We start from the raw sequence: 72,089 nt of genomic DNA, 5'->3' as shown, positions 1-72,089 counted from the left end.
TTCTCAACATCTGTGCTTGTTGAGCCGTACTCAAGTCCATACATCTTGTCTTTCGCTATTACATTAATATATAAAACTGTTGATACCGAGTGAGAATTCAAGGTACCGAATTTGTCGTGCGAGCTAAATAAGAACCAATAAAAAGCTCTACAAAGGAAATTTTGTTAAAGGAGGCTGTATGGGCATTAGAATAGCACATGCCATGAAAAAAAAATACAAATTCTTGTTAGGTATGCAAGGATGACAATGCTGTGCTGTTTCTGATGTGTCACAAAAAAAATCAGTGCCATACATTGTTCCTTATGGAAGTACAAACTGTTGAATTCGAAGCCCAGAAGTTTTATTCAAGAATGTTCCTCAATAAAAATGTATTTAGAGATCTGAGCCACTGACTCATACATGACTATGTGGCAAACATTCATTTTCATGTGCATTATAGTTTACAAGGTCTAGTCTGCATTGATTTATTGCATTCATGCTGAAACTGGGAGGGGTTCTCTCGGCATGAATGAAGAGATAAACATTTCTTGAAATCAAAACATTTGAGAATGGACAAAAGGAAAGATCTGAGAACGGTATCTTAGATTCTCTTCTTTTTCTTACAGTATCTCTAATGTTCACTTTATTTCACCTGATGAATTTAGTTTTTAGCGCAGCTCTTAGCACCCGTTTCCGCGTTTCGCGGCGTCGCTGTCAGCGTAACCGCCCAACAAAACTTGGCAGGAAATTGAATTATTGTTGTGGTCATGTGACAATAATATTTCCGCTAAGTCTAGTTGAGAAACTGAATTTTTTTATGGATGACGTGACACGGTCATGCAACGTCATTTTCCCCGCTACTTTAAGCGGAAAAACTGCATTTGTGTTGAGGTCATGTGACATCAATTTCCGCGCTAAACTTAGTGGGAAACTTAACCCGCTAATTTTAGTGGGGAACTTTTCCCGCTAAATTCAGGGAAATTTCCCCCTAAATGGGAGGGAGCAGAAGAGGAGGAGGGGAGGGGGAGGAGGGGCATACCCTCCCATCTTCCTCTTCAAGATCTGTACTGTATTTTCACATTACAGAGAATTGTAAACGTCTCATATTTCATCTCATGTTTTTTCTACTTTTATATTGCAGGTGCGCTTGCAGCACAAATCTGGGTTGTGCTGATCCTCTACGCACAAGTTAAGAACTCCTGAATGGCAAGAGTGGGAGTTTGGTCTGACAGCTCAAGGGACACCATTGTTCAGTATTGAATTTTTAATTATCTTCTTTTGAGCAAAGTTAAGCTTTGCTGCATGCAGTTCTTCTAAAAATAAATACCTGCAACCAAATTTACCAGGTCAGGACATTTTGCCTCTGCTCTTAATGCTCCTGGTGAGCCTCGGATGAGAGCTTACTGGTGTGCAAACATCATGCTTGTTAGAAACCACTCACTGATGTGGAGACTCGCTGACATCCAGCGTTCCAATGAAACGCTGGATATCCATAAGTCTTTCTTGAACAATGCAAGCGGGAAAGGAACCATACAATCGTATCGTATTTGGGGACATTCTACAGAGTGTTTTTTGTATGTTTTACAGATTTTTTTTTAAAAAGCCGTAAAACCTACATTCACGCAGTCTGTGCACGTGAGTTATATGGCCAGGGCGGCATAGTATAAAAGGCTAATTTGTAATGATCAGTCGGCTTATTACAGAGATGTGCCAGACTTCTTTGGGAAAACTAGATGGAGGTTCATTCTAGCGTAGTTTTATCCCGCGAATCTGAATATCCCGTTCGTTTTCCACAAAGATATAACTAAACGTGAGAAAACACAAAAAAAACCTACCAATAGTGACATCGTAAGAAGACCCTTCGGCCGCCAAGCATGTGTCGCTTAAAGCGCTACTCCACCGATTTTTTCATTGTCTCCGATTTGCTTGAAATTTTGCTACACTAACCAACAAACATCGCGAAAATAGTATCCCAAATATTAGGTCAAAATATTGTTTTTTCGCGAAGTTATTGAATTTACAGTTTTGGTCCCCACCGTGTTTTTCAAGCTCGAAGTTTCTACTGGCAACAATGAAAAATTGACGTCAGTGGAAGGCAGGGGTTCACTCTTTGGGCTGTAGATTTTGTTTTAAACTGATTCGAAGCAGTTTTATGGTGTCAAATGAATGCTTTGGAAGCTCGCTGCAGTACCCGCGCTCCAGCACGGAACAAATGATTGGCATATTCTATTTTTTGGCTGCTTGCTCGACTGGCAAGCCTGCCTGCCACTGACGTCACGGCCATGAAAAGCGCGCGTATATTTGAATGTTGGTTTTTGCATCATTTTCATTTGCCGATTTCGCAATAACTATTATGAATTTCGCGATTCTAAATAGCATACCGGAGAGAGTAAAGGCCGGGGAGTCAGATAATATAGTTAGTTGAGGTAGCTCAAAAAATCGGTGGAGTACCCCTTTAAGGGCCCCGCGTCCAATCGCAAGTTTTCTAGGTATATTCTCCCGCATTGGCACCAGTCGCGACACATTTTTCTGCCCTTTTAAAAAATAGCATGTGCGTGCATAGCTTTGATAGGCGCTGAAGATGCGTGAACAAAGATTTTGAAAGCTGCTCTTGTGACGTCGCTCTCTAGGGAAGTGCTCTCACAGCGCTTTAAAAATTACTCTATGCAGCCTCAATTAATTAAATTAGCAAATAATTTTGATATTTGAGATTCTGGAGGTCAAATGAAGAAGATTTAAAAGTGTTTTCTCAAATACAAAACCGCTTCAGCCTCTCCTAAGTATAGTATGTTCCTGAACTTTTTAATCAGTGAAAATAGACCCATGGTTCCAATTAGAAACTTGCTAAGCATCATCAAAACACACTAAATCAATTTTCTTTGTGAAGATATAAGACAAGAGCAGCATTTTATGGTGTTCTAAAAAAATGGTCAATTTGGACGCGTTTCCAGACTTCGGTTTCTTACCAGAGCGCATCTTTGCACCTACCGTCCTGCTGCCCGGTGGCCGCAGTGCGAAGCCGCCCCCTCGCCTCCCTCGTAGGATGGAGGGAAGCAAGGTGCACGTGTGTTGCGCGTCTAAGCCCCTGGGGAACAGGACCGTGGGCGCAAAGATGAGCTCTGATAAGAAACTGAAACCTAGAAACTCGTCCAAATAAAGCATTTTTACAGAACGCATAAAATGCTACCCCTGCATTATATCCTTCTAAAAAGAGTTGATTTCGTGGTTTTCAGTGACTCAGCAAGTTTCTAATAGAAACCATATTTTCATTTTCACTAATTAAAAAGTTAATTAACAAATTGTATTTAATTATCTGAATGATCGTTACGGCTAGGTCCCTATACTATGTACGCCTGGCCGTATAACTCGCCTGCACAAATCGCATTAATTTAGCTTTCACGACCTTTCTTGACATATATGTAAAGCTTAAAACTAAATCGCCCTGTGCAACAATGAAAAGGCGAAACCACCACGTTGGAGCCATATGGCTCCGCCATGCCGGTATCGCCTTTTCGCTGGTATAGGATGTCCCATATTACGTTATGCATGTATGGTTCCGTCCGCCTCCATGGTTCCGCCATAATCCACTACGCCGGTATAGAATGTCCCAAAATACGACACGCTTGTTTGGTTCCACCTACCTGTATCGTTCCGCCTTAATCCACTATACTGGAGCTGCCTTTTCGCTTGTATAGGATGTCCCATATTACGGTTACGCTTGTACGAGCCTTTTCCATCATCTTTCCAACTTCGAAATTTTCCAGCAGGGTATTTTCACAAATTGATATTTTAAGAAACATATTATACTTAAAGGGAAGTTGAAGCGGTTTTTCATTTGAGCAAACATACTAAAATGTTCCTTTTGACCTCCAGGATATCAAATATCAAAATTATTTCTCAATTTGGTTAATCGAGGCTGCATAGAATCATTTTTAAAGCACTGCTGGAGGCACTTCCCTAGAGAGCGACGTCACAAAAGCAGCTTTCAAAGTCTTTGCTGACGCATCTTCAGCGCCGATCAAAGCTATGCACGCACGTGCTATTTTTTAAAAGGGCAGAAAAATATGTCACGACTGGTGCCAGCGCGGTAGAATATACCTAGAAAACTTGCGATTAGACGCACGGCCCTTAAGCGACACACGCTTGGCGGCCGAAAGGTCTTCTTACGATGTCACTATTGGTGGGATGTTTTTTGTTTTCTCATGTTTAGTTGTGGAAAACGAACGGGATATTCAGAATCGCGGGATAAAACCACGCTAAAACGAAACGCCATCTAGTTTTCTGAAAGAAGTCTGGCACTTCTCTGTAATAAGCCGACTGATCATTACGAATTAGTCTTTTATACTATGCCGCCCTGGTCATATAACTCACGTGCACAGACCGCGTAAATGTAGCTTTTACGGCTTTTTTTTAAATCTGTAGAACATACAAAAAAACACCCTGCAGAATGTCCCCCAATACGATACAATTGTATGGTTCCTTCCCCGCTTGTATCGTTCAAGAAGCACTTGCGGACATCTAGCCTTTCATTGGAATGCTGGATGTCAGCGAGTCTCTACACCAGTGAGTGGCTTCAAACAAGCATGATGTTTGCACACCAGTAAGCTCTTATCCGAGGCCCTCCAGGACCACTAAAAGCAGAGGCGAAATGTAGCGACCTGGTAAATTTGGTTGCAGGTATTTATTTTTAGAAGAATCGCATGCAGCAAAGTTTAACTTTGCTCAGAAGAAGATAATTATAAATCCAATACTGAACACTGGTGTCCCTTGAGCGGTCAGACCGAACTCCCAGTCTTGCCACTCAGGAGTTCCTAACTTGTGCGTAGAGGATCAGCACAACTCAGATTAGTGCTGCGAGCGCACCTGCAATATAAAAGTTCAGTTAAACATGAGATGAAAAATGAGTCGTTTACAATTCTTTGTAATGTCTTGAAGCACAGATCTTGAAAAGGAGGATTGGAGGGTATGGGGGGCCCCTTCACATCCTCTCCTCTTCCTCTTCTGCTCCCTCCCATTTAGCGGGAAAATTTCCCCACTAAATTTAGCGCGGAAATGGATGTCACTTGGCCTCAACACCAATGCAGTTTTCCCGCTAAAAGTAGCGGGGAAAATGACGTCGCATAACCGTGTCACGTCATCCAAAAAAAAAAAAAAATCAGTCTCTCAGCCAGACTTAGCGGAAATATTAACGTCACAAGACCTCAACAATAATTCAATGTCCTGCCAAGTTTAGTGGGGGCGGTTACGCCGACAGCGACGCCGCGAAATGCGGAAACGGGTCCCTAAGAGCTGCGCTCAAAAAACTATATGCCTCAGGTGAAATAAAATGAAAATTAGAGATAAGACAAAGAAAAAAGAATCTAAGATGCCGTTCTCAGATCCTTCCTTTTGCCCGTTCTCAAATCTTTTGATTTCAAGAATTGTTTATCTCTTTATTCATACCCAGAGAGCCCCTCCCAGTTTCAGTATGAATGCAATAAATCAATGCAGACTAGACCTTACGAACTATAATGCACATGAAAATGAATGTTTGCCACATAGTCATGTATGAGTCGGTGGCTCAGATCTCGAAATACATTTGTAGTGGGGAACATTCTTGAATAAAACTTCTAGTCTTCGAATTCAACAGTTTGTACTTGCACAAGGAACACTGTATGGCAGATTTTTTTGTGACATCAGAAACGGTACAGCATTCTCACCGTAGCATAACTAACGAGAATTTGCATGTTTTTAGCATGGCATGTGCTATACTAATACCCATACAGCCCCCTTTAAAAAAATTCCTTTGTAGAGCTTTTTATTGGTTCTTACTTAACTCGCACAACAGATTCGGTACCGTGAATTCGCACTCGGCATCAACAGTTTTATATATTGATATAAATGCGAAAGACAAGATGCATGAGTTTAAGAGTACGGCTGAACAAGCACAGATGTTTGAAAAAAAGTACTGTCGAAAACTCAAATGTCAGATTAAAAATTAGGTAGAATGTGGATACAATTATGGATATGGTCATGAATACTATTAGCAAATTCAATGTGAAGAATATATGTTAGACGCACGCCCAAAGAAAGCTGTTGCATCTATATTCATTCAAATTACTTCGCAGAACCCAGTGCTGCAGTCTCAGGTGGGAGTTCGCTGAATGAATCTACCGAAAATGAGTGTAGACGGAAAAATCAGTTTGATCTGCGACGTTGAGCATTACATAAGTGACAAGTCATTATTACTGTTACAGTGCCGAATGTTTCAAACCGTCAGTCGCGTCATTCTGTCACTTCCGTCCGTACATTACAGGGTTTGGCTCTCTCGAGTGCTTTGCGAGAGAAATGATGAACTGGAAATATCAAGAGTAGTTCTAGAAAAACTATTTCCAGAATCTTATCTCAGCACCGTAAAGAATATAAAAAGTCTCTAAAGACAAGGTTAGTGCAGAATTTGAATAAACTAAATACTTCGTTTTGCGAAACCATCTTGCCGTAGTAAACGTATGAAGTTCCCGTAGGTAGAGCTAGTCATTACGGATGATTGTGCCCATTGCGTACCATAAAAATTTAATTTGCGACCTACAATATTTACAGACTCAACCAACTCCGAATAAATGGACCACTTGGCATTAAACATTGACCTCGCCATGACTGTCTGCCAACATCTACATAATAATTTCCATGAACCTATGTATTTCAAGAAAATATTTGGTGCGAGCTGCTTAAAACAGAATAGCACGTTTTAACAAGTGCTGATTGTTGCGCAAGTTGGTATATACCAACTTGCGCAACAATCAGCACTGGTGATGGTCAAAGCTTTAATTGAGTCTACAAGGCCTGCGACGCTCCTTCGCTAACGACCGCCCTGGTCCATAAGCTTTCTGGTGCAGCTGAATACTGAATAATGTGGGTTTTTCTACCTTCGTGTCGCCGGTTTTAGTACCTTTTGTGACTCGACGTGTTTTCGCTCAAGAACTTTGAATGGTCGGCTGAACGATGAGACAATATAAGGTTTCCCCCTTAATAACAAAAAAAATCACATCAACCCATTGACCACGCGGTTGCTGCCCATATATCATACGCGAGATTCAACGACAGCTTTTGTTTTGCAACATAGCCTCAAATCGCCTATTTTGTAGCGTGCAAAGTTGCGGAACCTTTTCGACTTTGGGCTGCTTATTCAGCGAGGCGGTGGCGCATTTTCTGGACTATTTAATCTTCGAGCGAAGTAAATCAAAGCAATGGCCCCACGGTCTGTTTGGAAGTCGAAGTTAATCGCCGCCGCGACCGTCCGATGCGCACCAGAACGGTCGCGGGGCTCAGGGGTGCGGTGTCGATAAAACATAAAGTGTCGACGAAAAGTCTGTCGACCTTTCGTTGGTAATGAAAGGCGTGATGAAGAATATTTAAAACGATGGACCCTACCGTAACTACGGGTTTCCACGGTGCGTATGATTGATTGCAGACGAACGCACAGTTGCCGGTGAATCGGGTGCTCAGTGTGCAAATAGAAATCGCGTGACATATTAGTTGTGTCAGTACCTCGCGAGCCCGGGGCTCATCACTTCCTGGAAATATGTCGTGACCCATATATCAAATGTTATTAAACGCCTCTGACGGCGCCGTCAAAATTACGTGCGCCACAATTAATGAAGCACATTTGGTAAGCATTGTCTGCAAGGAAAGTCCCGACGGCTGATCCATAAGACGCTTTTGATGAATCCGAAGTGAAACATAAAACTTCTGACGGACCATCAGACCACCTATGATGGCCCATCAAGAATGTCCAACAGACCATTGGCGCCGTCAGGAACTTCTGACCGATCATCTAAACGCGTCTGATGGTCCAGCAGACTCTTTTGATAGTCCATCAGACTTTATTGATGGTCCATCAGGAAGCCTTAAGGGCAATTAAAGAAGTGTGATAGTCCATCAGGAAAGTCTGATGGTCCACCAGGTATGGGCTCATGGTCCATCAGAAAAGCCTCATGGTCTTTTCGATCCGGAGGTTTACTACACAAGAATATACTTCGTCTCAGCTTAGGTCCGAGCGCGGCCGATGTTATGAGCCGAAGGGTCAATCAAACAGCGAAAAAAGCACAACGTCATGGCGTGCTCTCTGTATTTGATAGGATCAGCCGGTTTTCCTCGTCCTGCTGTGGACTGCTCCTCTGTCAGTAATCAAACGCAAAGAGCACGTCATGACGTTGCGCTTTTCTCGCTGTTTGATTGGCCCTTCGGCTCATAATATCGGCCGCGCTCGGACCTAAGCTGAAACGAAGTATAGAAGATTAATGTTGTTTGTCTCCTAATTATCCAATGAGTGTCATGAGATCAATTCGAGTGCCTACAGGCATGTTCCTGGAAGAAGGCACCAGAGATAACAATCAGGATATAGGCGAGCCGTACAATCTAAATCATCATGTTTTTAAAGGGGTACGGAAACAAAATTCCAGCGCTAATTTTTTAGCTTTAATGGGCTGCATGCGGCAGCATAACCTCAAAGATACCAGTCTTTCGTTGAAAGGTACAAGAAAACTAATTTTAAAGCTAATTAAACGTTTTTTCAATACGCACCTGGTGGATGCATGTGGAGCCTATCTGGGAGGTAAACTAGCAACGTTGGGGAAGTTGCTACGTAGTCATGACGTAGAAAGGTGCATCGGAGCAGCGCCGCTCTTTGGAATTAAAAATTTTCCTACATAGCTTTCCTCAACTCACAAATCGCGCATTGTACCAAACCCTCGCTTGTGTATCCGGACACATCCATTGTCCTCCTAGAGGATCAGCCCGTCGCTTAAAATTTTGACAAAACTTGCTTTTCCCATTCCGCTCACCCCTAAGCTGACAGCGCTGTGGAAGCTACGTGCTTTTTGGGTCAGCCACACGCTCGTCACCCACGGGTACTTCCAATGGCTCGGTTGTAACGCGTTGACGCTATTGACTCCACCATAACACTTACAATGCCACCAATGGCAAAGCTCATAACCACGCCAGGCTTGCTACATCACAAATGCGGAGAATTTTTTTTCTCTGTTTTTCTTGGCTCCGGATATCCCATGACCCATCGCGCTCTCCGTTCGCTTCTCTTCGAGCGCTGTCTCGAGCACGTGCACCGTTTGGAACGAAAAATATAGCCAGTCGTTCAAAATAAAAACGTGCGATTATCATTTACGGTTATTATCCGTCGTGCTTGACTCATTTCCGAACGAAATTTCAATACTTCAATTTCCGTTTCTGTACCCCTTTAAAGGGCCCATGAAACAAATTTTTTGCTGTAGTAAATCAATTTATATTAGAATTTTAGTAATAGCACTTCGTTCAGTGGGCCAAAAGAAAAAAAGTATAAAGTCAAAAGCCTGAATTTCGGAACGTAAATTTTGAAAACACAGCGGACTATTTCGTACCTCCTTCCCTTCGTAAGCTCTCTGCCTTCTCACTGTAATACATCCGCGGACCTTGCAGGGCGTCACCGGGCACCTGCAGCGCGTCATCGGGCCCAAACGCACGTCACACGACCCCGGACCTCACTTAGTCCCTTCACCCCTAAGCTGACATTGTGGTGGAAGCTACGCGCTTGCCAGACCAATCAGCCACCTCCCTCTCATCACCTGACCTTAGTTTCTGCGCGTCGGTATGCGCGAGAGAGCGTGATCCCGTGGCAAAAGTGTGGCTGGCCCAACGAGCACGTAGCTTCCACCGCACTGTCAGCTTCTGGGTGAACCGGGTGGGGAAAGCAACCTTTGTCTGAAATTTTGAGCGACGGGATAATCTTCTAGGGGGACAATGGCTGTGTCCGGCTATACAAACGAGATTCCGAGCAAGAGGGACTCCCCCTTTCCGTCTTCTTGAACTGTCTGGTAGAATGCGCGACTCATGAGTTGAGGAGGAAACCTAAACAAAAAAAAAGTTGGAAAAGCGTTTCATGACTCCTTTAAGAACGACCGAGTAGTGGAAATGCTCGAAGGAGCACTTTTGGTGAGGTTCAAAATACAGAATAGATCAAGATTCGATTTTCACGAATATACTAATGTTTACTAAAAGAGGTGCCAGTTCGTTTTAGATAGTTTAAGTGGAATGATTTTGTGGATGTACATGTTTAAAATAAAAAAAAAACTAAAATAATACTTGTCAGTTCTTGGAAGTTCCACGTTGGAAAGCGGCAATACGCATGGGGAGTTATATGTGATATGGGCATGCATATCGATTGTTTGATCAGGAATTTCTCCAGTGATTTAATACCTTGCTACAAAAATGCAACTTTTTATGCCATTTTTTACAGCGACGGATGCTATAAAACTGATTATACCTTTTCTAGGATTGTTTTATTAATAATTTTTTCATTTATTTTACACTTAAAGGCCTCGTTCAAAGGAATTACACGAGGAAGAGAAGTTTCAAAGTTATAATAAAAATTAGCAACCAAACAAACAGGTGGTTCTCAGCTAACAGTGCAGCACATGTAGCTCGTTATTGGGCAGGAGATCTGACCTGTTTGTTTCTTCACACCTCGGTGTTTACTCAACACAAGTTCTGTGCACATATCCACAGGCCTTATGGGCATGTTCATGTCATCTTCTATAATAGAGCGCGGGGCACAGTGTAATGTAAAAAAATACTAACGATTGACGAAGTGAGGTTAAGTACCGGATCTATCCCGAAATCAGTCGTCAGAGAGTGCGAGCTTGACCCACTTCGGCTTTTGTGCTGAACTAGGCACCGTGCATGCTGCATTGTTCGTGCAGGCCGGAGTGGTAACAAAAGAGCCGTCCTGCCCGTCGCCGGAGAACGCGAACTCCAGCCGAACGCTGACGCCGCGTTCGGTTATGTCGGCCGAGCGCTGAGTGATTGTATTTTTTGTCCGAATCCGTGTAGTTCTAAAGTTAACCACCTGGGACGTCACGGTTTGTCCTCCTCCCCAATAACTATACAGAGTATGGAGTGAAAACGCACAGGCAATTTCAGTTCATAAATGTTAATTCTCTAATGAAAGCGAGCATAAAAAGAGCGAGGTTTATTGTATATCTGAACATGATTAGATAATAATAACAGGAACAGTATGCATAAAATTTATCTTTAGCACGTTTCTCTGCTCTGTATAACCTTACAGTTTGCCGCAACGGACATTACGAGCAATGTCTGCTAATCCAGCGATCTGCGTGTACAACGTTACCTCTCACAGAGCGTCGATCCACTTATTCGGAAGGTCTCGTGACCCACTCCGCGCTGTGGATTGCCGTTGTGGTACATCGCATCCGTTGTGGTACACCGTAAAGTGAAACAGAATACAGTGCTGAAGTAGTAGGGTGTTTCAGTAGATCCTTCCGGTAGCTCCAATTCCGAAGCGCCCTTGCGCATGCATTCTATCGTTGTCGGGTATCGTTATCGGATATCAAAATCAACCAAGTAAAACAGACCATATAGTTACTAGACTGGCGCTCCAGCTATCACTTTATTTCTTTCATTTTCGCGGTCGTAGTTCAGGCAGATCATTTTGACAATCTCCGTGTGTCTCCTTGAGAGGGGTGGTTCTGTCTGAGATTCGGCGCAGTTAAATTAATGCGGGAGCGTAGCCCTGGCCGTCTCCACGAGCGAATCAGCCACCTTGCCCTGTACTGAGTTCATCCTCGAGTGATAGGTTCTCTTGGAGTCGGGGTTTGTTTTGTCTTGTTTCAAGTTATACCAATACGGCCGACGAGTTCTCTGTGTCCTCCGTGTCGTGCTGGTTGTCGTTGACCGGGTTGTATAACGTGTAGGCGGCGCTGGCCTGGGTGGCTGGTACGTCGTCTTCCTAACGCATCGGTGTTTGACGCAGTGCTGGAACATCAAAACATGTTGTGGTCTTGAAATCATAACTCGAGGGACTTCATTTCGACTTGCTTCGCGTTCGCCTGGATTTTCGTTGCCGTTAAACTCCACGCAGAAGGGCTAAACTATTTAGGCTAATGACTGACGTAACGCAAGTCATATTGAAGCGTGGGAATAAGATCACTATTTGTTACCGGCACCCACCGAGTCGCCTAAGGAAAGGTACAAAGGACACCATCGTCTTTCCTGAAGCGGAAGTCGAGAGAGCTGCATCGCTATACTACGATTCACCTTAAGGCCGTCCGCAGCCGATGCTACATTTCAATGTAAGCAATAAAGAAGCGACAAATTGAATTTGAATATTTTGTGGGCTTTAATTCTAGACCAATCCTGACCCTTTCAAGCGCTAAGAAGTGCGCAAAGCGGATCATGTAGCAAACACCGTAATTTTTCTGTTTATCAATGCGCTCTAGAACTATCCCATTCACACCTCGACCCATAAACAAATAATTAGAAAATTAAGCAAATTAGTATTACAAATTTAAATAACTAGGCCCAGTAAAAAACGTTCGCAGTTTTGTAAGACGCTTGACAACATACAGTGGCAGTATTAATTGAAAAGGAGCGTGTTGGTGAATTTGATACCAATAAATTAAAGAATAAAAACATAGAGGACGGAGGTGGAAACGGAACTTCTCTTTCCGTCCCCGTCATCTGTGATTTTATTCTTGTATTTTCAATATACGGTTGACTTGCCTTTGCAGAACCCTTCGTTTTTTTTCTTTTCTTTTTATTTGGTGCAAGTTACCTGGGACACCCTGTATTTTTATCTTATACCGTTGATTGAATAAAAAAAAGTATTGCATCAGACCCATTTTTACAAATAAGTCTGTTTGCCCCCAGCTGGTGTGTTTACTGCACATGTACAGGAACCGTTTCAGGAGGAGTGGGGCGATGGGAATGTCCAAGTCCACTTCCGCTATTGTGGCTCTCAAATTACTCTGACCCTCTCAAGCGCTAACCCCTCTCGTCGCATATATCTTACAAAGAAAGTCTGCGCTAGTACTCCAATTGTACTTAAAAAAATAACCTAAAATCCTGTCATTCCCCGCAAGCAGTTACAAAGTAATAAGGGGGCCCTGTAATCCTATTTAAGCGGCTACCTTTTTTTTCGGTTTCCACTTCTCTTGTGGTTCGGGCAAGTCAGGGCACAGAGGCAGTGATTAAATATTAGTTCGTCATATTTTAACCGGACGACGCGGAAACCTCCTCCTCCTACAGGGGCGGTCCGCTGCGTCCAACGCGCGCCGCATGTGACAAAACCGTGACGTTGTTGGTCCTGGTCAGCCGAGGAAAGAAAGCTGCCCCGTTCCCGGGCAGCTCTCTCTCCTCGGCCTCACCTCCTTTCTCCGTCTTCCCCTCCCTCCCCAGATTCCTCGGTCGCCGCGGTCCACGGAGGAGGAAAAGGGGGAACAGAGGACCAAGGGTGTCATGAAGGAGGTTATTTTTTGCTTGTTTTTTGTAATTTTAATACACCTGTAAATTTTAATATAAAGCGAAATTCGAAAAAAAAAAGAAAAAAGTTCACTAAGTTACTACGTTCAGTGCGCTCAGGTTCGGTACAAATTAAAAACCAATAAAAAGTCGCTGCAGGGCCTCTTGAACGCTATCTAGGGCTTTCAAAGCGCCACAAGCCAAAATCTGCACGTACGTGATAATTTCGAGAAATACCCAGCCGCAGCCGACGCTACGAAGTAATGAGCTTTTTGTTTACGATTAGTTCAGCGATGATAGAACACTCACATTGACATAACGAACAATATGCTGGTAAGTTCTTGACGCTACCTGCCTGGTTCCATCAGCTCGCAGCGCCGGCTCCGCCCGGACTTAACAGGGCACTAAACTGCTTTATGTGATAGTCTATTTATCTATTTATGGTCCACACTCAATCTATGGCCTCTAAGCATCCTAAAAAAATCAAACATTACAATCATGAGTGGCCGATTTCTCTATTAAAATGGGTATCAAGGATAAATTATGTTAGATCCTGGTCGCGACATAATTACGACACAAGCACATAGCTTTCGCTAAGCAAAAAGCGGTACGGTTACAGAACAACGATGGACGGCTTGACAGTGCAACGTCCATGAGTGCAAGCGCTCCCATACATGACCCGCCGTGCTCTGCAGAGTGGCGCGGTCTACTTTGTATTTGCTAGATAGCGACTCCATACCACTTAATACATAACAGATTACATCGGAATTATCGCAGACACCAGAGGGTGGCGTCAGAGGACCTCTAGTGTCGGCCTAATTATAAAAAGTTCCTTAACACATTTTAATTAGTTATTTGGGTTATCGTGATTAGCCCTTATAATATTTTTCCTTGGCCTTATGCCTCACTGGCCGAAAACGCATCAATGTAACATTCACTGCTCCTTTTTAAGAAATCTGTTTGGACAAAAATGAAACTCTTATATAGAACCATTTCGTCGTTTACCCTGAGACTGGTTTTTTTTTTTTTTGAAGAGCAGAAGAAACAGAAAAAACAGACAGGTCTCAATTTTCTGTGTCTTCTGCTCTTCAAAAAAAAAAACCCAGTCTCAGGGTAAACGACGAAATGGTTGACTTCCACCAGCTAGCCTGTACTTTGACTCTTTTCTTATATATAGCTATTTTGTAGGCAAAATATAAGAGGTTATAGAACAATTAGCAAATGGTGTTAGTCCCCATCATTACCGAATAGGTGATCTAAATTGACTCATAGAGCAGTAAAGGTTTGTAGGATTATTTTTTAAGTACTCAAATTGCCCGTTGATTCAATGCGAAATAAGCGAAGAGGTTACAATATTTTGTATTTATGCACTTCTTAGACAGCGTTCGTGTACATTAACGCTTCTAAATCAGCTTAGACGGTCCAAAAATCGGTTTCTCAAAGTATCACTGTGCCATTTACTACAGATGTGCGGCTATTTGGCTATATTAATGGACCATATTATGTTGTTAACGGGATTACCTCGTTAACATATTTACTACAGAGTTGCGGCTAGGCAGATTTATTAAGGGACAAGATTACCTCGTTAAATAATAATAATAATAATAGGAATACTATTAATAATAATAATAATAATATTAATAGGAATAATAATAATAATAATAATAATAATAATAATAATAATAATAATAATAATAATAATAACTGTTTCGGCCATTCTGCGTTGACGGCATTCGCAGACGATGACATGTCCGTGCCCACCTAGTCGAGTGTGCTGTCGACAGATGATGCTACATAAGACTTTTAGTGCGAACAGAGCTGTTACAACTAACGTCCAAAGTGCGGACGCAACGCGCGTCGCAGTGGAAACGGAGCAAAGGGAAGATGGAGAGAAGTGACCGAAAAAACTAAGAGTAGGTTTGAGAAATTGTGGCGAAGAACGCAGGAGAAGTTACATTATATGTGCTTTGTTTCTAGAACTATTTTATTTTTATCTTGGCTCGGTACGAACAAATTGTTTTGCAACCACTTGTTTCAAAGGGAGTGAGTAGCCTTAAAATCGTCGTCATCATCAAGATTACGTGTGCGGCGCCTCAGTCCAGGGGGCTAAAACGGGAGTGGAACGCTGCGAATCTTTGGAGCTTACATCGGCGGCTCCGAGAGAAAGAACGAGAAAGATCGGAGAAAGAAAGCCGACGAAATGCTAAGAGTGTTTGTTTTACCGCGACGGGCTGAAGTTGCTCGAGCGCTTGTCACCTTTATTTAATTTTACAGAATGCGAGCATCCGGTGTTTTCCTGCAAAGGAAGCTAGAAAATAACCGTGTAGAGACGTCGCATGCGCTGCTTTTTTATTCATATTAAAGCGTCGCCAGTGGGGCTCATCGCGACTGCCGATGTCCGCGTCTACACCCTGCCGTTCGTATGGGGCCCAAATGCATGGGGCTTTCTCCTCCCCTATTGAAAAACTGTCTATGGGGTCCATCATGATTTCTGAAATGTTTTGCCGTACCCTCACATTTTTTTAAAGTTTGAAATGCCTTTCAATTTGTCTTAGGGGCCTGTAGTACCCTTCAGAAATTTTTTACGGGTGTAATGACCCTTCACGGTTTTTGGGAGGCCGATGGAGTCTTCCGATCTTTTCTGTGGAAGCACAGCACCCATCAAAATCGTTTTAACGTGTCTGTGGGAGTGATCATGTAACCCTTCAGGATACAGGCGTCGGGGAAGCCGCTTGGTCATTCTGTACTGGGCGCAAGAAACGAGCGGACGCTCAGTATTGACTTCCAGTACCATGCGTGGGACCTATCTTATAGAGCAGTTCAGTGTACGGATCAAGGAAAAGGTATCTCAGTGCCCTGTTTCTTGCGCCTCTTCGTCTGTTCCGGCTTCAGAAACTTGCCCAGTGATGAAAAAAGAAGCCGGGGACGCCACCGCGACGGCACCAGCGACGACACCTTCACCGCGTTCCGAATTTCTCAACGGCGGCGGACGTTGATTTGACGTTCGTGATTTTCGCTAAACGTCTTACTGACTGAGAGTATCTGTGCGTGTGCAAAACCTGCTTGACTCTATTGAACTACCGTACATCATAAAAATTTACCCAGCGCATTATGAGTACTTCTCAATATAGTTTTGTGATAAATAATTCAGTTGTTCCTATTTGGTCTGATTGATTTTGTTTACAGCTGCTGGCGCTCGGGTTTGAATACACGCGGGTTCTTATCGTCTTTGTGAGTTACATCGTGCGTATAAAACCCAATGTCTGAAATAGATTTCCAGTAACTTTTTAAACTGAATTTTTGTTCTATGGTTCCGACTAATTCGGGCGTCGAAGGGGTTGAAGGGCTGAAGAGGTTTGAAGGGCTGAAGGGCTTGATGAGCTGTAGGGCTTTGAATGGCTGAGAGGGTCCAATTACACTTCAGGGCTGAAGTGGCCTTTGCAGTTGGGTGTAGATTAGCATATTAACTCTATGCCTCGAACGATTAATTCTGTACCAAAAATTTGGAGCCATGAAGAATTTAAAAGTGTGCTTGTTTATTAAGGCTTCTCTTAAATTAATTAATTATCGCACTTTCCATATTGTACGTAAAGCAGATGTGAGCTGGTATAGTGAAGACGTTCTTAAGATCGTCTGCTAAGCACGGCGCTGGCGCACCAACGACGTTTCCGACATCTCTGTTAGGCACATGCAACCAGGAGAGCAGGTTCATGACATCGCCTGCGAATGCCGCCGCAGACTGCCGGAACCTCTACTTTTTTTTAATGGGGTACTTTATTTGTTTACTCCAAGATTCTACCACATAGCAGCATGCATCTGTATTAAATCGCAGCGCGACACCCTAACAAACCGATTATTGCGAACCGTCTAAAACGCGTTGGAAGCGTTGGTGTACATGCGGTGGTTACATAACAGGTGCATATACAGTCATGTTTTGTTAATATGGACACCTCCGTTTCCGTAAAAAAATCATCCATAACGTGAGTTGTCCATACTCACGAGACAAAAATGCATGTGTTTCCCCAGTTTGTCCCCGAATGTGGTGCTCATATAGTGGGGTATCCTTATTAGCGGGGTCCATATTAACGAGACATGACTGTATCACAATCAGTTAGATAAACCAGCGCCCCAACAAAAGTCACCTAGCATCTGTCCATCTGTTGATTCTTAAAATTCAACAACCTTGATCATTATACTATGGTGCCTCGCTCGCGTCTTCGACTGCTGTGCTTAGCGCCCTATCCCGCCCATACATGAAAAGTGGTCCCAATGTGGCAACAAATGACGCGAGTGTTATGCTGTTGCCTGTCGCGATCCTGGCGGTTGGCCGTAGAAATGCTGGCGAAAAGCACGAGCGAACGCGAGTGTCGCTTTAGGCGTCCCAACTTCCGGCTGCCCTAGCTTCCGTGAACTGTAACAATGGAAAGCGACCTGCAGCAGAACAGGCGTCTGCCATTTTTACCACAACTGCTGGGACGCCGCCAGGCTCGCGATCGGCGACAGCATGACACTCTTATCCCGTCGTCAGGCGGAAATCGAGGGACCGCTTTTTTGGCGCAGTAAACACACAAGTTGGAGACGCGTTCCAGGCACCATAATTATACCTAGTGGGCAACCTAGTGACACACAGCGTTCGGCCAGGTTGTCCACATGTTAAATCGTGTCCCGTCCTTTCCACCGCTGGTAGCTAAGTGCAATTGGCCAGGCGCGTTGCCCTCCACCACTCATAACAGGCCTGCGCAGAGTGTGTACCGGGCCTTTTTGGGTCAGGCGCGCGGCCATAGCGGTCAATAAGTGACTACGTGTTGTTGAACCAGTGCATTGCGTCATACTCCGAGGCGGGTGCAGCAAGGGTAATCTTACAACCTACAGTAACAACTCAACCTCGGGGCATGTGCAGAAACGATGTATTAATGATATTATTGAAAAATGCTTCGCAAGACTAGTTAATGATACCGACACAGCCTATGTGCCCTTCAGCTATATAATTACCTCACCTAATTTAATTGACAAAATAACCTGCACAACGTGGTTACAATTTTATAAATAAAAAAAGTGAAAAGTATTCGATTGATTCTATAATAAAAAGACAGGTTTAATATTTCTGTTATTACGCGACTAGCCGCTTTTCTTTCACCACAGCTGATGCTAACCGTACATAGTTAAACAAGCGAATTGTAGTGAACTGAAATGTTTTTTCCATCGACTGTCTTTCACGGGAATTCTCTACAGTAGAAATTAAAAAAGGGCCCTTACAAATCCTCGTTGACATTCCATTCCATCCGTAAGATGAGCTGGTAGACATCGGTAGTTGTAATTATGAGGACAGCACCATATACTGCATTCTGGGGCGTTCAGAGAATCCTGTGGATAAGAGTGATTGAAACTTAACTTGACGGCAGCGTTACAGAATCGTGCTGTGATAGTTTCATTCAGCATCTCTCGCTTCTCGCTGCACAACGTGAAATATTGTAAAAATAAATCAATGTAAGAGATTATTTGCCGTACAATGTAGAGAAAGGTCGGGCATTTGAATAGTAAGGAAGACATTAAGGGTCTTCGCCTCAGCCGGCCACACTGCACAGTTTGGTACCAATATAGCGAAACTGCTTTTCAGTCAAAGTACACTTATCCCCCCCCCCCCCCCTCAAAAAAAAAAAAAATTGTGTTTTAGGCTCTGCGAAAACACTGCTGAAGACATTACCACTTGTGTGAGTTCTGAAACGGGTATTGGTACAATTGCAAGATGGCATCCTTCTGGCTGCCTAGGACGACAACCATTATCTACGGAATAATTATATTGGCAACCTTGCGATTGTCCCTGCCTAAATAGTCGAGCAGAGGGATGGCAGCTTTCAAAACTTTCTCTGACTGTGTCAGTTGCGTGCTGCGTGTAGCATAAATCTGCCCACGTGCTTTCTTATTTTTCTGGTAAACATAACAGTGTCCCTTCATTCTGATTTGGATAGGCTTAGAGTACTGCAGAATTGATTTGTAAGCTTCTTCTGAAGCCCAGAAGCTGCAGTTCTAACAACACAAGTATGCATTAGGACGCATTGAAACTTCCCCAATTCCATAGTGTCCACAATTTGCTCCAGAGCGGGAAGAGAATTAAAACGGACAAGCACACATGCTAGTTCCCGAAGAAATAAAATCCAGAAAAAATTTTCGGCGAAAAAAAAAACAAAAAACACCTAGGGAGCCTGCATTTTAGTTATTCGCTTTGATGTTGTTTGCTGTAAGCTTGCTCGTGAATACGAAACAGTTTGTAGGGCTTGTACCCGTTTCTAGACAATATTGAGGTACTCTTAATGGGGAAAAGGAAGAAATCTCTTTCGGGAAGTCACACCTCAGTACAGTAACAAGTCTCACCGATCGTTCGACATCAATATTTAGTACTAGATGTAAATTTATAGCCGAATTACAAACGTTATGGTATTTTACTCCGTTCCACATCAAGTCTGACCGCATGCCAAAGCTATAATTCGATGGAGCCAATAAGTCAGCGCCAGAAGTGCGCCATCACGACTCTTGTTGTGTTTGTGGGTTTGCTATCACCGGTTGAACCAATCACGCATTGTGCATGCTGCGGGATCCTGCGCTTTCTGTGCGCATGACTGGTTCAGCAAGTTACAATAAACGCTCAAAGAGGACGAGCGCCATGACGGTGTAATTTTGGCGCTGCTGGATTGCCTACATCGGATCGTAACCTTGTGTGCGGTCGAACGTAACGTGAAGTGTTGTATAGGTCTAGAGCATGCTTTGTATGAACTTCGCCAAGAGAATGCATGTAACTGTCCAGATATCGGTGGCGTGCGCCAACTGCAGGGGCGCTTCTCCAGGTTCTATCATCATCGTCTGTGACGCGCAGGTAGGGGATACCGGCGAGGGGACGCATAATTTTCGGTCCGTCAGATCGCTTCGTGCGTAGTTTGGGTAGCGCGGCAAAACCTGCTTCACAGGCTGTGCTTTTTGGGGGTGGTGGTCAGCTATTCGCTAGTCCAGTACTGAAGCGCTCGATAATAAAAAACAGAATATCCAGCACTTTACCACAATGCAAGGCGATGCAACACCTACAATAAATCAGTGAAATACACTCCTTGACATTGTGGTTTTGGCCTATGAAGAAACGTTTGAGTTTGCTGAAGCTGGACTTGCATGAAAGCAAAACATGACAAGTCGGTATTTTCTTCCTTTTTTGACGAATTTACTTGCGTTGTATGTGCTGTGTTTTACTTTTTGCAGCTATGTGTATGCATCTCTATTTCGTGTATTTGCATCGGTGCATTTTGATAAAATTGTATGTAACTAACCCCCCCCCCCCCCCCACACACACACACAATATTGCCTTCCAAGAGAAATGTTGGTTATGGTCGGTTACAAGTCAAGAAGGTAGGAGAAGCTCCTCCCACAAGCGTGATGCGCCCGTTTCTAATCTCTCCGCAGTGGAAGAAGAGTTCACTGGAAACGCTCCTTGTTCCACTTCAATAAATTCCAACTTGTCTCCGATCCCACTTTTTAAGAAAGCGACCTTTGTATTCATTCGAGGGAAAACCAAGCCCCTGAGAGCAGCCTTTGTATCCATCGGAGGGGGAAGCTAATCCCCGAAAGTCGTATTTGTTTCCATCGGAGGGGGAAAACTCTAATCTCCCTCTCCTGCCTTCCACAATGTTAAGTAAAATTCGAAGGATAAAGCAAATAAGTACAAAAGGCAAGACCCTCCTCGCACGTTGGCCGCGACGTCACGGAAGCGATGGGACGCTATTGGATACGGAGGTGGTGGAATGACATATGATTCCCTTTGAGGGTCACTTGCCGCTACCTTCTGAACGTCTAACCGAATGTAGTAATAAAAATATATACTGTCAAGTCCAACATAGACGAAAGCGTCGCTATGAACGAGCTCGATTAACCAAAGTAAGTGGGCGGCGCCACGCACAACAACAGCCCGGAGCTGCACAGCAAGTCTCACACGCTGCTGACTAAAATAAAAAAATAACGAGATACTCGACCGATACCAAAGAATAAGAATCAAAGACTCTGCGACCTGAGTCGCGTAGGCTGTCATGTGAAAATCCAGCCTTGTTCTTGAATAAAAACAAAATGTGTATATAAAATTGGCTAATACAAGGAAAACATAAAAGAAATGTCATGCATTTTTGTTTTTATAAATTAACGCTTATAAATTGGTATGATCAAAACTCACATAACCACTCTGCATGCGCTTACCCCATCCTCCGCATGAATCACACGCTATGCCACAGGAAAGCGCCCGCGAGGTTGCGCCATCAAAACATCTTACCACCAATATCATAAAAGCGTTAAAAGATTTATGAACAGTTCATTAGCCCCCTCCGGCCAAATAGTATTCAATATAAAATGCTTGTGTTTCAAATATGACATAACTCTCGTCTTGGTTAGCCGAAAAATATAGAATCAATCTTTCAAAAAATGAACGACGTTTACGATTCTCTGTAACGCCAAATTAGAGCGCTGCTCTTAAGGAGGAGGAGGAGGGGAGGGTGCGGAGGGGAGGGTGCGCCCCGCCTCTCAGTCGGCGTCAAATTTTCGCTAAATTTTCCGCTGAATTTATCGAAAATTTACCCTCTAAATTTAACCGGGAAATTTTCCCACTAAATCTAGCGGGTAAATTTAGCAAAAAGTTTCCGGCTAAATTTAGCGGGGAAACTGAATTGACGTTGAAGCCCCGTGACGTCAAGTTTTCCGATAAATTAAGCGGGGAACCATAACCCGCTAAAAACAGCGGGGAAATTTTCCCGATAAAGTTAGCGGGGAAACGTTTCATAGTGTAATGCGTGGTTACGGTGACGCTGAAGCCGACGCCGAGGGCGACGGCGACGCGGCTCAACCAGGAAACGGGCGGCTATGAGCGGCGCTTGAAAAACGAATACCCGTCAACCATGTTTTGAAATTCAGGGACACTTCATATATTCGTCGCGGTTGCCGAGCCCTAATGTAATGTTTTCTGTGTAGCTTAGCCTTATGAAGACTCGCTTAAACAGGCGGAACTTACGGGATGAACGGTCATGCCAGTGAAGTTTGAGTACGTTCTCTCACACAATTTCTGCTTTGTAATGTGTGCCCCCGGAAGTCGTGTCATGTTTATCGTGTAGTGTATCGCTGACAACGTATCAAAGCAAGCCTGTCCTACAGTCCTGAAAAAAAAAATAACATTACTTATACACCATTTTAATATTTACAATTCCTCAGCTCAGCGTTTGATCGTCCCAGCCCAGCAGGCGCAAGTTTGTCGCTTTGGGATACGAGCAAATCGCGCGCCACACGCACAAACACTGACAATGGAATTGGCCACAGCAGCTCTATTTTTTTCCAAAGGTCTATATTCAATGACCAACAAAAATGCAAGACATGTTCCGACCACTGGCGTACTGCGCGTGCTCCTTCTCACTGAGCTGTCGAGAAACTAGTTCGTCTGCTTCAGGTGTGAGAGGATGCAGCGCAGCTCGCTACTGATCGACGGAGATGACGTCGTTGCGACGCGACTAAGCTACCCTGCGTGGCGTAACACCATTTCATATGGAAAACGATCAGGCGTAGGACGCAAGCACAGAGCCAGTGATTTAACCCTGTCCTCCGATGCTCATCCACAAGCGCGAGAGGGCGGGCGCGTTCGTTAGCACGACCAGTGTGACACTTTTATGAGCTAAATCTTCGCTTTCGACGACGAAGTTGATAACATCCTCACAGTATTTGGTAACGCTACGAGATTCAATTTTCAAAATGCTAACAAGTTCCTCCTCGTTGCCTCCTTCGCTCTAAAACTGCGTCGTGCAGTCGACGCCTGGAAGGAGAGTTTAGCGTGCCGGTTATACGCGGTGTCACGTGAGCGCATGTGATTTTATTAGTGACCGGCGTTGCGTCTGCGTCGGGCTGGGTCTTGCGCACAATCAGCGCATCGAAGGTTGATTAGCATCGGACCTCGGTCCTCTCGCGGAGTTCATCGAGGAAGGGGAGAATGTTTGCTGGCTTTGATTTTATTAAGTGTCGTGGACTAGCGCGCCTTTTGCCGGCCGTGACATGGGTTCCTATGCTATAGTGATTGCGGACACACGATTTGGTATCAGTGCCGCATTTTACAGTATAATGAGTACTGGTTTGAAAGATTTTTTTTTTAATTTTTAGTGAGGCAGCATGTTGGCGGTGTTACTCCAGCATCTCACGGGGGGTATTTCATTGAACAAATTTACCGTGGTATTCCGAGAAACATAAAAAAAAAATATACAAGAATAAAAACACGCTCATAGGTTCACACTTTTGCGACGCAATTTTCACAGCGAGTTAAGTTCGAGCAGCAAACAAACTGTCGCGACTAATTATTTGCATGGTTATGGAAAGAACACAAGACGACTGAATGATATTATTTATAGTCTGCTAGCGCAGCCCTGGTCCGGTAGCTCAACAAACCCCATGAGTGGCCCGAGACTAAAGGCGTCTCCAAACCAAAAATGGAAAGCGAGAAGCTACACTAATACCTTTGTTACACGGGCACATTTAACTGCGGTTACGCTAAGCCACAGATAGCGCACAGTACTTGCGGACAACATTCTGCGGCTATGCAGTCAAAGCTATGGGCGAACGTGCGGTTGAGCATCTTGAGCATCTGTCCGAGAGTATAGTCCGGTATCTTTGGTGCCGCGCAACAGCAGTAAAGCTGAGTTAACCGCGGTTAAGTGTGCCCCTGTAACAGGGGTATTATCTGCTTTGTGCAGGTGGGTTATACAGAGTATAGGGGGGCATAGTATACGGGGCTAATCGTAACGATCAGTGGGCTAATTAAGTATAAAAAAAGTTAATTAAATTTTTCGTGAGTGAAAAAGTGAAAGCCGTTAACAACTCCCTGTAACGACGAATTAGAGCGCAGGTCTTGAGGAGGAGGGTCGAAGGCTACTGAAAGGAAGGTATACCCTCCTTCCTCCTCCTCACCTCCTTATCCTCGTCCTCTCCTCATCCTTGAATCTCCTCCGGGGGAGGGGAGGGGTTACGTGACCTTGGGGGGAGAGGGTCACGTGACCTGGGGAGGGGTGACTTGACGCCCTAGGTCACGTGACCCGGGGGAGGGCTCGCGCGGTGCACCGCGCTGTTACGCCGACGGCGACGACGCTTAAGCCGGAAGAGGGCGCCTAAGAGCTACGCTCTAAAAAGACAAATGGTTGCAATTTGAAACGTGGTGAGCGATAACGAAAATCAATAATTGTTAGAAGTAAAATGGCGTAATAATGCGCTAGAGGTACCACTCGTGCAGCAGGTACAATTAGCCGGAGCTACGCTCAGAGACGGAAAAGTCGCGCGGGCCCGTCATCGCACCAGTAGCCTTGCTCCTGCTTCACGAGTGGTAACTTTAGCGCACTAGTGCGCTTGTCACGTGCTCAACGCATTTCTAAGAAATATTAATCTAGTGGTTTTTGATGACTCTCAGCATGATTTTAAATGAAACCATGCGTTTATTTTCACTGTTTAGAAGTTAACTAACAAATGGTGCCTTATTGTCCAACTGATCGCTGCGATTAACCACGTATACAATGTTTCCCTGGTCGCAAACTCACCTGCACAAATCGTATAAGTGTAGGTTTAACTTTTTTTTACCATATTTGTTAAGCTCTCAAAAACATCATTAATCCTTGAAAGATCATTATTTTTAAATTTCAGTTGCTTAGTACAATGGGCGTGTCTACGATGAGGCTGAGAGGTAGGGCGGAAGAATAAAGTCGAATAATATAAAAGTCATACCTAAGGAACCCACGCAAGTGTTCCACGGAGCACGTAGACCATTCTCCATTTCGAGCGCCGTGTGCAACTGGTGCCATTGTGTAGCCATCACGTGCGTCGCATACACGATTCCGGTATGCATCAGTGCTATACAGAGGCTTTTCTCCATCATGTACCATTCCAAGTCTGCCGAGGAAGTTTAAAAAGCAGTATTTGTTAAATCTCGTGCTCGTGAAATGCCTAAAGCGGGCAGCATGTACGCCCACGTATTGTGTCAGAACGCGTCCATAATGGCCTGCTATATATATATTATATTATATTATATTATATTATATTATATTATACAAAGTTTTAAGGTAGTGGTGCTCTTTAAAAAAATACATTTGTAATTTAGCTTTAGCTTTAAACTTTATCTTGATAAAGCTAGAGAAGCGGACTAGTAATTGGTTCGGGAGAGTTGACTTCTAAGGTATAACTCCAAAACTCAACCCTGCCGAATCGATAACTTTTAAGTTGGCAGTTCCTGGCAAACAATACGAATGTTCTAAAGTACAAGTCTTGTGTACCCTGCTCATATAATGCGTAACCGCTCTGGTGATACAAGCAGACCGGCAAAGAGAACCTGCTTTGGCAAAAAAAAAAAAAGAATGCTGAATGGACTTTTTAATTTTTCCAGTAAGCCGCTGTGCATCCTTATACCTTCTCTCTTGGCCTCGTTTCCCATTGTTTCATTTTCAAAGGGCACCATATTTCACGAACAACGTTGTCGACCTCTTTGGGTGTATTTTGTTTGTTTATTGACCCTTTTTTTTCTTTTCGCACCAAAACAACTACACGATCCCAATATATTCTGACGGGCGGAGGCACGAAGGGCTGCCCTTCATTAGTGGTAGGCAGACGACCCTCCCAGACGGCGTTCATTACTCCAAAAAGGTACAGGTCCTGTATAGGCTCCCTACGGGAGGCAGAGTGGCGCGTCTTTTTGCAGGTGCCGCCCAGGCGCTTTTCGCCCAGAACGGTCACGTAAGAAGCAAAATCCAAATGCCGTAAAGGAAAGCCACCGATACGTCTCTTTTGCCGACGTTGCACGTGCCCCGGCCTATGTGTCCCTGCTTTTGCATCCTTCTCCTTTTCTGTTTCCCAGGAAAGGAAAAGAAAGGGCGGCGTCGCGGCGCCGCCGCTATTCGCCGAATTCCGCGAGCAGAATCCCGGGCTGTACAGGAAATCCGGCGCTACGGGGACGAACGCTGGCTCCCATAGGGAGCCAGCGTTCGTAGGGAGCCAGCGTCCTCTGGCTCCCGTAGGGATCCTATACAATGAAACCCGTTTAGAACGATCCCACGTACGGACAATTATTATCGATATCGAACTCATAAAATAATTTAAATAAAAAAGCATGTAAAGAGTACTTTGTCTAAAAAACAACCTATTGGCTATATCGAACTTTTTTCCCCGGGAAGGCTTCCAAAAACGCGCAAAAATTCGTCTTTTAGCCTGTTCCTTTCACCAAAAAAAAAAGTAGGAAAGAAAATTCCAAAGGCTGAAGTTGCGAACAAAATTGAGCGAAGAAAAGCAAACCCGAAGAAGGAGAAAGCTAAAACATACTCTTTGCACGCACGCACAGCAAAGAACAAAAAAAACAAGAAAAAAACAACAACTTTATCTTAAAATATTGCCTACGAAAGGAAGCGATTCAGAACGGCACATAATCGAAAGACACACACTCTGCACGACGTAAAAAAAAAAAAAAAAAAAAAAAAAAAAAAAAACTTTGCAGCGCGTTGTTACAAGGCGGAAGCGAAGAGATGAGAACCAAAAAGAAGTTCTCGCCTTACAACGAACGCATCGTGGAAGTTCATTATAAATAGTTTTTAGTATATCGAATTACTTGCTATATCGAACTGATCGTGGCGTTCCTGCTGTTGGTTATAAACGGGTTTGGCTGTACAGGAATTTTAGAAGAAGGTATCTGTCGTACCGCATATTCTTCAACCCCAAGGCGGAGTCCACGGTGTGTCGGGCGTGCGGAGAGAGAACAGAGACACCGGAATACCTAGCACTTTTTTGTGAGCGCCGGCTGCCGCGCCCGATGGACCCCCTTCAGCTTTGACCCGAAATAGCGCTACAAGACGCCCTGGGTTTTACGATAAGGACGCTACACTCAAGAAATACAACAGACGGAGTCTGGGGGAACCGCTGCATGACCAGCACAGCCGCTTCAGTGAATGATATGAAGGACAACGAAGACGTGAATGCAAAACTTGTAGCAAAAGATTCTCGAGAGTGGAAGATAAACATTTTAGGTTTATTTTTAGTTTTGGCTAGGGTACATTTTTTTAGCTCGCCCGACACAAAGGGAATGCGGCATCCGCATCATCAGGTTCCTCAGAACGTAAAGAAGGGCGCTCCAGGCGTGTTTTTGGCAACTGGGACCGGCGTGTAGCCATAGTGCGTTTTCACTGCCTGTTCACTGACTCGCGGATAAATAAATAATCAAAAGTTACAAGGCTATATTTTGTGTAGGCTATCAGCGACTGTATAATTTACAGAACTTCCTTTCATTTTGATATTCTACACTCCTGATGTAGTGATGTCTCGTTAATATGAACACTTCCGTAGCCACGAAACATCGTCCATAATGCGAGTTGCCCAAAATAACGAAACAAAAATACATGTTTTTTCCCCAATTTGTCCCCAAAAATGGTGTCCACATAGCGGGGTACCCATATTGACGGTGTCCATATAAACGAGACATGACTCTGTTTATGTAAAACATTTTAGTGTCAGAAATCCCGTATATTGTAAAGGATGATAGCCGTCAATGATCACATTTTTTCCGAAAAAAAAAAACTGAGAGCACGCACTTAATGCACGGGTGTGGCAAGCTGGTTAAGAACTGGCATTATTTTGTTGTTTGGAGATTGACTGGTCATGCGAGTACTTACGAGTGCCCGAGTTCATGCACTAAAATGGAGACCATGCTGTGTGTACCAGGTGTGTCTTCTGTTTCGGCGGCTCGCAGATTTACGCTGCACATTCCTCCAAGAAAGGCAACACCTGCAAATAGTATTGACATAGCTTATGCGTACTAAACACTTCTTTATAACAAATTCGAAAGATAATAGCAATGAACTTGCAAACTGTTTCTTGTACGGTGACAGCAATTACTAGAAAGCACGACGGACTGTGCCTACACTTCAACAAAGAATACTATGTAAATAGTTCTATACACATGTAGTAAATAGAGTTTATCGTGAGAAACCCTTCCGTGTTCTCATATTCCTGCCTTGAGTCGCCTTTTGGTACCCGTCTTGGCCTGGCCCTGGTTGATCCACCCTGTGGAACTCCTCGGTCGCAACAGCCGTACACCTGGAGTAGGTGAGGAATGTCTTCCGACGTCGCCGTGACATGCCGACGTCACCGTCACCATGCTAGACGGACGTTCCTATAGAGCGTGTCCACGTTCCTCAAATCAGGCACGCGCCACCTTCCTGGCGCTATGCTTTGAACCGTGTCGAAAAGTGCTAGGTTTCGACGACCTTTTTGTCTTCTCGGTATAAAAGTAGCCAAAGTAGCTTGGGAATCGCATCCTTTAACTTCGTGTCGATAATTAAAAGTTTTTTTCTTTTCTATTTACGCTCTGTTCTTTCGCGGTTTGCAACTTTTCTATGGCTTCGGAGCCAGCCACCGTCACCATCCACACATAGCCCATCTGAAACTGGCTATCGAAGACCAGCTCGGAGCACATGGAGCAAAAGCTCGCGCTGCAGAACCCAGGGATCCTGGGTTCCATCCCCACACCTGCCTGCTTCGATCTAGGTGAGTATCGTACCGGCGTGCGGTCGTGTATCACTACTGCGTGGTGCACGTTAAAGATCCCAGGCTAGCGGTTGTACTGCACTCGCTAAATCGCTCACCTACAGCGAGTGACTCGTCGCAACTTTGAAATGGCTGACCAACTAGACGCTGTGTAAATATCCACACCACCCTAATTATTTTAGAGGATTTAACGAGACGACATTTATAAGAAAATTTAAAGCGGAGGGGCGTAAATAATTCCACGCTAGGTGGTGCAATCTACTGCCCGGTACAAAAAGTACAGTCAATATAAATCATTCATGTATCCATCCTAGGGTGGAAGACACGCCTACAGTTAGCGTTCTTGTCATTTTCCCACTGCCTATCAAGAAAAAGGTGGCATTCTCAACGTCTCCAAGGACAATAGCGTTTGGCTAGGGAGAGACTATGACCAATTGCTACAACCAATCACCAAACGAGGAAGCGAGGTTCGTCTCCATTAAAATCAGGAGAATATGGCCTTCATAACAAAAAACCAACAACAACAACGAAATGCAATCGCGATTGATGTAATCTGCAGCAATGCACCACAGAATCAGCATCATTTTTACCCCTCTCAAACTTCAAGGAATAAAAATCGAAAACAAAAGGAATCACTCTATCGTCAAGTCCAGTGTCTCAGTGCAGGCGGAGACTTGTCGATTGGATAGTTATGATTAGAAACGATGATCGGTGTGTGCGCTGTTCGAGAAAGTGAAATTTTGTTCTTTTTTTGCCCATGTTCGGACGGCAACCTCACGACGGAGAAACACACATTGGTGTTTCTCATGAATTTGGATGCCTTTGTCCCTTTTGCAATTAAACTCCTTTCTGTTTGAAGTGCAACCTGGTTCTGGGGTCGTGACAGATGTATATTATACCACGCGGCGTGAGCCCAAACAATTACTGCCCCAAGCCTTTTAGAACATTTATGCCACAACAGCAGGCTGATTGGTGGAAGGCAAGTTAGCGCACATGTACAAGAAACATATAACAGTTCCTATGTTTGGTTGTTCGATTTATTATTATATATATATATATATATCTATATATATATATATATAATCTCTGTTGGGACCAGAAGACAACTTAATATTTATCCTGGATGCGGCCTAGAACATATCCATCTAACTTCGCGAAGACCGCTAGTACTTCTAACCTATCGCGGGGTGCCCGTTTACACGCGGCTAGAACTGTGGTTTCGACGCGGCAAATTTCACGTTTCTTCAGTCTAATTCAAATGATAAGAAAAATGTTATTACAACACGGAGACCACATGAGAAGTTCTGAGTTCAAACTCAAGTTCAGTTCAATTTAGTTCAGTTTATTGTACCTCAAAGGCATTTCAGATGAAATGCATTACATGAGGGGGATCAAATGACATATACAGATAGCAGAGAAGTGACTAGAAGGAAAGTAATAGAAATTACAGAAATATTCACATTGTGTTCAGTAAAAATGCCTCATACACGGTAAAGGTCTGCTCTTACCCAAGACGCTGTTAGAAAGCTTTCCATTTTCATAATCTGCAAGGTCCAACCTGGAAAAAAAAAATTCTAATCATTATATATTTTGAAACACACATGGAGCTTCCTTTTTTTGCGTGTGAGCTCAGGGCAATAGCCAACTATTGCCCTGAGCTCACATCTCGGCGTGTATTTAATCCCTTCGCGACTCCCTGTCACTTCAGCCACCAGGCCGGCGCCGCTTGCGCTGAACGCATATGGAGAGTCATCGATATCGTTTGCACTTTAATGGCGGACGCCTCCTGCGCTGATTCTTCGTAAGAGCGAATGCCTTTTGTTTTGGCGACGCAAAAAGGAATGTGGAAGGCGAGGCGGAGACGCTTTCAGACGATCGATGCTCCAGTTATCTCTTTTCGTATGGCAAACACGGCCCATGAACCACGTGATACCGATCGAGCAGTTTGAAACCCTCGTCAATCTAGGCACACTGGACTAAAGACTAAGCCGCAACATCACGCTTTTTAGTGTGATAGCTTTACCGGAGACACTAGGCACGGATTTCGGCGTCGGCGTATGCAGTCTGTGTTCGCAGCGGAGATGGAGAAGCACTTCGTCCCTCCCCACATTGCGCGAGAGGAAAGATGTCGGAAGTTTCCATTAGCTGCGCCGCGCGAAGAGAGAAGAAGGGAGTGCTCCGATGACCCGCCGATGACGGCGCGACGATGAGGAAGAGTCGTCGGCTAACGATAGCTTCAAAACAGGGCCGGTCTGCTAGAAACAGCGTGTCAGCTGAGACGATGGGAAAGAAAGTACTGCCAAAGCCATTTCACGAGCTGATCCGGACTCGAACTGCCTCTCAAGAAGCTCGCTTTCCCTTTCCCCAGCCTTTGCGGTGCTTTCTTTCACCTAGTTTCAGCTGAGACATTGTTCTAGCAAGCCGGCTCATTTGTTTTCAAACATTGCTCGCGTTATACAAAATCCTACTTTGGCTGTATCCAGTTGCTACGCGTAATCTTGCAGTGTTTTAGAAACTTCCACCGCGTTCGATTTCTCAAAAACATCTCTACTTCTCGAACGGAACTTGAAACGTGAAACGTGTTTTGCCAAAACGCGACGCCTTTCACTCTCCTTCCCGCCCAGAGCTTCGCCTCTTTTTTCTACTTGCGCCTTTTGCTCCGCTCATCGCTGAACGTCAAATTCTATCTTCCCCTCACCTCTCAACAACACTGGGAAAACCTGCGTCTTTGTTTGCGCCGGGCCGAATGTTTCCGTCAATGTGCGTAAAAGTAAAAGCGATAACTGTAGTAGTTTCGCGAAATGCGGACAAAATGGTGTTGCCACGTAGCGTCCTCATATGCGTCAAGACACCATTCCGCCCGCATTTCGCGAAAGTGCACATTCATACTTTCACCTTTTCGAATATTGTGGGCAAAAAATGAACCACCCTTTTTGTTTGACATCTTTTGCGCTCGGTGGCGTCTCCTGTTCATGGAGTTGTGAATTGTCACTGTCCGCTGAAAACACGCCGGGCGTGGCCAGTCTCCGAGCAACTAATTTTCTCTCCATAGCCAATACGATTTCCGCATAAGCCTATAAGTATTCAAAGATCGAATGAAAGAGCAAGAAGTTCGATTGGTTTATTAAGAAACATCAAAATGAAAAAAAAAATATATATATATATATTTTTAAAGGACATACATATTTGGAAGAGATATCGTTTTTGGTACATTATACACGAAGTTATTTTCGAGTAATATTTATTTTGTAGGACGCAATTTAGGTGAAGGTCACGGCCAGCTCTTGCCCCACCCACCCACAGATCAGTGGCCCCATCCATTTATATTGGCTTAGCTCGGCTGGTCGGCCGAACACGCTAAGAAGCCTGGAGTCTCCCCTACGCGACATGCGGTGCGTCTAGTCTGGCATGTGACAACACCTGCTAGTTGTGAGAGCAGAGGCGCGACAGCCTCTGGCATCATCTGCTATTCCACCACCGTCTATCGTCGTCCGCAATGCCCGTAAGACGCGGACATAAATCCGCGCGTCGGCGTCCGTTTTCGCCTTCGTCCGTCTGCTATCGCCCCTGTCTAAGAACTTCTGCAACGCTCGGAAGACGCGACTACGAAAGTGGCGTTCTAGCGTTCCATTATGCACAAGCCAGGGTCCAATGCAAGCGTCTGTCAGCATCTGTCGATGTGCGGTAATAAGCGATCGAGAGGAATAATAATAAAAAAAATTAGGTAAATAATTATGCAGTCCTTCCAGTTTTACTTTTCTTGTTAGTTTTCGCATGGCGTCCATGAGCAAGGTGGGTGAGCGTCATGAGGTACAATTAAAACGTTACGTAAAAGTATTCGCTTTTGCTGGCCAGCTCGAGTGCGAAACTTGAGAGCTTACTGCCTTTCAAAGCGAAGTGACGGGAACATACATAAACGAACTTGATGCAAGCCAAACACCCCATTGGAGCCTACAGGGGCTAGAATTTGCGAGCCAAATGGCTCGCAAATTCTAGCCCCTGTAGGTATCTTCTCGGTATTAGACCATGGTTGCAATCGCAATGGTTGCACAATACACATAGCAGCGGGGCCGCTTTTAGGAGAACCAACAGCTTTATCTACACCAACGCGCGCAAAGGAACAAATCAAACCAGGTCAAGCAACATAGTTTACGTGGGACATTAGGCCTAGGCAAGTCCCGCTGCGAACCCAAGCACCTGCAGAGCGCGACGAAAGGCGAGTACTTGCGACAGTTGTTTTCTGGAAACTAGGGCGGTTGAGAAGATCTTTGGCTAAATACGTCGGTGAACTCAGAACGACTCGCACTCATAATAATGAACGAGCTCAACAAGCTGCGCTCCTTGAGCGCACCGCAAATACCGACGGCCATGTTTGTTATCTTTTGAAAGATAAGGGGGAAGGCGATCTCGGGATATTTTAGCAAACAATAATGGCTCTATCTAGCCTTTTTTTTTCTCAAGCATAAACATATTGCCGATAAAAATACCATTACGGCATGAAAAAACAATTTTTTCACCGAACATTTTACACGTCAATTATCACTCAAACCGTTGAGAGCCAAGAAAAGGTACTTGGTTATCTAAGCACCGAGCGGGGCGTAACTAGAGCAGGGCTACCCCAACCTAAAATGTGTTTAAAAGCATAAATATAAATCCACCCAATCTTGTTTTTGCCAAAAATATAAAAAAAGAGTGTGTCCTATCTAGGACATAAAAAAAAAAAAAACTTGCTTGTTCATATCAGTGTCACTTTAAATACGTTATCGGCCATGACCGCTGTATATAAACAAACGCAAGATGTCCCCGAAATACCCTTAAAAATAATAAAATAACGGAGCGCATTGCTGGAGTGAAACCAACTGCACGTTGTTAGTATGCGTCTTATGAAAGTCCACGAAGTTTTTAGTGCACCTTTTTGTTTAATTAGTTAAGACTAATTAGTTCACTTTTTAAGTACTTTTTAAGAGCTAGTGTGAATTGGAAAGTTCCAGAGCTTATCGAGAAATACTTAACTCATTACTTAATTAAGAACAGTTTGTGATAAACAGCTCGAAACGTTTTGATAAAAGCGAACATCTGTTTCTTCAAGGTTAACCCAACGTTGTATGTCTTAAAATTGTATCTGGTTTGCCAAATCACTAAAATTTAGTTCTAATTTCAATTAGTGCGTATCAACTGATTGCTCTTACCCTGTAACCAAGACGGTGACGTCTGCAATAGCTCTGAACTTATTGGTGGAAACAGCATTCGCAAGATTCGTTAGTGTTTTCTGAGAGAGCATGTATTTTTTCTTGTGAGTATTTGGCCTCAAATCATCTCGATCCACTACTTCTTCCGTAATACCGTTCACCTGGAGAAAGAAAAACATGATATTGCGTAAGCAGTCTCTCGGCAACGCAGAAAGAACCGAGAATAGTTCAGAGAAACTTATAAAATGTCACATACCCCTGTCATCGTAGCAACACCAACCAGAACAAAGCGAACCCGTGGATTCGTCATAGCTTCGTATCTTAGGTTTATCTTGAAAGTATAGAAAAAATTAAAACGTATTTCAGGTTAGTAAGCAGATGCGTAGTCGGGGAAAGGGATGCCCGTAAGTATAAGCATAGTCTCCTCTATACGGAGAAAGCCTGGCACATCGACGACGGAGCCATAGGGCACGCGGCCCCAGCAAAAATGAGAGGAGGAGCTCGCAGAACGGTGACAAATATGGTAGCACAGAGCAGAAAAGGCAAAGATAGGGTGCGAGCGCTTGGGTCATGAGCGGCCGCTCCCCGAATCAAGTTTGTTTTCGTGTTTTCGTCACCGTCGTTTTCGTGCTGCGGGAGAGACGGCTGCGGTGATTCGAAAGGGCGCTGGTAACAATGCACTATGCGGCGGTGTCGGCGGAGTGGTTGGAGTGGTCGGCATGCCGGCGGAGTGGGTCGTCGTCGGATATTCGTATCGTGCAGCGCAAGAACCATGCACAGTTTTGACTAAACGAAACCGACGGCCGCGATCGTTCAAGGACTGTTGCGGAGTTTCTCCTCTCCACAATACCGCAAAGAAAAGAGGAAAAAATAAAAGAGTGTTTCTGTGTTTGGCCGTTCGCTCTTTTGTGGTGCTAGCAGGCAATCTTCCCGCCCTTTTGCAGATGGCATTCACTACAGTGAGGCCACGGGTTACAGGGTGGGGGATAGGATGGGCCGCACGGTGACTGTTTTTTTGGGGGGACCGAGGGCCCTGGGGGCACTGAAGTAATTGAAAACCCAACGAAGTCAGGAGAGGCACCCAGGGTTAAAAATAGGAGAAAACGTAAGAACAGGTATAAAAAAAAACAGCACAATCAGACATTGGATATATTAACATGCAGGGTGGTAGGAATAGGTTAAAATGGGAAGAGGTAGAGGAGCAACTAAGAAAGGAGGATTTAATGGTGTATGGGTTTGTGGAAACACATCTCAGAGACATGGAGCAGCCACCTTGCAACCCTGACTATGTGTGGGAAGAATGCAACAGAATGGAGGGAACGAGGAAGGGAGGTGGAATTGGAGCATTTATTAAGAAGAATATGAACTTTCAAAGGATCAGAAAGGAGTGCGCCAAACATTTGTGGCTGAAAGGAAAAGTCGCTGGGGAATCAACAGTCCTTGGAGTGGTTTACTTATCGACAGGCACAGGTGCTAAAGAGGAAAACAGAAAAATGATTGATTGCATATCAAGAGGCATTAGTGAACTAGGGGAAGGCTCCGAAATAATTATTATGGGAGACATGAATGCCCATATTGAGGGTCTGGATGGGTATACGGACTCAACTGGAAGCATATTACTAGAACTGGTGGAAAAACATGACTTAGTTTTATGTAATACCAGTCAGAAGTGTGACGGGCACATAACTTGGGAAACTGGCAATCTGCTTTCAACTATAGATTACGTACTCATGTCACACAAAATATATGGTAAGTTAGAAGTAATGAAAATAGATGAAGAAGGTTCCAAAAGTCTTGGTAGTGATCACAAACGTATTAAGCTGAATTTTGCCAGAGAAGTAAATGCTGAAACTAGACAACATAATTCAAAGCAAACTTTCTGCAGCGACAAAGAGTTGGAAATAGTTGTTGAAAGAATAGAGGCAGCAGTTTCAGGGCAACGGCATACAGATTGAACCTATGAGAGCCTAACTAGGCTTTTTGCTCTAGAACTAGACAAAGTTAAGAGTAAACGAAAGGGGAAGCAAGGACATAGGCCAAAAAGTTGGTGGGACAAAGAAGTGAAGCAAGCGATACAAAAACGTCAGGGAGCCTCTAGAGAACACAGGTATTCCAAGCGTAGTGGGGAGTCCGAAACGGAAGTAAAAAGAAAATGGGACAATTTTATAACATGTCGCCGAGAGGCATTCAGTTTGATCAATGCGAAAATTCAGAGAAAGGGTGAGGAATGGATGAGTAATGTAAGTAAGAAAGATAGAAACGCTGCCAAGAAGTTTTGGGAGCACTTGAACTCACTCGGTGAAACAACGCAAGCTAGACAGAGGCTCATACTCTCGCATCAGGGAGATCAATTAGAGGGAGATGATGCGATACAGTATATAGGAGCAGTGATGGAGGAGAAATTTCGGGAACGGTTACATGTGGAAGATAGGAGAACCGAAGGAAGTAGCAGTCCAGTTTGTGACATCGCGGATTTTGGACAAAGAGAATGGGAAAAGGCGGAACGAAGAGTCCCTAGTGGCACATCGACAGGCACGGATGGTATCCCTATCAAGCTGGTGCAGAATTTGGGTCCTAAATCTAAGGCAAAACTAAGGGAGGTAGTGAGTACCATGATAACAAAAGGAAATATTCCAGATGAATGGAGGCTTAGTAGGATGAGTATGATATATAAGGGAAAGGGAGATAAGTCTGATATTAGGAATTATCGTCCTATAACCATGACACCGGTTATTTACAGGTTGGTAATGCAGATTATAAAGAACAGACTGGAGGAATGGGTAGATTGCGAGGGCATACTGGGCGAGTTACAGAACTGGTTTCGAAAACAAAGAAGGTTGGAGGACAATTTCTTTTCTCTAACACAGTGTATAGAAATAGCGCAAAAAGAAAACAGACAGCTCTGGCTGGCATTTCTGGATATCAAGGGTGCCTATGACAATGTGAACCAGAGAAACCTGTGGGACATAATGGAGAACTTAAACCTAGATGAAGGACTAACAGCACTATTAAGGAACATTTACAAAGATAACAAGGTGATTATAACATGGGAAGGAAAGGCGACAGGGAAATAGAGACAAGGCGAGGCCTTAGGCAGGGGTGCCCGTCATCGCCTTTGCTGTTTATGTTGTATCCGAGAGGATTGGAGGATAGACTAGAGAACAGTGGGCTTGGGTTCAACCTTTCTTACAGTAAGCTAGGCCAAAAAATTCAGCAATCCTTACCAGGATTGATGTATGCGGATGATATTGTACTAATGGCTAACAACAGGACAGAGTTGCAGGAATTAATGAGCATCTGTGGTAGGGAAGGAGAGGAATTAGGTTTAGAATTCAGTAGCGAAAAATTGGCAGTCATGATTTTTAACGAGGATGAAGTTGAGAGGCTGAAGATACAGAATATTACAGTTGAGAGAGCTAGTAAATACAAGTATCTCGGAGTATGGATATGTGATGGTGCAGAATATCTCAGAGACCATGAAAAGTATATAATAGGTAAGGGCAACAGAAATGCAGCTGTAATGAAAAATAGAGCACTTTGGAATTACAACAGGTATGAGGTGGTGAGAGAGATTTGGGGGGGGGTCATGGTGCCTGGCTTGACTTTTGGAAACGCAGTGCTATGCATGAAATCCGAAGTGCATGCGAGACTAGAAATAAAACAGCGCGGAGTAGGTAGACTGGCTTTGGGGGCACATTGCAAAACGCCAAACCAGGGAGTACAAGGAGACATGGGATAGGCATCATTTGAGAGCAGGGAAGCGGTGAGCAAGGTAGAATTTGAGGATAGGTTGAGGCAAATGGAGGGGGAGCAATGGGCACGAAAGGTTTTCAGCTATTTATACATGAGGAGTGTAGACACAAAGTGGAGACAGCGCACTAGGAAATTAAGAGGAAAGTTTTTGGGCTATAGCGAAGATACGGAAGAGAAAGTCTCAGTTAAGGAGAAAGTTAAGGCCACAGAAAGAGCTCGCTGGCTAGAGGGAATGCAGACAAAGACGGCTCTGGAAAGCTATAGATTAAACAAAACAGTTATTGCCAAAGAAAGCATTTATGACAATTCTAGGGGAAGCTCATTGCTGTTTGAGGGAAGAACGGGTGTTCTGCGAACCAGAACATACAGAGTGAAGTACCAGGAAATTGATACAGTGTGCACTGCTTGTGGAGAGGAGGACGAGACGGCTGAGCACTTGATACTCTACTGTAAAGGGCTTCACCCTATGCCTACCGAAGACAACATAGATTTAATAAAGTTATTGGGTTTTAGAGACAGCGAAGGGAGAGTGGATTTCAAGACTGTAGAGATTACCAAGCAAAGATTATGTGAATGGTGGCAGAAATCGAGAGAAAACTAGGTATTTTCTTATTCACTGATGGCAAGAAGTTTCATAGCCTCACTTTCTTTGCACTGCGGAGTGAATATAGATTTCACATTTAAATATTCTAAGCTTAAATAGTAAAACAAAATGGCTAGGTGGCGTAAGCTACCGCCCGATCCAAAGGGCTCAGCCGTATTCATCCATCCATCCATCCATCCCTCCGCCCCCGATTCTCCGCCCATCCTTTCCCATTTACGGTGGCCGCCTCTTCTCGCGACGTGCCAGGCTTTCTCCATTTAGAGGAGGCTATGATATAAGGCATCACCCCACCCCCCTTCCCTGAAAAAAAAATGTTTGTTTAAACTATTTTATGCGAGCACCGGGAACCATAAAAAATACACACATAAGAAAATGACATATCGGAATGACTACGGGGAAATGTCAACTCTTTCGCATTTTCTATGAGTTTCTTTTTTTCTAGCCTGCACATATATAGCGCGTATTTCTTATGAACAAATTTTGTATATTTATACGCCTCTCCGGCAAGAAGTTTTTTAACGCGATAGCGCTAAGAAGCTCGTTTCGCAGAAAAGCCGGCACTGATGGAGCAGGAAATTCCTGATTGGTCGATAGGGTCATGACGTCACAGCCACATGACCTCGCGCAGAAACTTAAACAAACCACAACATTCGCGTGAAACGCGACTTCACGCGTGGAATGGAAGTGATTGAAACATGACATGGTAATGCGATTGAAAGTTCGCCGCATGTGTCAAATGATTTCACTTTGTAAAGTAGTACATTTGCCTTAAAAAATGAGAAAAGTTTAGGCCGAGCTATGATTCGAAACTAGGACCCTTGGGGTGGTTGCCAGACACGCTACCGACTAGGCCACGCAGGCGCGCTGGCACGGCTTGGGAACAAGGGGGGGTTCGTATGTCTAGCTATTGCGTTCCCCTCTTAAAGGCGAAGCTTAAGCGTCCTCCTGTAATTTTTAATATCTAATTCAAACAGGTAATTGAGGTAGAAAACGCTGAAAATACTAAAGTTAACATATTTTCAAAGACATAAATTAATATGGCCGTAAAGCGAGTCAGAGCTCCCATATGCTTCTACTTCATGGAATTTCAGTGTTTGGTGGATCATAGCTGAGTTTCGCGCGACTAAGAGGGCTTGTATATTAAACAGCAAGAAAAGGTTTTGTTTACATTCAAGTGTGACATTCACGTGTTTCTGCTCGACGTGAAAAGTAAAATATTCCTAGTAAGTCTGCACCTAAAATTAAACTTGGAAAATGTTTCGAATGGGTTTTCGTTCATGTGATCGCTGTCAAGGCAAGCGACATTTCAAATTTCGCTTCGTCTTGGGCAGGACGTTATTACTAATAATCCCATTCCTCTTGAAAATAGCGAGTGCTCGCAGATTTGTAAGTCGGAGCATCCGGTCTCGGTGGTGTAGCGACCGAGCGACTGCTCAGAGGGGCACACAATGTATTTGAAGGAGCTGCTCTGCTCGCTGCCGCTGGCATTCCCGCTGCGTGGCTCCCACCGCCGCTGCTACGGTGCTGTTCTAGCTGTTCCTCTACCACTCCCGCCCCCCGAAGCCTCACCAGCCCCTTGTACAGCGCGAACGTCGTCGTGCTGAACGGGCGCAGCTCGTATTTACTGCCATAATTTACGAGGCAACGGATCGACTTCCACTTCCCTCGGAATAATAACTACAACACCATATACGAGGTGCTTTTTACATATCTTGATTGCAACACCGGCTATTCGGAGGGGACGTTGACACCGCGGCATAGTGTTGTATCGCATCGCCAACCTTCGAGCTGCTTTTAACGAGGATTGTAAGAAAACCGCATCCCTTTGATATTCTCGTAAGTCTCTATCGTCAAGTAATGCTGGTGCAGTTGCTTTCGGGGCTGCGAGAACAACGTCAACGCAAATGCCAATACTGAAAGGCTACAAATGAATACAGATCGAACTTCTCCGGAGCAAGCAGCGCAGAAACTTTCTTAGAACCGCTCGGCGCTCTGAGCAACTTTTATACGCAGGAGATGAAGCCGCGCGGCGAACGCTCCACCGGCTCCACGTCTACTACGGCACACAAAGATATCGGTCACATTTCGCGAGAAGCACAGAAATCCGCTCAGCGAGCGAGCGCCGAGTGCTAGATATTTTTCATTGGGAAGGGAATATATAATTGACAATGTTAGTGATAAAGTTGCAAAATGTTGCATCGCTGATTCCTCCACTTGGTGTGAAAAATGTACTACATAACGTTACATTCAGGTGTTGTCTTTCGCGCGTCAAAACGGGCAGACGAAATGTGTTACACAGAAAAGTAAACAAACATTACACTATCAATAATTTATGAAAGGAAGAAGTCATACCATTTCGATAGTTAGTGCGGCATATACTAAGAGGCTCGATTCCTTGGGAAAGTGTTTGCTGTGGTGTTCATCGAAAACAAAATACACCTCGGCAAGGAAAAGGTCGGGGATATTTACTGGGGGTCGGAATGCTGAAACACAATAAATTTTAGGTGTTATAATGTGTCTTTTATTGATATTTCGTTACTAGTGGCGGGTTAGAAATCTTTTGCGAAATATATGCACTGCCTTGGTTTCTATACGAATCGTAAGTTACCTTCGAGTCAACAGATTTATTTGTCCAAGAATACCTGACAAAATTGGAGCCCGCTTTGCTACCCTGACCTTGGATTTTTTTTTGTCTTCCGTATTTCTCAAACTGTATGTAAATCCTTCAAACAAATCAAAGATTACCAGCGACCTTTCAGAGAACAAACGACACTTTTTATACATTATCATCTTTAAGCAAAAAAGAAACATCTTTATACGGAAACACATGTTATTTTATCCTTTCTTGCGTCTTAAGGTATTAATTTTTGAAACATCGAGTAGTGGGCTGTTCTAAATCCTCAAAATGTTCTTCATAATTTCAGCTTTTTAGCAATTTATCTGTCTTTAAAAATACCACCTTTACGCAGATGATTCTGTCATACTGTACACATTTTTTTTAATTGTACATTTATTTTACGAACGCGTACAGAGCGCGATACCGGCAGTGCGAATGAGTTATTTAAAATATTTTAGTTTTTTCTCGCACAGTTGAAAAATGTCATCAAAACTACTCGGCACTAAAATGTGGTTATACCCTGTTTTTTGTATGGCAACAAACTCAGTGGCGCCATATCTTGGGCAGTCCTGGCATACTTCCGGTTCGTGTATATTTTCTTACTTTTTACACATCATTCTTTCCCCATAAGATTAAACTATGTGTAAGTGTGATAACCGACATTTTCCAGAAAACAGCGCGCAGATTTGACCTTGAAAATACTGCAAAACCGGTATTATAGTTTGGAACTGGAAGCGTTTTCAGGGCTATTTGCGCACTGCCGGAACCACGTTAAAACTCACACAAGAAAGAGCGAATATATGGCATCGATTTACGGAACACCGTTTGTTATGCTACGCTAAATCAGAGGAATAAAACAGAAGTACTCATATAATGCATGGCCTGACTGGGCCGCGCAGTCTACAGTTTACATCACATTTAGTATGCCACGATAATAATAATGATGCTTTATTTTGGTTGTGCCTGCAAGCAATTATATCGGTCTCCTGGGTGATGTTCTTTACAGTAACATCAAGCACAAAATCTTATATAATACTCAATTAACACAACGCTAGAGAGGTAAAATTAATACTGCATACTCATAAATATAACATTAATACCCATTTTTTTAAATAAAGATTATGAAAACAAGTAACAATATCAGTTATCTTGTACATTTTTGTAACCTTTTGGCAGTTTTGCTAGAGGGAACACAAATGACGTAAAATATTGACAATAATAATAATATTAAAATTAAGAACAATAATTCTCGCTTCCCCCTTTTTTAGATAAATATGCATATTTTATAGGTAAATACGCTTTATAGTTAAAAAGAGAAAACAGGCTATTCGTCGCATCCGCTCTGGTTTTTCTTAGATACGGAGAAAAATCAAATTATAAGCGCTTAATAAGCGAATTCACTTACGATGTCGTCTTAGCGGGATATTCCTTTCCGATGGGACTGTAATACGAGATACGTAGAGGTATGACTTCTTAATGTCATCACAAGCTTATCAAGTTAAATATAAAATAACTTCGAGCAGTTGGTATTACTGTTGTTTTTTGCTCGAAGAATCATGCTTCAGTTCATGTCGGGTGGAAATTTGTGTCATTTGTTGATGATTTTGGAAATGTTCAATATTGATTGCGATACTTTAGCGTTTGTTCACATACACTACTGAGAATGTGTAAAAAAATAGGGTTCCATTGTAGGCATTCAGTCAGTTCTTTTTCGCTGGCAGGGGTGTACGATACCGTTTTTTCAATAATGAGTTCGCCTAATTGAACATTGATTTGTTTTGTTTTATTTTAAATATTAGTCTTACAAAAAGCCAAGAGCTGATTTGGGAAACGCAGTTCTTTCAGTTTGCGTAGCTACTTGGAAAGTCTGGTACAGAGGATAAAAATATTAATTATAAGCACTAAGAATTTTGATGTCAAGAACTTAGCATCATACATTCTGGAGAAAACTGTAAGATTAATCAATGTCGTCATTGCCGTAAAAAAAAAGAAGAAAACGGTACGGGCGATGAGAATCGTACGGTGCCAGCAACACTGAAACACCCTCAATAATCCTAGCGAGAATCCCAATAATAACTCAAAGCACGGCAGTGAAAACTCCTCGAGCCATGCTTGGAAGCCCATTTGGCAACGGCGAGTGTTATGGAATGGAGAATGACCGCACTGGCCGGTAGCATATCTCCTCTTTCATCTTTCACGTGAGCGAAGCGATCTCCTGTTCTTTTTGCGAAGGGTCAGGCTATGGCGAACCTTACGATTGATATTATAAAATACACTGTTTAATTATACACAAAAAAAAACACTGTTGACTTCTGTCATTACATATAAGAAAGAATGAGCGAAAAAGTTGCTGTCTCACAATACTTTAATTAGATTACAGGCATCTGAAAAAGTCAAGTAATTTTCGGAATTCACTCGTCCATGTTTCGGTTTGCATTAGTTTCAAGTGAACTACAAGCTCTTTCGGTGGTAGTTTGAAAATGTAGTAGAACGTTCAATCATCTTGTTCGCTGTGAACACAATAAAAAACCACCGGCGCCTCGTTTGTGCCGTTGCCGTATATTTCGGTGATGAGCTGGCAATGGCCAAAAAAGCAATCCTTTTTATGAGAAGTGTAGCGCAATATCTCACCAATGTAGTCAGTTTTGAATTCCTCCGGATCTTCGATTTCGAAAACTTTGTGTGCGATGCGTCCATCTTCAGAGCGCCCCATCAGTGGCAGAGGGGAAATCCTCAGAGTGGGACCCAAAGACCCTCTCTGGGAGTAACATAGAGGTGGCTTATGAAAAGTTCTTGGTCCGAAAACTATTTATTAAACTCCTGCCTGCTAGTTTTTGTATTGAAAAGCAATTGAATCATGCGAAGTATTTTTGGTCACTTATGTATTGACAAATAAATGATTCTTTAAGATAAAAGATTATGGCGCACACTCTGTTAACTACTTTACATCATATTTCGCTTCTCAATGTTGGAGCATGTTTTTTGTCAACATATCTGTGACAAATATTATATAAAAAATTACAATTCAAATGATATTTTGCCATAAAATAGCCGGCTCTTTGCCTAAATATATTCGGTAGAATTTTTTCGCGTTTTCATTATTTATATTTTTCGATTGTAATTGCCACTTAACAGATTGCACATTTTAATCTTTGTGCAGTGTAATTTTAGTAGATAGTTTATATTTTTAATTGATGAGGAACACCGTTTTCAACACTACCATCTTAAACTTGTTATAAACATCGACGTAATATTATTGTACGTTACCCTTATTAAGCAAATGGGAATTAAAAAATATATATATATATATAATGAAGGTTAAGAAGAACTAAAGTAACTGCGGTTGAACGTTTTCTGTAGATTGTGCGGAAGAGATATGCTATGACACCCTGATGCGTGGTCTTTCCGAGCGTTATTCGTGCTTAAAACTCCCTTATAAATATCTCAATGAACAAAGTGCAACTAAACGTTCCACAAAGGTGTCTTAGGCGGTGTATTTATCATACACATATTAAGTAACTGTAAGCAACAAAAATAAATAAAAAAAACTCAAGGACAAAAAAGTCAAGTTGTTTTTATGCACAAGAAACAAACACGAAAACACACCTTCTTGCTTACGCTCCTACTCACTCCTTGAGCCACACAGGCTCGCATCTAAAGGATCTGCTTTGGGATGCTTATGTCAGAGAAACGTTCAATGTTGTGTTTAATTTTGTATCCTATGTGTCGCGCAGCGGCAAAAAGATGTTTTTTTTTCTGTTTTTATTTTTACGCCTAAGAATAACGGGATATTTGTGAGATCAATTTGCTTCAACATACCTTCAACCTTCAAATTTCGGAATGACAAATGACCCACATATAGGCACTTTTGTGAAACGCTTAAGATTACCTCGATTATTCACTTATTTTCACGAGTTTTTACATCTGAATAGTGCTCGAAAGCACCCTGTAGAAGAATGAAAAAGTACAGCTTCTACGCAAACTCAAGTTTAGTATAGAACAAAAAAAAAAACAAAAAAAAAACATCAACTTAAGTTAATGCAACTCTAATAAAGCGTTATATAATATTCGGAAGCCTAACTTTATGACTGTTTTAATTATACAACTTACTTCGACGTATTGCATAAACTTCAAGAATCCCAATTTATAGAAGGAACCTCACAAGTGCCATAATGTGCTGTCCTTACCACTTCCACAGATCCGTCTATCTCTGTGACAGATACCGCTGCCATCTGACTTTGATCACGGTAAATGTCCTTTTCCACTTCCCTTCCATCTACCTGAAAAACGACAGTAAGAAACAGACATCAAGATATCACAAGACGAACTCATTTAAACATCACAGTTATCTCCTATATAAGCTTGTTTTAAACACTTTACTACGTCCAAACTAAACAACGCAAAAATATGATTTAATTTGAACATAAACGTTTGCTATACCAACTTGCAAATGCGTCGTACTAATTCAGGTTTGTCAACAAGAAATGAGCACTCACAGAATGAATATCGATAGAAGACAATGAAATTTCGGAGAAGGTCGCCCTACCTCTCCTCGTGTTCCAGCGATGTTCTACCATTTTTGAAGCGCGAGCGCTATATAAAATGCATAGCAGAATTCAGTGCTTGCTGACATAAGCTTGTTGAATCATTTGAAAGGTTTCTGTTTTATATTTGCCGAGTTTAACGCAGAATTGAGGTCCTCTCTCGCTGTAGTTTGCAGTCTGTGGTTTAATCGCCGTTGTGCTCGTATATGTGGTAAACATAGATCGGCTCGGAATGGCTCCAGCAAAACACCCTTTGGCATAATGAGGCAAAAAGGTCCCTGCATCCGACTGCTACGCGCGCATCACCATGCTGCCCTCTCTTCTTACGCTACAAAAGCAGTCTCGTAACTTTTTGGTTGCACCTCAACTCCCAGCTTTGTGCTTGGACGCCACTCAATCCTTCTTTCCGCCCCCCCCCCCACCCCACCCCATTAAATAGAAAAAGAACAGAAACGACAACAACAAAACAACGACAAAAACAACACCCACACACACACGCACACACACATCCACGCAAACACAGTAGTTTTGTTGATTCTTACAGCTCACGCTTTTTTTTGCAATAATGATCAAAAGTAGGTATTTTGGTAAAAGGCGGATTAAATTACCAACTTCCTTCACTTGGCGCTAAGACGCTACAAAAATGGGATGAGTGTTCATGCTAGGAAGGGTCGTTGTTGCTAGGTCTTGGTGCAAGGAGCCCCCAGGTAAGCTAAAACATTGAAAAATACACGTTCGCGATATTGTACTAGTAATTGTGATATACTAACCTAAATACAACTGTAGAGTAACCAATTCACGTAATAATTATTTAGGATGACCAGACGTCTCGTTTTGGCCGGGACAGTCCCGTTTTTGGGGAACGCTTCTGCCGTCCCGTATTTTTGTCTCAGCAAAAAATCATGTTCCTTTTTTGCAGGACTGCATAGTTTCGAAATTGGCACCAAGCGAGTTGAAGCAAACCTAAACTATGCCTACTGGTTAGAAGTATATATTACAAAAATACCCATAGGTACTTTAACATATTTACCCAGAGAGAAACATTTAGAACTGTTCTTGTTCACAAACACTTTTTCTCGCGTAAAGAAGGGTATGTAGGAATATTTTTTGAGGTATTGAATATTGCCTGCATGTAGAAACTCAGTTGGCAACACTACAAAATCTCAGAGGGCAACCCCCCGGGATGTGCCGTTTGCTACATTGAGCAATATGGTCACCCTATAGTAATGTGCCAGAAAACAAGGACCAGAACGAAGACGAACGGGACGCTTTCTTGTCACTGACCCCTCGCGCTTTCAGTGTTCTTGTGATATGCCTTGAAGCCCATTTCTTCATTTTATGCTAAACATTTATTGCAATGTTGGTTGAACCCTAGCTCTTGCCAAACTGATGTCGTTGCCAAGGGTATGCCCAGTACAGAATCATTGTATCATACAGGATAGCGTAGGATGCGCCTAACAAATTCGCGCAAATGTGCCCAAGAGTTGCCTACAAATGTTAATCCCTGTAGATTTGCTCAATCAAACATAGGAACGAATATGTGGAATGTGCGGCGGACGTCGTGCATGAAATTCCGCTGACATGCGGCAAGGTGTACGTTGGTTAAAAGGGCCGATGTATAAATGAAAGTTTGCGTTAGCATGCTCCGTCTCTGCCGCCGAAAGCGGGGGGGGGGGGGGGGGGGGGGGCGTGCACTTTTCGCTTCATTTTGCAGATTGTTAATGCCAGCCCTTTCACCACGCCACAAGTGCTGGAATGGGACAGATCAGATGACTAGAGAAATCGAAGAGGCCTACACGAAAAAAAAAGGGAGGGGGTGTGACTAGGCAATGTGTAAACCAAACATCGGTCACTTTGCATAACACAGAAACATATTATCTAAACACTTGATGAATTTACGATGATGGCGTGCAAGGCTGTTGTATGCTTCGGTGTTTCTTTCGAATAAAAAAATTCACTTGAGATTAGGAGCTTGCCTGTGTATCTCCTTCTACTTTTGCTTTGTTTTTCGTGCGCTGTGTCGAATTCACTTAGCATTAACCGACAGGCGGCAGAAAGATGTAAACTTGCCCGACGGTCACGCGTCGTGATTCGTGTGACAACGTCAGCTGTGCAGCTTATTCGAGAATATGACGATGGCGATCGAATGAGATTGCGTCGATCTTGCGTCATGCAGTGATCTGATATTGAAAAGGCGTTGCGTTGATTTAACGTTGATACGCTGTTGATGAATAATTGATTTTAGGCCGTGATATGTTTTCCACATAATTTAGCGGGGAAACTGAGTTAAGTCAGGTGACGTAAATGTTTCTGCTAAACTTAGCGGGAAGTATGAATTTGTGTGTAGGTCCGGTGACGTCGGGTCATGTGACATAAATGTTTCGCCAAATTAAGTAGGGAAAATGACTTGGTGCATAAGCCACGAGACATAGAAATTCCGCTAAATTTAGTGGGAACCCTGCATTTTTAGTAGGTCCCGTCACGCAAGGTCACGTGACATCAACCTTCCCGCCAAATTTGAGGGAAAACTTTTTGTTTACGCTCACACCGTCTCGAAACCCGAGACGGGCCACTAACAGCTGCCCCTGTCAACTATGCGCGCGAACTTTTGTTGTCAAGGCACAGACCTGTTTAAATAGACGCGCCATCGTTTGCGTAAGAAATAACCGCGCGGGATGGTTAGTCACTGAAAGTTTGAACGCAGAGCGTGGTGAAAATTGATCATGTCACTTCCACTTTGCAGTCAGTGAGATTGCTCTCCTTGACAATAAGAACGCACAAGAACGAATCCCGTGAACAAGAAACGTGAACACAATAAGCCCCATCCTACGTTGCTTAAGCTGTTAGTAACAAGATGAGGCTACTATATGGTGATCGGTGCGAAGTGATAGCCTTCAAACGTGTGGCGAACTAAAAAAAGAAGAGAGAGATAGAAAGACGATGCTTCTGTGTAACGAATTGACCTTTACAAGGTGGTTCAACAAGTTCTATCAAGCGGTCGGACATTCTAGAAGTTCATCTACGCTACACTGACTTGCCGATCACAAGAGCTAGCATAACACCGACCATAATGGCGAAATATACCAAACCTTGACATCTTTCTCGCTGATGGTGAGTCAACGAAACCATTCCAAATTTTTGAAGGGTGCCCTTTGGTTAAATGATATTTACGAAAAATATCAAAGTGCCCGGAAAAGCACATGCTCAAGAATAGTAAACCACGAAAAATAGGCGACCGGGAAAGGCATCTGAATAACAAAAATCGTATATGGGGCACATCAGTACTTCTGAAGGTTCTTCTCTTACCTTCCAGAAAATGTTAATAGGTCTGAGGGATTCAGTACGGTTTTGTGAGATATGTGTTGACGTACTCCTCAAGATTGTCTGAAGGGCCTGGGGTCCGTCATAGTTTTGGGAGAGACATGTGGGGTCTGTTGGAATCTTTCCCGGGAAAGCACGCGGCTGATCATAACAGTTTTAACGTATTTGTGGGAAATATCGCGTGACTCGTCGGTATATATGAGTCTGTGTAAATGTCTGGGCGCGCGCGCCTGTGCGTGCATGTGTGTAGTGCATCTGCTCGGTTTTAAGGATTGAACTACTGCGCATACCAGCAACATTGTCAGTAACTCGAAAATTATTTTTCTTGCTTCTGAGAACTTTGTTGCAAATATTTTGTGAGATGAATTTCGTCTACAGCTACTTTGCCTAGGTTTGAGTACTCATAGTTTTTGTCATTCTTCTGAGATTCAACAGGCATGTAAAACTAAATATGTAAAATAAACCTCCAAGAACGTTGTTTACAGCTGCTTTGTTGGTTTATGGTCCCCAATCATTTGGGCGTCTAAAGGGTTTAAAGACTGAATGGGCCTCAAAGGCTAAAGGTCTGGAAGGTCTGACGGGCTAGAGGCTTAAACGGCCGGAGGGGCTCGAGAGTCTGAAGGGCAGATGGGGTTTTTAGGGCTGAGATGGTCCCATAACTCATGAAGACTAAGGGCTATTGTCAGTAGGGATAAGCGCTAACTGGTGCAAAAATGCTGATAAAATTGCCTGTAATTACAAAATTCGTTCTAAAATTAACAGTGATGCCATTATGATTATACACTAAATATTTCCGAAAATTCTAAGCATAGTTTTCCACTCCTGTGGGGCCTCACACCATTGACATTTCACAGTGGTATTCATAGTCGAAAAATACCTGAGTTTGTCACAATTGTATTTTTGAAATTTTTTCGCTTCAATTTTATGCTTTCGTTTCTTTCATTTGTATATATTTCTGTCAAGTTATTTTTGATGTTTAGTTTTAGTTGATGTTTTTTCCTGGACAACAAAAGAAACGGTAGAATTTCGCAAATTTATTGTAGCAGCTCATAACCTTAATGTGCGAAGATATTTATATACCATAAAAAGCATCCATAAATTGAAGTATGAATTAATTAATTAATGTCGGAGATGAGTTCAAGTTTAGATATCAGAATCGGGCTCCTGTAGTCAATATAAAAGTGGAAAGCAGGAAAAATAAATAATGCATAGGATCATTTTATATGCTAATACTTAATTATATAAGGTACATAAAACATCAATATTGACAAGCACAAAACATAAAAAAGGTTTTCGCGAGCCATTCAATGCATGTATGCTTCATGGCTTGGGAAGGTTTGAGGGTTTGGATCAACGTTTTTGTAACGGAAAAAGGACATGCTCCTGCTTTTTCTAGAAAGAAATGTTTATATTTCATGACATCGTCAATATTAGGTCAACAAAAGAGATTTCGGCAACGCTTTGCCCGTGACGTCATCTCTTAGCAGACCCCCCCCCCCTCTCCCTAAGCATAACCTATAAATCCACCCCGCTTCAAGACATATATACTGTTATCCACTTGGTACGTCCTGCAATCTGGAAATATAAGTATTACACTATCTTTTTTCACCCCGAGTTCGAATATGCTAGAGATGCGTAACACAATTCGGCATCACACCATAAAGTGGTTGCTAATAAAACTTAATTAGCTACAAAGCTTGGTTTAATCATGGAGTTAGACCGTTATAAGTAGCAAAATAAACAGAAAGTTGTACTTCAGAATAGCAAAGATACTTACCAAAGTATCCACTTGCTCGTTGCCATTAATTGTCGATACAACTAGATTTTCAGCGAGTACAGAGCTCTTCTCCAAATGCAGAGTAATTTTCTCATTGATGTGAAGTAGCTTTGTTCCATTCATTCCTCTTGCTTCGAGAAGTCTTGGGTAAGCAACATATTCCGCAGAAGGTCCTGCGTTTCGGATGAGAAGAAAAGAATCCTTTTGCGAAAGTCCACGTGAATAACTGCAATGTTTCCCCTTCAGTTTTTTTTAACAGTGATTAACTAAGTGAATAAGGAATTAAGTGATATATGGGCACGAAACAGGTGTGCACACTGCAGTGTGCCAGGCAAAGCAGATATGAAAAAATCCTTACGCTAGTGTGCCTGCTAGCCTGCAGTCGTGTACGCTGCGAGTCCAATTAAAACGATGCTAAAGCAAAAACTCAAATTGATTGTTAAGATTTGAGTGGGAAAGGTGAAAGGGACGGATTGATAAAATTTCGGATTATGTCAACACGCCCGATGACATTTGAGTCGCCAATGCTGCGCGAAGTTCCCGGGACTCCTCGCGCGATCTCGGCAGAGGGTTGCGGCAGCAACGGTATGGGCAGGATGTCTCCAGTGGCACGAGGCAGAAGAGATTACCTGCGTCGCGCAGTCCTGCCACGCGGAGAAGCTCAGGCTATCGCGACCTTCTGCTGAGGCACAGAAAGGCCAACTGGCGAGTTCCCGAAAAAGATCCGCAAAGCAGTTCGCACAGCACACTGATTCGCACGATGCGTTTTCTCTGCTCTAGGCACCGCCAAGAGCTTTCGACCCTGCGGGGAAAGACCTGTTGGCCGCTCGCGGTGGCCACGCACAGATTTTACGCGATGCGCCGAGCTGCACACTTTCCGATTTCCCCATTAAGTATTCTTGAGGGGGAGAGGATGATGCATAGCAGCGCTCCAGCAGAGGCAGCACCAATAATGTGTATAGTGTGCCAGTATTAAAAAAAATCGAATTTCAGCAACATCGGCTAAGCACTTCTTACGCTAAAGAATTGACAGCATTTAAACAACCTTCAGATTTTGTTTTGTTTTATTACGTTCACGGCAATCGGTCATTACCAGAGAAGGGCAGGTCAGTGTCATTTTATGTTCTACTGTGTCCTTCCCCCTAGCACAGACCTTTATGGGGGCTCGTGAACGCCCGCTTGAGTAGCTCGGCATCTCAGAAAGACAAGAGAAGGTCAGCAATGGTGGCCATGATCTCGCGCTGCGCAAGCGTCTCTTGAAAATGTCAAAAGTTTTAAATTGATCGGGAGGGAGAAAACGTAAAAAAAGAAAGGAACAAGTTTAGTTGATTCTGTCGACGTGACAGCTGAAGCACTTATAGAAAAAATATATACACGTGCATTTTTCGCGGTGCAAATATCAAACACGGAGGAAGTTGAAAGCTTGAATAGGGAAGGAATCACGTTATATATTCACAGACGACTCATGATTTTTTTTTGCCTCTAGAACGACTCATTTTAAAGCGCTTCCGAAATGCTTCTTTTTTAAAATTTTGGACACCCTAGCAGCAATTAATATTATCGACGCCATTTCGACAGATTATGCAATTATATGATGAAAGCAATCAAAAACACCCAATTTGCAGAGCTTCACTACGAACCATGTAGAAATATTCTTTTTCCGAAACGGGGAATTGATGACCCCCAAAAGCAAATGACACTCCTTTTCTAAAATATAGTGTAATACTTCTGAAACTATTATAAGGTTGGCCATTTTCTCGGGCGCGGGGGGGACACAACAATGATTGCGGTAGAGAGGAATTTGAACATGTTTTTTTCAGGCAGCATTCTGGAAACGGCGTGACCTTTTCATTTGTTCATTTTCGTCTCTTTTCAGTCCCGTACGCCATTTTTGCTTTTCTTGTGTCAAAGTTGAGCAAAAAAAAAGTGCTGAACCCATATTCAAATATTTCTTAGTGCCCAGGACGAATTCAGCTGATGTTACGCCGTGGCTAAAGTCAACCACTCCGCGAACTGAGTTTTGTCTCCTAACTGAAGAACCTTTATCTCAGCTATGATGCGGCATAACATTTGAACAAGGCCTATGGCGAACCCGCTTTGACGTCACTAGCGACGTCACAAGTATTTCGAGCAGTACATCACGTCCAACTGTGTATTGAAATAGATGAACAAATTAATGCGTGGAGGCCGTTCCCCTTTGGTTGACTGGTGATTGGCCCCAGCTAGCCAAATTTCATAACTGGCGTTGCGTTAAGTAGTGTTAAACAATTTTACACAGAGTATAGATCTATTCCTATCTGTATTCTGATCACAATTCCTCAAATCATCCTTTACCTTTGTTCTACTTCCTTGGATATGCTTTGCTTTACGTTCCTCTTGAAATCCCAGGTCCCGAAATAAAATAGTGGTCTTGATTGCGCGATGTCATTGGGTGCTCGAGTCATTTACATTTTATGATAACAAGCTTAGGCGTTTTTATTTCTTTTTCACTGTAGTGGCTGTTCTATCCAGCTCCTTGTATTTTATATTATGATTGCTAATTCTCAGATATCTGTGGTCTAGCCTCCAATACTAACGCACAGCCTCTAGGATTATCAATTATTCCCTTCTTTCTAAAATCAATGTCTCTTGCCATGTAGCTATCAAGGGTTGGTTCCTTCTGCATTTTTTCTCCCGCGTCTTTTTACTCTTTCCTTTACAGCCCATGAAGAACAACTCCATCTAGCGGAAAGGTTGTGTAGGAGAGAAGCGACGAGCTACCACCTATCCAAGCGTGGATCGGAAGTGGCTCGTCCCTGCGGCCGATATCCGAAACAAAGGAGGGGGTTAGTGCACGCAATAAAAATTGCCCCAAGTGCAAAAAAAAAAAAAAAAGAAAAGATATTTTGCAGATTTTATCTTTTTTGAACTGAGAGTAACTAAAAATCACGTAAAAAACTTTTTTTTTGCACTTTAGAGTTATGAGTATTGTTCAAAATCCAGCAGCAACATGAAATCGAGCTTTCTAATTTCAACATTGCAATTTTATTTACGATCTCGATGGCATTTATTGTAAACCAACTTTTGTAGCCACCTGAAAACCGGGTGCACATTTCTTCCACCAACCAAATGCACGGTCCATAGAGCGTTACATCTTGAAATTTGCTTCCGTACACACGGGAAAGTTAACTACTCTCTATTCTCCAGAATAAATAATGGCAGCTAACTTCGGTAACGGTACGTACGTCGAATGTGGTATGCGTTTTAGAAGAACCGTTCACTGTTCGCTTTTCTGCGTCCTCATCCGCATTTGTGAAAAGGTCAAGCATTAACTTGTATTAAAACATTTGCAAATCTCTTTTTAAAATAAGGTATTAGGCATAAATATTTAGTGGTGTAAGAATGGGAGATTAATATGGGCACAGAGAAAAGTGTGTAAATAATTTCGTCGCGTATTAAAATTTTTACTTTCAAAAGTTTAAGGGGTGCTTTATAGCCACCCCATTGGGTGGCTTTAACCTATACTTTTTCTGCTGTTTTATTGACAGTTTGAAAGACTTCGCATTCGATGAGCTTTTCGCTTAAAAAATTTTATTTTCCCCACAAAAAAAGTTTGCATGGCTAACTATCACACAACTTGCAGGTTTTTTCGTGGCTAACGCATAAAGCACATTTGTTTTTAATATATTAGGGCCAAATAATGTGCAACATTGCAGTTATGATGTTAATCTTCCCTTATATAAAATCAAACGTCCGCGTGTGGACGTAGCGATCGTTTTATGTACACACCATTTACCCTTTGCGACGTACATGTACTGCCCAAAGTGCACATTGTCAAGCAGGTATCTTTTTATGTCTTGTGGTGTATTCTGTAGTACAAGCAGACCTCGCGTCAAACTTTTCAGTTGACTTGTGCGTTGTTTTTTTTTATTATTTCCGCGCATATCGTTCAGGTCTCTCTCATGTTAGACAAGCATAGCTCCAGATACTCAATGCTAAACACAAAAAAAAAGCTTTATCGACCGAATTTCGCGGTATTGTAATGCATGCTTTTATGATCATGGTCACTGTTATGTCTTAAGAAATTCATCGCCTCATATGTGTTTCTCTGTTTCTCTTTCTCCCTTCGCATTACCCGAAACATAGCCTTCTAAATACTGACGAAGCCTGACAGGTCGCCACGAGAATCGGCCGCCGGAATGAAAAAAAGGTGGAGCGGCATACAGCGGATGAGAATAGAGCCACATGACCGGCGCCCCGCTGCGGTGAGACGCCCAAACAACGCTCTCCCGAGCAAACAAGTGTGTTTTGGTTCCTCGCGCGCCGCTGCGAAAGCTAAGCGTTGACGTCCAAATTCCCCGACAAATGGCTCTTTAATGCTCTGTGCTACCAGATCCTCGGGCTCTAAATCTGCGACCGTCGTCTATGGCTCCGTCGTCGAACTGCCAGGCTTTGTGAGTATAAAGGAGGCTATGCCCGAGCCTAAAGTACAATGTATTAGGTTCTCTGGGAGCAGATGACAGATATTTTTTCCATAGTTGTAAGATAATTATCTGTATGGAATCCTGGCAATTCATGAAGCCGAGCGAAGATTAATAAGGAGTAATTTGCGACGTGATAAAGGGCATAAAGGGCGATCGACAATCAAAAACATGAATGCGAGTGCAAGCGGGTGCGTGAACCATAGCATGTATATCTTTTTGGAATGGAGTGACGTCCCAGATAACGTGTTTCGTTTTCCGCTCACCACAATGAGAGTGGGAAATATTTCAAGATTCGGCGGCCCGGAGCACCCGGATGGGATCGAGTCGTGTATGCGTATAGGGAGGTGGGGCTCTTCACTTCTTGGAAACCATACAAAAATGCAAACGGAGGCTAAGGAACAGTCGGTTTTGTTGTAGGATCATCCTTGATGTACCTAAAAATGCCACCAAAAGGCTTCTTTACCTTCTTCCGCACGTAGTGTCTACACCTGCGCGTTTTTTTTTTCGCCGCAACCAGCGCATCAAACAGCCCTCTTGACTAACCCCCCCCCCCCCCACTCCCCCTCCCCTTTGCCACCACTTCCATTTGATTTCCGTTGGCCATCGCTCGTGACATCACACATATCGTGATTCGTCGCCTGGAGAACCGCCGTGATGTCACTTCATCGGTCGCTACGGCGATCGGTGTACTGGTGTGTCGTCCAAACGCCACCGCGCACTTTCGAACCGTCACGGGCAGTACGTAAAATACCGAGATAACCCAACTAACATCAAGAGCAAATCAGGTGAAAATATGGAGTGGCCTAACTTTCGGTGTACAATAAAGAAAATTTAAAAAAAATTACTATTTTTAGGTCATGTTCCTTTCAAGCTTGTTATGGTGGCGAGGGGCAACGAAGCAAAGTTAACTGTACTTCCCAACTAGCAACGTTCGCTTGTATTCCGCCATAGCTAACTAGCCGCATTTACGCCGAGGTCATCATTGACCCCAATACTACTGCTATTAGGAGTCTGGAGGTATCTTTCGGTGTTTAAAAAAATAGCTAATCAAACCAAAAATAGGGGTGGGCTATCTTTCCGGGGTGGGGCATCTCTCGGAATTTTACGGTAGAAGTGAAACAAAATATTCCTGTTCCGGCCTCTCGCACCCACCCACACCCGCATACTTGTTTCGTTTGGCCAAAATGTATTTTATTACCACATTACGTACCAAATTGGCCAGAATTTTTTTTATATCAAAGCACAAAATTAATCTCTTAAATTTGTATGCTAATTCTAATAATTCAAATCGGCATTCATAACGATAAATATAAAGGCACCACACTTTACTTCACAATAAAACAATCACGGGAAGAAGGTGTGAAAGATTACGTCCTGCAAATGATGCTTTTGACCGCTCTTTTGTTCTTTTCTACTATACACAACCCAAATCATCTCAGATGTATAATACTCAATGCACCCTAATATGTTCTCAGTTTTGCAAGATTCTTGTTATATATAGTGTCTTTAATTTTGTTATGCTTATTTGTGAAATCTACATCTACATTTTTTGTGTGGCGTATATTTATTTGGTGTAACCCTTACAATAATAGTTTTTGAGCGATATAGATAGATTAATATAAAATACTTGACACTCATGTTCCTTTGAGAGTATTTGGATGCAGATTAACGAAGTTTGATATACATTTTGTGTAACTTATCTGCGTTGCTCTCACGAACAGCTTTATAAAGGCCTCAATTCTGCATTATTCACTTCCAATATCTACATTATATTGAAATGGTTCTTGTGGTTCTGCATGACCAAATCGCCGAATCTCGTTGAGTCAGTGAGTGTCTCTTGCTTCTTGAACATCCTTTCCCGCTTATTCTTTCTCGTCTCTTCATGTATCTGGTGTGGAGATTGTTCGATAGTTTCTGTTAAGTTTACTTAAAGCAGTGCTACACAAAGACTACAAAACGTTATTGAATCTTACTGAAACGGTTAGTGTACTTTCAACAGGCACACGCTAAGATTACTTTTATAAATGTCCCATTTATAACTTACCTGCCCGAAGGCCCTCCGCCACCATGGCACAGATAAGCACTGAAGCTAGAAATGCAGACATCTCTTCTGACGCCTCACGTTACCCGAAACTTCTTTTTAAAGACGGGGACTGGCCGTTGCGTAACCACGCTTAGCGTAGTGACGCCAGCTTCCAATTGTTCATAAAGTGGCTCTCGCGAGGGTGTTATTTGTGATTCAACAGGATACGGATGTGTGCAGTGACATTTCCGAAAGCTCGAGAGCGGCTTATAACCTCAGAACTTTCGTGATAATTATTAGCGGACCTTTTTGCGTGACGGAATGTTTTCAGACTTTTTTTGCGTCATTCCTTATTCTTACGTTGGTAGTTTTCGCACTGTAAACACTCTGTTCAGAAGCTCTGCATGAAAGGTCGGGGTGACTCTAGAGGTAAAGAGTCAAACAGATAGGACTTCCAACGATCAAAAGGAATATTAATAAAAAAGTTTTTAATTTCTGTGTTTTTTATAGGTCATGCTGGCACTTGTTGAAAATTTCCTGGTCGCCTTGTGTATGAAATGTACACGGAATAACGCCATTTCTTTGACGCTTGCTGAGATAATTGGTTTCACGCTGAGGCACCACTATGGCTAAATAGACTAAATAATTGACACTTCAGGATAGCTTCACTTTAACCTTATTCGTGCTTAGAAACATTGATGCCAGTTATCATAGTCTTTATCTGAAATCGCAAGAAACGATTTTCCTTCCTCTGGAAATATTAAAGCACTTAGGAAATGTGAAAAATGGTATCGCCTGAGCACTCTGACACTGCATCTAAAACCCAGGAAGTCGCAATTCGGAATCGTAAGAAGCTTCAGTAGACCCTGTCCGAAATCGCTCTTGGCAACAATGAGCCGCTGCCTCGAGGGCGCTCGCAAGTGCAACTGGCCACCATGATCGGGCGAGGCACTGCCCTTATGGGGTACGCGCCTGCGATCGCGAGCATCACTGCCGCAGGTCGTGATTCGCTATCGTGGCACAGGAGCTTGGTTCACGTTTCAAATCGGTATAAACTACGGATACAGTAAATGACAACTACGGCGCCCTCAAGACGGGCGACCAAAACCGAAGGTGCAGTTTAAGTTTCTGACTAATAGTTACGTGCCAGTACGTTCGCAAAAACGACGACTTTGTTTTCGAGGGCTTTGTTTTTGCATCGGCGATTGATTAGGTTTTCGTATTTTAATTGGCGACGCTGTCCACATTGTCGATGGAATCGCTTTCGCGTCTGCGTTCGCAATGCGGTTTACATCGACAATCGAATTGCTTGTCACGCCATCGTTTGCACGATCGCGTTCCATATCGCGTCTTCAGCAGCAGCAATATAGAAAACGATGGCTTCGACGGCAGTGGCAGTCTTTTGAGACGACGTTCTCCCCTCTTAGGTCTTTCAAGAAATATAAAAGCAAATACTCTTGACTTTATTTTCGCGGCCTCCATATTTCACAAAATCGAAGGAGTGTCGGTTGCGTGAATATTTGGCGGGCACAATGTTTTGCGACTTTGGAGGAGTACGCTTGGTATTACTTGCTATAGAGTAATTTATATTCGCGATTTTTTTTCACAATATTTTTGAAGACCCGAACCGCGTGAAAAATATGTCTTCGGGAAATTGAGCTCGTTTACAGTGTACCTTGATCAACTTGTTGCATCAGGAAGTGGCGGCTACTAGCAGCGATCGAGAGGTAGCCAGCCTGACTGAACAGCTTCAGCCTATAGCCTCGTATATTTTGTAACATTATCTTTCGATCTTTGTAATATTATCTATTATCTGGAAACGCGACGCACGTGACCGCTCTCAGCGATAGCGCATAGTTTGGAATTGGCGCCGCTACACTGCACGGCATTGCTAAAAGGGTCTATTCACCTCTCTGTGCACCAACGTCAAAACAAAACACTCAGTTGGGAATCTCGTAATTTAAACGCGAACCGCTCGCGTTAACCGAGACCAAACTAAATACGATAACAGCGCCGACCTTTAGCCGCGAGTCAAAATGTGAATGTTGATATATATAACTACTGCGAAACGGCACTGCGAGATGGCACTACCGCCCCTTGCGCGACTCGATCTGAACCAATACGTGCAACCGTGCAGTTGCCGGAGGGGTAGCTGCTTGAGAAATGGCGGGGCTGCGATCGCCATTAGTTCGGTTCTGAGTACGGATCGGAGTAACTTTTTCAAAGCAGACTTTATGGCAGTTTCCCAACCCAGCTGTTGTAGTAACGTTGTCTTGCACTTAGCATCAAAATGGCAGCGCCCACAATAATGTTGTCGATGTCAGTACTGATAATCTAAGCGTAGCTTTCGTAATATAGTGTTACTGCCATCAAAGTAAATTCAGCTTTATGAAAGAAAGTAAACGTCAAAATAATATTAATTTTCCTCTTCCAATACCTTTACTTTGTTTCTCGCCATGTTCGGTCATGCGTAAGATTTTTTTGAAAATAAACCGTGATTACACACCGTTTTTTTATGACACATTTGAAATTACGACTGGTTCGTAGTTCAGTAAGCATAAATATAAATTCACGCTAACCAATATTTTTGTTCGAAATGTGTTGGCGATACGGCACATTGCTGTGCTGATTGGCTATCATTTATTCTCATATTGAAGTTTTGCATATACTCTTTGAACGTTATTGCTAGTTTCTAAAAAAACAGCTGGTGAATAAAAAACAGTCCACGCTCTGAAGGTGGTTGACCAGCGAAGCTCTGGTATCACCTGCAACGATTGCCCACTGCACTATACAAATGATTGACGAATGAAAAGTGAATGCACTGTACCAACACTTTTTATATACGAAAGGCTAGTGAAATCATTCCCCACGTCGCAAGATAGCGTCGCCACCGTAGCTTGCGCATCAGTAATCTTTAATTCTGAAGGTTTCCAACTGAACGTAGAGGGAAAAAAACCAAGGAGTGGAGAAAAAAAGACACACACTGGTGGACTATCAACCATTTACTGAAATTCTGTTTTTTTTTTTCGTCTACCCTCATGAATTATACCTCAGCTAGCTCCTGGCAGTCAGGAGAAATCTTTACCGAAAACCGTATGCGGTGAGCCCTACGTGCTTTGCATTGTTATCAGAAGTGCCTTATCATCAAGTATGCTTTTCGGATGTTTGTTCACTGCTTATTATTTAAGGAAACGAATGATGTACTGTATTTTGTATGCGTAATTCCAATGAATATATGCACTTTCCGCTTAAATCGCTGACGGTTTTGTTTCTTCCGTGAGGACGCCGACACGACCAAATCTGACTTACAAGTCATATACAGTTTTCGTGTAAACAAAAAAAAAAGGTCAATCGAGTAATAAATACAATGAACTATATAGCAAACGATTGCTTTAACGCTCCCTTCCTTCAGTCGTGTAATTCTGCCTCGACCGTGAAATACTGCTTCGAGATGCCCAAAAAGTTATTATAATACGGGACAAAAGGATAATTTGAAAGACATAGCGTGTAATTAAAGAAAACATAACGGAAATCTCGAGTTCATTAGGATATGATTGGCGATTGGGGTTAGCCATGAAGATGATCAGCTCTAATATTACCGTCTGATAAGGCCGTCCGAGTTTCCTGAAAATTTCATGATCAGGCATTTCTAACGAGCGGTACTGTACTTAGTTTTGCACTAAATCTTACTGTAGCCAACGCTAAAATTTGATGAATACAATCAAGCAATGAGAAAGTGCATCGCCACGGTGTTCGTGGTTTTTGTGCGTTCGCTATCAGCAACTAAACCAAACACGCACTGTGAATGCGGCCTGATCCTCTTCTTATACTGTTCGTGATTGTTTTCACCGAAGATAGCGAACGCAAAAGAAAGAACGAGCGACTGGACGACACACTATTGACGCTGCTTGATTGGCTTTATGTGATTGGTTCGCTCCGGTTGTACTTGGTGTGAAACGGAGTATAAATAGCTAATTTGTATTCATGCGGCGCATTTCTGCTTATCGTTCGCGCAATATAAAATATTCTGCCAAAAAGGAGTGAGGGGCGTGCAGAAGCATAAAACAACAAAAAAAGATACTGTACCAGACCATGAGCGAAATTCGCTTAAAAATATTAATACATTAATGATATTGAAATTTCCCATCATGACCCAATCTGGTGAAGCGTGACCGCTTCACCAGATTGGGTCTTGCGGAGAAGTACCATTCTCTTGCACATGGAAGGCCCTTCGGGGATTCGGTATTTGTCCTCTCAGCGAACTTCACAGGTTACAGCAGTAAAATTTTCTGTTCCTTAGATGCCTTGACGTACTACTCTATCGGGTCGTACTTGCAGGGTGAAGTTCGTCTTGATTTGCCTGACACAAGGGAGTCACTCAAGGTTGACGGAGACGTGAGGATACGCATCTCCCTCTAAACCGCTCTATGAGCTGTCGAGTTGTCAGGAATGTCTTCATGCCAGGGATCCCATATTATGCTGGCACGGCACAAGGCCAGTTCTTTAGCGAAAACAAATGCCACAGTAAGACTTGCTGTAGGCTTGAGTCACTTCAGATCCTCTAGCACAGCATGATCATCTGTGTAGATCACGATATTGTTAGTCTTGCGTTCAGCCTTGTCATAGGTCTTGAGTGTTAGAGTAATTTTGGACTCAGCCCAATCCGTCGTACTTTCTTCCGACCCAGAGCAACGGGCACAGAGAGGTTCTAACTATTTTTACATGAAAGGCGTCGATACAGATCGGAGAAAGCGAACAAGAAAACTCAGGTCGGATTCTTGGAAAATAGTGGGGACGTGAACCAGGAAATTATTGTTGAAAAGAAAGTTAAAGCAGCGGTAAGGGAAATATGTGAAGCGGGGATGCAGACTAAATTGCTTCTGGGGACATATGAGGATATAAGTTGAAGCTTTCTACGTGAAATATCTTTGACGATTTTGGGAGAAGCTTTTTGTTGTTTGAGGCCAGGGCATAGGTGTTGCAAACTAGAAAGTAACAAGTGAAATATCAGGACATAGATCAGTGTATAGAGCACGGAAAGAGAAAAAGGAGACGACTGAACTCGTAATACATTACTCTAAAGTGCTTCAGTATGCTTTTGCTCAAGGTGAAGCCGATGACGTACGCACTGTGAAAAACAGTTTGAGCTCTGAATCTGGCCTGTAATGAAAGCGAATGAGAAGAAGGAGTTTTTTAATGACGTAATACGAACTGATGAAGCAAAATTGTATCGCAACGGACCCGGGAACCTTCACAATGCGCATTGATGGTCACAAAAGAATCCTCATTATTTAAAAGAGCACAACCATCAGGTTCGCTTCTCTGTCAGCGTCTGTTATGGCATCCTCGGCAAAAATACTATTGAAACTTACTTTCGTGAAGGTTGTCGCAGCGGAAAGAAGAGATTGAAAGCCCTTAAGGAATTTGTCGATGACTGCCTTTCGCCTGGAACAGCAACATCTGCGACTGGCGTGGTTTCAGCACAATGGAGCACCTCCGGAGTTTTTGTCTTGCGCAAGAAATTTGCTTTACAACTTTCCAGATCGGAAAATCGGACGTACAGGACCAATCCTTTGACCTCCCTAATCTCCCGGTTTGACACCACTTCCCTTTTGTTCTGAGGAAAGGGGCGTTGGAGGGGGGGGGGGGGGGGGGTCACATAAATGTTAAAGTCTACTTGACCGAACCTTGGAACATTATGTACTTGAAGACAAAAATAATCGATCCTTGCGCACGCATCAGTCCATCAATAATTAAGCGAGCTGTTGGTTTTCTGGAAAAGGCGTTTAATAATTTGCACAGCAGCTGACAGCTGGCATTTCGAGTATTTTCTCCGACTTTGTATTTAAGACAAACGCGATTAATTTATTGAAGGTAAAAGATATATTCTTGGGACAAACAATTAATGCAATAAACCCGTTTTACCCATCTCACTTTTTTATGAGCAATGATTATGCTCCGTTCACTTTTAAGCTGAGGCCAGAAGCTCCGCCTTCAGCGCGACCACTCTGGCTTCCACAGTGCTTTGGTTACATGTACCTGCGCGTTCACACTCGTGTTTGCACGCGCAGAAGACTCGTGCTGAAGGTGGAAGTTCTACTCTCAGCTGAACGGTGGCCGTAGTATAGCTATTAGTTGTCAACAAAAATGCATGAAATCACACGGTTGTACCACCGTGAAGCACGCAAATGGGACGACAGAGATAGATGTTTTGAAATACAGAAAAAACACTGGGCGCATAACACGGATCCTCACATTTTTACAACTCTTTGCTGCGACTAACACCGGAATATGATTCTAAAGGTATTTAACTAGAACGCTACAAGGAGTACAACTGTAGCAATTCCTTGCAACCAGCAGTGACTGCAATAAGCCAGACATGATGTTTCAGCAGTTGACTCTGTTTGTTAGAATGCCATGTTATCGCAACATCTTGCTCGTTACTTTTTCGCTCCGTTCTTATTTTTTTATTTTTTTCGGTGCTCTTATTTTTAATAGTTCCTTTTCATGGTTGTGGACAACCGTCCACTGCATAACAGTAGGTGAATGACGGCTTCTATTCACGATTCACCTCTTCATTAGCCACGGTAAGCACAATTTTGTTTTCTGCCGGATAATACGTGTTGCTATTTCTTGCTGCAAGTTTTATCGAAACAGTCACATGTGTTTATTGTGCAAGTTATTTATTGAACCTCACTCGCACTAATGATTAAAACGTTTTTTTTTTTCAGTCATATTGCACAGCAAAGCAGAGCAACTTGTGAGAGCTGGTAGAATGGCTTATCGCTTTAGTTCGACTGCAATTTGCTCCGACGAGCTGTGACGCAAAATAGTGACGCCAACTTCGTCGTTAAAACGTGACCCTCCGACGTCAAACGAGCGTTGTCCTTCCCTCGGGCATGGCGCGTTTCGTTTTTATATCGCCAGCATTTTCGAACCAATTATTGAGGATAAATAACTCCAACTGCGTGTTCGATCCAGAATTTAAAAAAAAAGGTGGGCTGGCCTCTAACATTGATTACCGTCATTTTTTCTATGTGAATATGCGCCTTAAAACGCCTAATTAAAAAGAGCAATTAGTAAAATCTCGCATACTATTTTTCTTTTAGTTGTATTTTTTTAACATAATGTCCGTCTGGTTGCATAACTCAATTGTACAGATCGGATTCGTGTATCAGTCACGGCGTTTGATCGCACGAAAAATCGTTTTCAATAAAAACAAATAATAACCCTAATACCTTGTATATATCTAGTACTTTATAGGGCTCAACAAACGGAAGCGGAGATCCGCTTTCTTAAAGGAATAAACGCCGGTGATTTTTGTGAATTGGACGTCGAACGCACGACGGCCCACGTGAGTTTTCCTGTGGCCTTTGCCGGTGGCAGCCCGAGTATTTTCACAAATATAATTCAATATACTTTGTTCCGGTTTAGGACTACGCAGAAGGTGACATTTTGAGCGAGGCGAAAGGGTTAACAAATAATGAAGCCGCCTCAAACACGCGTGTGTTGAAAGGTTGAAACATCCTCTTCGTTTCGTTGAAAAGGTTTCACTTCTCATTGTTTTTGAAGAGTTGTACATCATTTGTTATTATGAGCTTGTTTCTTGAAACTAAACTGGAGAAAGCGCCTTTAGCTCTCGGACGATTGGAGTCTAAGGCGTAAGACGAAGTTGTTAATATGGCCGGCTGTTTCATCGTGAGGCTTAGAAGAAAGGGCCAAAAAGGTACGAACACGACAAATTTAAGGAAAAGGTGCACTCACAACTGAACTCAGTAAACTAAGAAAGAAAAAAACGATATTTAAGTACTAAGTCATATGTGTCCAATATAAGCCATGCCTGATATATTCGTTATCATTCGGAGTGAAGTGGACAAATTCGGAGTGAAGTGGATGCACATGCAGTCTCGGGTGGAGAGAGATGTGTTTTTTAGCTTGAATCCGCAATCTACACTGTGATCGGTGCGCTTCATGAGCAGTAAAACTAAAATTTATTTCATAATATAGCTTACAACACGGAAGTTGTTGGGTTGTTCATTTTAGAGCCGCTCTGAACTCCTGAACATTTTAGAGCACAGCTCATAGGGGCCCGTTCCCGGCCTGAGCGGCGTCGCCGTCGCCGTCGGCGTCGCCGTCGACGTAACCAAGGTCATCCCAAGGTCACTTGACCCCCCAAGGTCATCCCAAGGTCACGTGACCCCAAGGTCACGTGACACCCAAGGTCACGTTTCTCCCCAAGGTCGCGTGACCACTCCCCAGGGTCACGTGACCCCCAAGGTCAAGTAACACCCAAAGTCACGTGGCTCCCCAAGTCACCTGACCCCCGGGGTCACGTGACCTCCGATGACGTCATCAGTGACGTCACTGATGACGTCATCGGCATCCGCATCGCCATCGTCATCATCACTGATGACGTCACTGGCATCCGCATCGTCATTGTCATCATCACTGACAACGTCATCAGTGACGTCATTGATGACGTCACCGGCATCCGCATTGTCATCGTCATCACCACTGATGACGTCACCGGCATCCGCATGTCATCGTCATCATCACTGATGACGTCATCAATGACGTCACTGATGACGTCACCGGCATCCGCATCGTCATAATCATCATCACTGATGATGTCACCGGCATCCGCATGTCATCGTCATCATCGCTGATGACGTCATCAGTGACGTCACTGATGACGTCACTGGCATCCGCATCGTCATCGTCATCATCACTGATGATGTCACCGGCATCCGCATCGTCATCGTCATCATCGCTGATGACGTCATCAGTGACGTCACTGATGACGTCAACGGCTTCCGCATCGTCATCGTCATCATCACTGATGATGTCACCGGCATCCGCATCGTCAATGTCATCATCACTGATGACGTCATCAGTGACGTCACTGATGACGTCATCGGCATCCGCATCGTCATCGTTAATGATGACGTCATCGGCATCGGCATCGTCACGTGACCCCCCTAGGTCACGTGACCCCCACCCTAGGTCATTTGAACCCCCCAGTACCCTTCCCTCCTCTTCCTCAAGAGCTTCGCTCTAATTCGGCGTTACAGGGAGTTGTAAACGGCTTTCTCTTTTTTTGTACGTTTTCAGTAAACTATCTTAGTTCTTTCCCTTCGCCTTTTCTTACAAAGAGTTTCAGCGTCTTTTTCCGGCTAAGGTTTTTCACTGAACAAAATCTGGGTCAATATGTGCTTAACTGCTTGTTGCCGTACAATGTCCTTGAACATGCACCAGTGCATCATGTCATATCTTTAATTCACCGAAAAAGGTAAACCAATTTTAGTATGTAGTGTTGACCGTTTCTCCGTTAACAATGATGTCGTCGAGGTAGCGTTTCAGGCTTAGTGGACCTGGCGTAAATTTCCAAAGGTCCTCTAGAAAATGAAAAACTCAGATGACATACCCAGAGACCCAAGTTGAATTAAAGCGGGTATTTCTGGGTATTCATGCTTGAGACACTTATCATTTTCTTTCAACTCGACCTAAAAATACCATCGACAGGTTCACATTTTTTTTTTCCGCTGTGGTCACAAAAACGTTTCTCGTTTCGTACGAAACATTGTCTGACTGAAAAATGTCAGTCACGCTGAAACCTCCGCGTACTACAAATGAATCTTCTGATCTTTAAGACAACGACAATCGGAATGGTCCACTGCACTCTCGGGGCTTGAACTTCGTCATATACTACAACGCCCGTAATAATAATATTAGTGATCACGCCTGCATGAGATCCAGAATACCGTTCTATTTGAATTGAACCTCAACTTTCGTTTCTTTTGTCTGGCAGGGAAAAGCCTAAAATCACTACGTTAATCAGTCTTGTCTCGAGGTTTTTTTTGTGTGTTTACGAGACGAATAAACGAGTTGTTATTATGATAAGCGTTATAGCTCTTATTAAGATTCTCACCAACGATGTTGCATGGCTTGTACTAAAAAATAGTTCATAAAATAATGTTTTCCTTGACATTGACACCGAATCTTATGAACTTTATAAACGCTTCGCTGAAACTGTGCAGCTTCTGGTTAGTTTCGTCCAGCTCTGTTTCCCTGACGTGATACCAGACCTCAATATCGGTTAACGTCACTTGTGAACCCGTGTTCATCTGGAGTACCACTTGTACATCTTTAGTTTAACATCCCAGAAACCTGTCATCTCTGTCGAAAGTGGACGGGACCCTCGATATTACTTGTACGGTTTACCATTTCTTTTAATCTCATTGCAAACTTGGAAGACTCGATTATTTCTGCACATCTTAGCGATGCAACATTTTGTTCTCCAGATTATGCGGTTTGAAACTGGAAATGGTATTTTTAATTAGCGTGAGCGGAAACAACCATCGCTTCCGGCACCGACTCAAATAGGTCCCAGAGGAACCAACCAACACCAACGCTGCCCACTTTATGACGCCGCTGCTTCTGTGTCTCTTGTTATGACAACGATTCGATCAAGAGGGACATAACTTAGTTTGAGGGAGCGGTGAATAAACCCCGTCCTCTTTGGAGAACAACATGACGGACTAGAATCGTGGTCGTCATTAAGAGCGATGCGAGACTGCTCCGAATTTTCGTACTTTATTTATATTTCACTTGCGCCCGTTTGCGATCTCTGGATAGTAAAGCGGGTTACGATTCGGATGACGTGCGTAATTCTCGTACTAAAATGGTTGAGCAGAACAATGACTTTGGGCAAGCCTGCAAACGTGCTGCGAACAAAGAGTTGCATGATTGAAAATAAAATATCAAGCAAAATCTATGAACTTAAAGAAATAAAAAAAAAGCAACCAATTAATTGATGTCAACAATCTTGTGGGAAGCGAAATTCAGAAACGTAAATATCGTATTTGTGCGCAATTGTTGAATTAACAATTCCACGCAACCTAAATTTCGAAATAACCGATCGATGGAGGCTTATATTTTTAAAAATATCCTGTAGTTTGAACGAAGAAATAACGTAGAGTTGAAGGAATTTAGGAATGTTTTATTACACAAACATCCCCAGCATTCCGGGTCATGCTCCCCTTGCGCCCTGTCTTGACCGTTCTCATTAAAACGCAGTAAAATGTTAATTTCAGCCAGACTACTGCATAAATCCTTAAGTTCCCCGGGATATCTATAGAGGGCACTAATACATACTTATCTAATGCCTATTTTAACGTCACGATTGTATACTTTCTTTTTTATTTCTGGGCTTGAAATATCTTTTTTTTTTACGTTTGGTTTAGGGCCACTTTGACACATTTTGAATTTCTTCTCACTGAAATGAAGAATCGCAATGTTCCCGAAGAATATAATACCTGCCGACTCATCGCACATGCCACTGTTAAAATATCGCTATTTAGATTAATATTTTTGATTCTTCGAGACTTTAAAGTTTCGAAGTGCACCAAACAGATTGCTGCCAAGCTACCGTTACATAGGCTAATTAAAAAAAAACGATTTATACAAAGGATTTGTTTCATCATATAGACATATTGCTAAATTACCCAAGCATTAAGGAGAATGCAAAGAATGGTGTTCCACGCGCCGCAAGAGTATGCCTTCCCCATATGAAAGATTCGAAGTAACTAAAAAAAAAGATGTTGATGAGCGCGCGTTCAATGAGCCATTTGTTTTAGGGTTGTTCTTTAGAACAGTTACTGCTGCAGACGCCAGCACGTGGGGCTCGTGGAACACCATTCCCGGCATTCTCCTTGATTCTTGCGCAATTTAGGAACACGTCTGTTGACTAAGAATGTGAAAGTTGTAATATGTCTGCATAAAAATTTGATGTTTGCAATCAAAATTTGTCCCCTGGATTTCAAATATAAGCAACCGTTATATGAGGCCAGAAACAGGGACTCAAACTGAAACCGTAATCGAAACCGAAAGCTATTTAGGAACGACATTTTTTTCAGTAACCGTAAACGGAACAAAACTGTTATTAGAAATATGTTAAAACCATAACCGCAACCGTTATCGGAAATTTTTTACTGGTAACTGATATTAACCGATACCAGCCGAAAAAATTAAATGTTAGTTTTTCTCAAGAATAACCACGAAGAGATATCTTGAAATGTCGTGGCCATTTGTGAAAGTTGCCGCCAGCGAATGGTGCATCTTGCATGCAATGCGAATCCGTTCAATCTATATTTAGATTTAAGAACACTTAGTCGTAATCAGTGGTCGACCTTATAATGAAGAGTCTCTCTTTCTAAATCTGCCACACTCCTAGATCCGCTACATATATTAGGCAAGTGTGCCCTCCAGTGTTTTAACCAGAATTCAGAATTCTGGGGTGTCCATCCAGCTCGCTTTTTTCAAAACCACCGATGTAACTTACCTGCAGTTGCCAGTATTAAAAAAAAAAACAAAAAAAAACGAAGTAAACTGACCATCATGCAGAGGTTGCGGAAAACAAAACCTACTAATAGTTTCATCTGTGACTATCTCGTTCGTCGTTTTAAGATCTGTCGGATTGTAGCTCTAAACTCCACCACCGACGTTTGACCTCGGTTTCCTAAAGGAAACATAATCATCTTAGCCTTCTTCCCTCCCCCCCCCCCCCCCCCCCGCCTCTGAAATCGCCTCATAAACGGTGAAGGGGGATAATACTACCAATGCAGTGAAATGTGAAGAGGGTATGAAAGAAAACGCACGGAGCAAAAATTGAGAGTGCGAAGTGTTGTACTACGCTTTGCCGATTTTTTGAGCTACCTAATCCAGAGGCCTCATCTGAATACGGATGACTTCCTGGTTCAGAAACGCTATCTCGTTACTTTGAATTCACTCTAGTCATTAAAAGTTAGACCTTGATTGCTGCCAAAACCAAGACATTCTTCTCCCCAGATGAAGGAGAACGAAAATGCTAGCAAATTCGTTCTCCTTCAACCAAAATCAGAGAGTAACGCTGGCGGAGAAAGGTCGAAAAGTTACGCAATACATTTTGTTTGACAAATTACCCAAGCACCACGGAGGATGCTCAGAATATGGGTACGGGTGCCACACACGCCGTGTTACTTGAAGGAACGTTCCATTTGATTTAAATTTTCTTTAGAAAACTTACTCTTGCAGACGCCAACGCGTGTAACTATTTTTGTAGCATACATATGCTCCTTGGTGCTTAAGTCATTTTGCAAAATATCTATGGACGCTTTGCACACGCGCCAGATTACGGCCGCCATTGCTGACATTCTATTGTCTAACCAAATCCACTGAAGGGAGCTTTGACGAGCTTCTGCAGAGGCCAGTGCTGGAGGAGGACACAGTTGAATCTTAAAGTGCAATAACCTACCCTGCTGTGGTCCTTGTGAAGTAAGTGAACAAAATAAAAGGAAACAAAAGTTGAAGGTCGGTTATGCCGACACCCATGCACAGCTGCTGCAAAACGTTTATAGGTCATGCCAGAAAGGCGCTTCTGGTCAGTGTCGTATTCAACGTTCGTGAGTGCTGCGTGTACTTTGCTCCGGGAAAACTGAGTGCGGCGATACCGGGAGGTGGTGTTGCCCGAGGACGAACGACGCCAAAATCCTCCACAAAGGTTGGAGTGCTCCCACACTAGCGACAAGACGCATGAGAACGGCGCTTCTGTGACGGTGCCGAATAACCTCGACGTTACCATCGACGGCCACGACGCAAAGGCACTCGTCGACACCGGAGCAGACTATTCCGTTTTAAGTGGGAAGCTCTCTCGCCGCTTTCGTAAAGTGATGACGCCGTGGGATGGCCCGAAAATGCGAACCGCTGGCGGACATCATTTCACACCAGTGGGAAGGTGTACTGCGCGGGTGGACATCCACGGGGAGGCCTGTCCCGTGAAATTCGTCGTCCCAAGGGACTGTTCGAGAGACGTCATCCTTGGCATGAACTTTCTCTATGAGTACGGTGCCGTGATCGGCCTTGGAGCAAACAAGTTGACGCTGCGAAAGCCAGTCCTACCTCCGGAGGGATCCAAAACGACGCCAGCCGCCGTCCGAGTCATTGGGGATCACGTGAACCTGCCACCGAGGTCGAGTGTCGATGCAGTCGCCCGCGGGAAAGTTATTTTGGAAGGCGACGTCCAAGTGCTCCTCGGGGGAGGAATAGGTGTCGCAAGGGGCGTAGCAGAGCTGCAGGATGGACGCACTGTGGTCCTCGTGACGAACTTTCGACCGGAGGCGCAGCACCTCACAAAAGGTGCCGCTGTAGGACACGTTGAGGAACTCTGGGCCGACGCCGAAATCGCCGGGAACTCCAACGAGCCCTCGCCATGTCAGCCGTACAGTACACCGCCGCGACAGCTCGACGTTAATCGCAAGCTCAGTGCCACGGAACGACGAAAGCTCGGAGACTTCCTCGAGGAACTCAACGACTGCTTTGCGACGACGTTGAGGGTGCGCCAGACAACAGTTGCTAAACACCGCATCATTACGAACGAGGATGCGCTCCCTGTGCATCGGCCGCCGTACCTGGTCTCCCCAAAGGAACGAGAGGCCATCCATAAGCAAGTACAATTTAAGCTGAACGACGACATCATTCAGCCTTCGAGCAGCCTGTGGGCCTCTCCAGTCGTACTGGTGAAGAAGGACGGAACGGTTCGCTTCTGGGTTGACTACTGGCGGCTCAACGCGGTCACCGAGAAAGACGTGTATCCGCTCCCCCGCATCAACGACACGCTGGACCGGCTTCGCCACTCCCGATACATTTTGTCAACGGACCTCAAGAGTGGCTACTGGCAGATCGGAGTCGACGAACGGGACCGTGTAAAGACTGCCTTCGCCACGCTCGACGGAACCCGACTATCAGGACGTCGCCAGCCACGACCCGAAGTCGTCTACGTAGTTCGACTCAAGCCGTTCTACGCTAGGGATGCCGCGAACTTTTTTCGAATCGAAGTTTCGATGATCGAATCAAGCGGTCGAAAGGTTCGAAAAATTTCGATTTTTCGAATTGTTTACATCGTAAAATCGACAGAAGTCGAATTTTCGAA

General features: G+C 43.4%; 1 protein-coding gene across 1 annotated transcript; it reads right to left on the bottom strand.

Moving 5' to 3' along the window:
* Positions 1-11,453: 11,453 nt before the first annotated feature.
* Positions 11,454-57,206, bottom strand: LOC115319632 (A disintegrin and metalloproteinase with thrombospondin motifs adt-1-like). Its single transcript, XM_029979677.2, has 14 exons — positions 57,146-57,206; positions 50,639-50,811; positions 45,184-45,276; positions 43,628-43,754; positions 42,402-42,437; positions 40,732-40,862; positions 34,279-34,353; positions 34,023-34,183; positions 30,342-30,391; positions 27,960-28,071; positions 25,036-25,200; positions 22,301-22,442; positions 18,523-18,630; positions 11,454-11,781 (listed from the first exon to the last, which is right to left on the bottom strand). Exons 1-14 carry the CDS (start codon positions 57,204-57,206, stop codon positions 11,521-11,523), a joined length of 1,695 nt encoding a protein of 564 aa, XP_029835537.2. The 3' UTR covers positions 11,454-11,520.
* Between the last annotated feature and the right edge of the window lie 14,883 nt (positions 57,207-72,089).

The sequence above is a fragment of the Ixodes scapularis genome, unplaced genomic scaffold (genome assembly GCF_016920785.2).
Source record: "Ixodes scapularis isolate PalLabHiFi unplaced genomic scaffold, ASM1692078v2 PGA_scaffold4__175_contigs__length_147842914, whole genome shotgun sequence".
In the NCBI taxonomy this organism is placed as follows: domain Eukaryota; kingdom Metazoa; phylum Arthropoda; class Arachnida; order Ixodida; family Ixodidae; genus Ixodes; species Ixodes scapularis.
The sequence above is the reverse complement of the archived record's forward strand: the minus strand, read 5'-3'. Positions and strand labels throughout refer to the sequence as shown.

What these genes read in the sequence shown, in the direction of transcription:
- LOC115319632 (XM_029979677.2), bottom strand. Translation starts at nt 57,206, where the DNA reads ATGTCTGCATTTCTAGCTTCAGTGCTTATCTGTGCCATGGTGGCGGAG. An exon ending in GCTTTCTAACAGCGTCTTGG is followed by an intron (nt 28,072 to 30,341) that starts GTAAGAGCAGAC and finishes TACTATTTGCAG; the next exon opens with GTGTTGCCTTTCTTGGAGGA. An exon ending in TGGAATGTCAACGAGGATTT is followed by an intron (nt 11,782 to 18,522) that starts GTAAGGGCCCTT and finishes TTGATGTTCCAG; the next exon opens with CACTGCGTCAAACACCGATG.